The 72,089-nt window shown below is 34.6% G+C and overlaps 3 protein-coding genes and 2 pseudogenes across 5 annotated transcripts; 3 read left to right on the top strand and 2 right to left on the bottom strand.

The window, feature by feature from the left end:
• Positions 1–968: 968 nt before the first annotated feature.
• LOC132642712 (WRKY transcription factor 72A-like) lies at positions 969–6,142 on the top strand. Of its 2 annotated transcripts, XM_060359773.1 has the most exons (6): positions 969–1,097; positions 2,044–2,112; positions 2,593–2,866; positions 2,975–3,126; positions 3,546–3,659; positions 4,258–6,142. In XM_060359773.1, the coding sequence occupies exons 2-6, from the start codon at positions 2,065–2,067 to the stop codon at positions 4,591–4,593; spliced, it is 924 nt and encodes a 307-aa protein (XP_060215756.1). In that variant the 5' UTR covers positions 969–1,097; positions 2,044–2,064; the 3' UTR covers positions 4,594–6,142. The 2 variants fall into 2 exon arrangements, with proteins under 2 accessions (XP_060215756.1, XP_060215755.1); XM_060359772.1 differs by having other exon boundaries at positions 2,593–3,126.
• Positions 6,143–7,318: 1,176 nt separating this feature from the next.
• Positions 7,319–11,477, top strand: LOC132642713 (SNF1-related protein kinase regulatory subunit gamma-1-like; annotated as a pseudogene).
• A 680-nt stretch (positions 11,478–12,157) lies between these two features.
• On the bottom strand, positions 12,158–16,780 carry LOC132641524 (probable LRR receptor-like serine/threonine-protein kinase At1g14390). Its single transcript, XM_060358555.1, has 7 exons — positions 15,277–16,780; positions 15,013–15,146; positions 14,121–14,364; positions 13,633–13,817; positions 13,512–13,555; positions 13,315–13,426; positions 12,158–12,557 (listed from the first exon to the last, which is right to left on the bottom strand). Exons 1-7 carry the CDS (start codon positions 16,499–16,501, stop codon positions 12,273–12,275), a joined length of 2,229 nt encoding a protein of 742 aa, XP_060214538.1. The 5' UTR covers positions 16,502–16,780; the 3' UTR covers positions 12,158–12,272.
• A 10,111-nt stretch (positions 16,781–26,891) lies between these two features.
• LOC132641525 (protein IQ-DOMAIN 29-like) lies at positions 26,892–35,123 on the top strand. Of its 2 annotated transcripts, none has more exons than XM_060358556.1 (8): positions 26,892–27,004; positions 27,494–27,537; positions 30,056–30,177; positions 30,791–31,072; positions 32,321–32,521; positions 33,172–33,228; positions 33,557–34,580; positions 34,750–35,123. In XM_060358556.1, exons 3-8 carry the CDS (start codon positions 30,103–30,105, stop codon positions 34,779–34,781), a joined length of 1,671 nt encoding a protein of 556 aa, XP_060214539.1. In that variant the 5' UTR covers positions 26,892–27,004; positions 27,494–27,537; positions 30,056–30,102; the 3' UTR covers positions 34,782–35,123. The 2 variants fall into 2 exon arrangements, with proteins under 2 accessions (XP_060214539.1, XP_060214540.1); XM_060358557.1 differs by lacking the exon at positions 26,892–27,004 and adding an exon at positions 27,281–27,370.
• Positions 35,124–43,660: 8,537 nt separating this feature from the next.
• LOC132639784 (mitochondrial import inner membrane translocase subunit TIM44-2-like) lies at positions 43,661–49,502 on the bottom strand (annotated as a pseudogene).
• Between the last annotated feature and the right edge of the window lie 22,587 nt (positions 49,503–72,089).

Genomic DNA, 72,089 nt, shown 5'->3' on the forward strand with positions numbered 1-72,089 from the left:
TTTTGGGAGTTGGCTTCTCCTTACCTGTGGGTGGAGGAATGATATGATGAATGAACTTGTGAGAACGAGCATGAATCTTGAAAAGCTCGGCCCATGTTCCGTATTGTGAGTTCTCCATCTTAAGAGTAACAGAGATGTGATTTTTGATATTGGAGACCGCTAGGGCCGGGTGGAACGAGGGCTTAGCCGGAGGGGCAGTAGCGTCGGCCATGGCGGAAAAGAAGAAAGAAAAAAAAAGTGACGGAAAGAGGAAGAAGAATGAGGGACTAGGGCGTAGCGGAAGGAGGAAGAAGAAAGAAACCCTAATCTGATACCATGTAGGAAATATTTTCCGTATCCTCTTTCATTCCTTAACTTGGTTAATATACAAACTATACATACGTAATGTTAGCCTAGAATTAAGGGCTAACCTAAAATAGGAGATTACAAAATATTCTAACCTAAAATAGGAGATTATAAAATATTCTAACTAATATTTACATAATCTATCAATTTCAATTATGAATGCTTGTTCAAAAGCAATCCAGGGCGCCGATAAAGGCGGAACCAAAATTTAAATTTTATGAATTTTAAATTCTAGAATAGTGATATGAGATGTTAATTAATAACAGAGTTTTGAATTTAATTTTTATACCTATGTAGTGAATTTCTTATACAAATACAACATCTAGGACTAAAACTACTGAGTTCAGCCGAAATGAAGTAACCTTCTAGCTCAACCTTGGATGGCGGCAAATAAAATTTCTCTAGTCTCTTTCCAAAGCGTTGAAATTAGAATTAGAAAATCGATCTGCCATATGAATTAGTTTGCATCGATGATAAAGAACTCAGTTGAAAAACTTGATTAGTTGACTAGTTGACATATTATTTAGGGGGTATGTAACATGCCAATGTAATAACTCTACTCCTATATTAATTAATTAATATTACAATATCTGGTGGCTGCCCTATAAGAAGACTTCTCCAAAGAGAAACACCTGCAAATGCTAAGAATAGCTTAAAGAGAAAAAAGAATAGACATGCTAAGAAAAGATATGGCAGTGGACTCTACTACCATTTGTGGTAAAGAAGAACTGTAACTAGCCTCTATCAAGAAGGTAATTAAAAATTGAAATTCATACAAATATAATTAAGAGTTTTTTCCCCCATAAATTTCATCATCTTGTGATTCTTGCTGTATTTTTAATAGTACTTTATTTTAACCATCTGTCCATCTTTTGTTGATATGCATGACCAGAACAGTTGCAGCCTTTCATCACAAATTTTCTTTGAAGATACTAAATCATTTTATCAAAATATGGCTTGTTATAGGGTGTGTTTTGTATGAAGGAAAATATTTTTTTACGGAGGGTATTCTCTTTCCTTACTTATTTTTTGGCATTTGGTAAGTAAGAAAAAAATATTATCTCACGAGCATATATATAATCAGAAGTTTTCAATTGCAAGTATAAAGGGAGTTGTGTAAATAAACAATGATTTTTTCATGTTAGATTTCATGCTTGAAGATCTTTGATCAATTCATCTTAATTTCATGTTCAATAAGGAAGAAGATCAGCAATAATTGGAATTAATTTTCTTTTAAGATCCTTGTTGAATATATTACTATACATTATATAGGCATGCTAATTAGGATTTGAAAGGACAAAAGGGACGAGAAAGAGACGATCTTAGCTTAAGGAGTGTTCCTTTTCGTTATTTATTTATTTATTTTTGCAATTAAATATCTGCAATTTGTGTGGAACTATGGCAACTAGTGAATTGTTTAATAGTCATCAGTCAGAGTTCATTTTGTATTTATTATTGAGATTGCAATTAAATAATAGTCTGAAATCTCAACGTTGTATTATTTTAGAGAGAATAATAGTTTAATTAGTCAACTTGGACTGGTCACCTGTTCCAGAAGAGAAAACAACTAGATATAACTTAGTCCGATATATAACTTCTTTCCTATTATTATTCCAAATATTATCTGTATTAAATTGCTCGATCAAGTTCTTTTTTTTTTTTTGTCCAAATGAATATAATTATGCCATATTCATGCAGGCAACTCGAACAACAACGTCCATGAATACCAATTTCAGAGACTCTTTCTTGACCTCTGAGAAGAATCAGGTATAGCCAATTGTTATAGAATATTTGCCATTAACATACATATATTTGTACCACTTTTGAAAATAGTAACCCTTACAATTACGTACGTCACTACAAGAGGTTTTTTTAATTGTGGCGATGAATTAAAGCCTTCTAGAAAGTAGAAATGTCATCACAAAAGACTTTTCGTAATGACTAGAGGATCCCTGAGAATAGTCTCGTCGCTGAAACTTATTTCTGGTGATTCCTAAATGCCACACATGCATTGCCTATATAAAAAGGGCAGCCCGGTGACACACAAAGCATCCCACATTAACAAGATCCGAGGAAGGGACGCACCGTAAGGGGTGTGATGTAGATAGTCTACCCTAATGCATTGCCCATATATAACCAAATAAAAATCAAATTTGTTGAATAGGTCATAAAAAATTGCTCTAGTAATGTACTAGTTTGAATCCATTATAACTAATTTGGTGCTAACTTGTGTACATGTTTTATCAGGAGGATCAGCTAAATTCAACAAAATCTCAGATTGTTGAAGCAAAAGAAGAAAACGAAAGACTAAAGTCCACGCTATCCAAAATCATGAGGGATTACAAATCCTTGCAAATGCATTTTCAAGGCGTAGCTCAACCTTATCATAAACCTCAATATTCAAAGGATATTGCAACAAGTACTATTGTTGAAGTGGAAGAAGAAGAAGAAGTGGAACTTGTTTCACTGAGCCTAGGGAGAACTTCAAGAGAGATCAAGAAGGAATATGATCAAAATGAGGGTAAAAATAAAAAGCATAGTAAATTATTATTTGATGGTCTTGATCTGGGATTAGACAGTAGATTTAGTTCAGATTTAACTAAAGTCACGAAAAATTATGATACCTCAGAAAATAGCTTTGAGGAATCAAAGAAGGAGAATATAAATGAACCATGCCCAAAAATGGCACGAATTAGTGGGGATGATGATGAAGATTTTTTGCAGCAGAATTCTCAAAAGAAGGCTAGGGTATCTATAAGAGCTGTGTGTGACACTACTACGGTAAGTTTAATTCATACTTCATTGAATTTTCATAGGATTTAATTTATAGACACTTAAGTTATTACACTATCAATATTGTAATTTAGCCGATTATAGTTAGTATTTACCACATTTTTATGTTATCAAATAAAGATTACTATAGATAGTTAGGTCATCTCTATTTAATTTGATGATGTAAAAGTTGTACATTATATTAAACTCATTTGTGTATCTAGAAAATCTTAATGTCCTGATCAAAGTATAGCTTAAAAGAATTGATGATTTTATTTGCTAAAATGTTTGTTCTCTTTCGCTGTTCGTATTATTCTTTTTAAAAAATTTAACAATTTAATTCACTTAACAATCAAATTTTCGATTTCATATGATATTATCTTTATCACTAATTAATTTAAAGGCCTAAATTTAATTTGCAAATGTAGATGAATGATGGATGTCAATGGAGAAAATATGGACAAAAGATAGCTAAAGGGAACCCATGTCCTAGGGCATACTACCGTTGCACTGACTCCCCATCATGCCCAGTCAGAAAACAGGTATCTTATTTTAGTATTTTACTTATGTACACAGATCATTGGCTTGTAAATTTTCAGTATTCATATTTGATTCATACTTAAAGGGAGAATCAGTTTTTTAATTATTTATAATGAATAAATTACTAATTAACTGAATATAATACATTATCATTATATATTAGTTATAAAATTAATTAAATATTTGTTTGTTTAGTAAGTTTTTAGTATTAATAATTTCCAAATAATGCAAATTGTTTATTTTTATACACTATTAATTCATCTAAAAATAACTATAGGTAAGAGTAATAAGTGAGATCGCTAATCTGAAAAATAAAACAACTTAAACAAGTTAGGGTACATACACTTGTAATTAAATTTTTATATGGTTAGCATGTACAATTTCTTTTAGTTAGGGTACACCAAAAAATTTGTCCATACAATGTTTTTCTTAAAAATTGAGTGTTTGGTTATAAAAAAAAAAAAAAAAAATCATTTTTTTAGTTTCAAACTCACAATACTTCAACTGTTTTTCAAGTAAAATTCATGTTCAAACAAACTCAGACGTCGAAACACCTACGTCTTACCCTTAATTTCTTTTCATGTTTGTGATCCACCACAGGTTCAAAGGTGCTTTGAAGACATGTCCATTTTGGTCACCACTTATGAAGGAACACACAATCACCCCCTTCCAATTTCAGCAACTGCCATGGCTTCCACCACCTCTGCAGCTGCCTCTATGCTAAGATGCACTTCCTCCTCATCAACTTCACAACAATGTTTCTCAAATGTTGATCAAAATCTTCATGGATTCAACTTCACTAATAATACTTCAAACAATAACTTATTAGCCACACATGCACCAACTTTCTACTTACCACCAAAAACTTCAATCTCCACTTCCCAATCACACCCCACAATTACTCTTGATTTCACTACAAACTCATCATCATCATAGTCACACATTGTCTTCTCAAAGATATTCTTCCACTTCTCTCAAATTTTTCACACCACCATCAAGTACTTCTTCTTCCTCTTTCAATTCATATTGTGTAATAATTTCAAAAGTCGAATTGGAGCTGCTTCATATCTTGGGACGCCATGCTTTTCTCAGCCCTTCACTTCCAACAACACTCGGAATATGACCATTGATGAGTATAGCAGTGGAGCTAGAAATTCTGACAAATGGATTCAAGAAAATGCAAAAGTGTCACGCCTAGGATTTGACCATGTGACCGTAAATAAATTTTAAACCACTTTTGTCACTAAAGTAGAATCTTCTTTTTTGTTAAGAGAAATCAACATTTTATACATATACATATACAAGGCTTTGTTTTTATCTTGTTTGTGCAGTATAATTTTCTAACGAAAGATATTTTTGCATCAACTATGGTCATTTCTAAGGACCCGAGTCTTGGATCGATTTTTGTTGCTGCAATTTCTTCAAAAGTTTGCAATGATTTGTGTTCCAGAAAGTGATATTCATGGAGAGAACTCTAGCAACAACTTAGAATGGGGAGAGAATTTTTTATCAAACATATCTCGTCCATCCATTAGCTAGACATGGAATTTTAAGGTACTTGAACATATTTTGTCCATTACGATCATGCAATTCTGAGAAAAGAAACTTGGAATTGTTTCCTCCCACAGATAATCTATCTATATAAATATATAGAGCAGGGAGATAGGCCCGTGACGTGGCACTCTCTTAGGCTAGGATTTGTATTTATCTATTTTCTCAATTTTTTAGCCTATTAAATCAATTCTTCCATATATTTGCTAATTAATAAAAGGAAAAAACACTGAAACCTCACTCTTATTTCTATGCTTTGTGACCTTTCAGCCAACCTGTAGGGGTTACAGAGAGTTCGTTTAAAACCTTCGTCCTGAAACGACACCCACAGTTAAAGGCCTTGACTTGTGTATGTCTACATGCCTCTTCGTGTATGCATCTTTCAATTTCACTTATTCCTTTTTATCTTCTAGGAGATCAAAGTAGCCTTTTGCAAGTATCTATTTCTGTCTAAATTAAAATGTTTTTACTTCCGAGAAGTTTTCATCTATATTCTCCAACCACTTTAACGTAATTTATCACCTTTACTATTCCACCATTATATTCGTTGGCACAGTAATCTCCCCGTCATCCGCGGCCGCTTGCTATCATTTTTAACAGTACATTCTCCTCCTATATCTCAACATAGGTGTGCATCAGTTTGTACGAGTCTGAATAACATTGATATTAACGTTGATTTAAGCTGTGTGCAACTGACGATCGTCTAAATTGCAAAAAGTATTTCACAATCCCATAAACAATTTTTCCATTGTCCCTCAGTTTAATTCTCAAATGTTCGTCGCTTTGTGATATTTATTTTTATATATAAGAATGATTTCGCGCTTGAAGAAAAATGAAATTTCACATCAAAATAGTTTGTAGGAACAATAACAATAGGAAAGTCAACGATTTGTATGTGATTACTGGTGTATTTGTAATGTGTAGCTCCTTAACATGTGTGTATGCGTCGTCTTCAACCCCCCCCCCCCCCCCCCCCCCTCCTTAAATTATGTCTTTTGGAACAAGTTTTGCTGACACATGTATGTTTTCATTTTGATTTTCGAAATTAATGCACTTCTGATTGTTGGGAGCAAGGCTGGGTTGATTGATAGAATGTGTTTCTGGTCAATGGTGCGGAAGTGGAAAATTTTCGACGCAGTATTAACGACCCAACAAAAATGTTAATTGGTGTCTTTGTATGAGAGAGGAATCTGAAAACTCTTTGCTGATGCCTGATGTATTGCTTCAACTTTTAAAGATGAACCCCATTGTGTAATCTTAGAATATTTTTGTTGATAATAAAAAAGTTAAATCCATTTATATGAAATTATATCTTCTCAATATACAACTAATATTAATTTTAATTTGTACGATACTAATTATATTTTAAATAAAATTATGCACTTTTAATTAATTATTATTTTTCATTTCTAATACTCATTTTAAATAAGCTTTATTGGTAATATGTAATTAACTTTACATTAGATATAAACTACTTGTGCTTTAAATAAACCCAAGGGTATGAATTATTAATCCCAAAATGTATGATGTTTCTTAAAGTTCTTTCCTGACAGAAAAGATAAATAGTATCTAAATGAATTATTATCTTGATCATTTTATAAATTCATTAAGTTTTATATTCGCGCGAAGCGCGAGCAAATTTACTAGTTCATTATATATCCTTTTCCGTGGCTAGTTCTTCTTTTGCGGCTTGCCTATATATGTAACCCATCCAATGCAATCGGAATGGTAAGGTTTTTTTCAGTTTGTACCAACAAAGAGGCCATTATAGTACTAAGAAATGATATTGCATCACTCTACCAACATATGAAGGCTACTTAGAAAAGAAAAAATACTCTAATTAATTTGTGAATTGGCTGGTACGTAATAGATAAATCCAATTTGATAAGAATTAGCCTAAATAGTTGTTTATCCAGCCGTTAAACTACAGACATCCGGCGGATGTAAAATATATATATATCTATGTATAATATGTGTATAAATATGTATAATCAATGTATAGTTTCATCTATATATATCAGTTAGAAAAAATAAACATTAAATCTCGTCGGTTATTTAGGTAAAAATCCTGATATTATATACCACTCTTATAAACAATTGGAACCTGGTTAGCCAACAACTCAAATTGATAGTCAAGAAATAATTTTGTCAATCATTGTGACCGCAAACACAACATTTTTTCACTCTCTTTTTTTTTTTTTTTTTTGTCAAAACAGAACGAAAGTTATCGTAGCATTTGCTTTACTAAATGTCAAATTCCGCAATTTTAAAACATGAATTTGTTATTGGAGCCAATAAGCTCTAGTTGCAAGCTCAGTGGCACGTAGAATGAAACTTGACACATGGCAGAGCTGCAGAAACCAGCTAATTAACAGCCAATCTTTCTTGAAACATGGAAGTAACAAGAAGTATCAGTACCACACAACACATAACCTTGTCACTTCTCCCACACATCTTTCAGACAAGAAGGTCTTGCAGAGACACAGAGGTAAAATTTCTAAAGACCCCATGTTTTGTTTTTCTCCAGCTTTGTCCACATGACTCGTAAAGTATAATTACTCTCACATTGAAAATTAATTTATGGCTAAATACATAGACGGACCTTGAACTTGTCACAAAATTTCATTTAGACAATTCAATTGAGGATACGACCTATTGAACACCTAATGTTAGTTAAAAGTGTACCTATTGGATACGTAAGTGACAAGTTCAAGGGGCTGTCGCTAGTGTAAAAATAGCTTTCTTATGATAATTTTTAGAATATAGCTAAATTATAGATATTCTAAGGATATTTATTGATGATTTTTTAGTGTCATATAAATCCGGTAGTACATGCTGAGGGCTATCTAGGAGTATAAATTTTGTCACTGTGATATAATAAGTTCACTTCTTTGAGTACAGTGCTGTAAATGAAACAAACACAAATTACAGAGAAGTGTTGCTATGATGCTTACTTTGAGATGATCCAGAGGAAAAAGAAATTGCCACATAAATTGCAGGAATCTTTAACAGCTGCATTGGCAAAAATTACAGTTTCATCCTTCCTTCAAGTTCCTGAAAGCAAAGGTATTCCAAAATATATCATCTTTAAATTAGTTACTTTTCTGTTATTTTACTTTTTGTGTTCCATTTTATGTCACACTTTATCATTTTTAGTCTGTTCTAAAACGAAGGACACATATATATACTTGGAAAAAATTGAACTGTAAAACTTCCCAATTTATGTTTAACGTATAATGATAAGATTTTATAGCCACCCAAATGTCATAGCATGTTTAAGACTGCAAATCTGCTAGTTTCAAAAGTAAATCTTTATTAGCTCCATGTCTAGTCAAACAGGTTCAGTGGCGGAGTCAAAATTTTCACTAAGAATATTCAAAATATAAAAACACGAAGAAGTTAAGGGAATTTAACGTCTATTATATATGCAGGGGGCTTGGATGAGCTCCTGGCTCCGCCACGGACAAGTTCACATAAAATGGAAGGGATGAAGTACTAATTAGTAGTAAAGGTTTGTTTTTCTGCACCCTGAAAATTTTCTTCATTACAGTGATCGAAATAGATGCGGACACTTTGATCGGCGATGCTGTAAAAATTCTTTCAGAATCCAATATCCTGTCAGCTCCTGTGAGGGATCCAGCTGTTGAGGATAGTAATGAGTGGAGAGAAAGATACTTGGGAATACTTGACTACTCTGCTATTGTTGTTTGGGTGCTGGAGAGTGCAGAGATAGAAGCAAAAGCCTCATCAGCCAACTCAGCAGCAGTGGCTGGAACTGGTGTATGTGTTGCTGGTGCTCTTGGAGCACTGGCGATGAGTGCAACATCAATGGCAGGTCCTGCTGTTTCTGCTGGCCTAACTGTTGCTGCAGTTGGTGCAGCCGTGGCAGGTGGTGTGGCTGCTGAGACAGGTATAGGAAACGATGCTCCAATTGCAGCGGATAAGTTGGGCATGGATTTCTACAAAGTTATACTTGAAGAAGAACCCTTTAAGTCAACAACGGTAAGATGCTCTTACAGAAAGACTACCCTTAAGGTTCTAGTGTTCTGTTAGATAGTATTGAATTTGTGATCATTTCATCTAGAAGCTTATAACTGTTGGAGAGAACTTTTATTTACTTAATTATATCCTCACACGACCCCTCACATGTGGTTATGGGCCAAACATGCGGAAATTCTTTTTGATAACGGATGGAATTGAGACATGAATGGAAGACTTTTGCCTGCTCTGATACTATATACATATAGAATTGTCACCATCTCATCTAGAAACTTAAAACTTAAGTTGATTGATAGACCAAACAATCATGAAGTATGTAAACCTCTGGAAAATATAACCAAGTCTGAGGACAAGAAAATAGTACCATTGGAATGAACTATAGTTATTATTTTTGAAATAACGACCTATGTATCTGTATTTGCAGGTGAGGTCTATTGTAGAATCCTACTGTTGGGCACCTTTTGTGCCAGTAGCTACGGATAGTTCTATGTTAACTGTCTTGCTACTGCTGTCAAAATATAGGCTGCAGAGTGTACCCGTGATTGAAACAGGGAAGCCATTCCTTAAGTACTTGATATTCAATCGGCTGTGATAAAGCGTCTTGAAGAATGCAAAGGGAGAGATTGGTTCGACAGTATTTGTTCTCATCCTATATCAGATCTTGGTCTTCCTTACATGTCCTCTAATGAGGTCAGTTATTTGTAGCATCCGATAGTATATTATTATCTCATAAAAAAATCGATGATGTAAAGTTCGTGATTTCTGAATGGGCACCAGGTTATTAGCATACAAAGTGATGAACTGATTTTGGAAGCATTTGAGAAAATGCGAGATAACGACATTGGAGGTCTTCCAGTTGTTCATGGACCAACAAAGAAGATTGTTGGCGATGTAAGCATAGGACATATCAGATGCTTGTTACTCAGCCCTGAACTCTTCTCCAATTTCAGGTATATTTTAAAGTCAACTTGTTTGTTCCTCTTATTTATATCTGATAATTTTCAAAATATTAGACTCTCAATATTAGAGATACTCGAACTACAGTAGAATACTTGAGCCGAGGGCCTATTGGAAACAGCCTCTCTACCTGCCAAGGAAGGGGTAAGGTCTGAGTACACTCTACCCTCCGCGGACCCCACTTATGGGATTACACTGGGTATGTTGTTGTTGTTGTTGTTGTTGTAGTACCTGAACTACTTTCCGTCCATGAAACTCACACTTTCAGGTCAATTTTCAATTTCACTACTCCCTTCGTTTCATTTTATATGGCATTTAACTAGGCATGACGTTTAGGAAATAAAGTACTCCCTCCATTCCATTTTAAGTGTCTTAGTTTGATTAGGCACTGAGTTTAAGAAATAAGAGAGACTTTTGAATCTTGTGGCTCTAAATTAAAAATGTGTCTAATGTACTAAAATGTCCTTTAAATCTTGTGGTTATAAACTTGTCATGTAGAATGTTTGAATTGTCAACTTACCAAATATAGGAAGAGACACTCTTGTTGTGACAGACCAAAAAGGAAAGTAAGATACTTAAATTGGGACGGAGGGAGTAAGACTTTTGACACGTAACAAAAGCATCTTTAGAACTTGTGATCTTAAATATGTCATGACATTTCTATAGCTATGAGAGCATCTCATTAAGTGTAAAGTGGGAAGTTTAAAGCTACCATGTTTCCAAAATGTAAAATAGAATATCGGGAGTATGATTTATCGTAGTAGCTCATGCATTTGGAATTTGACGGTCTGATTGCAGGAAGTTAACTGTAAAGGACTTCATAATCACGGTTGGGTCGAAAACGCATGAACCTAGTAAGGTTGCTACAGCAATAACATGCAAACTTGATTCAACTCTTGGTAATGTGATAGAGATTCTTGCTTCCAAGTCGGTTCACAGGATATACGTGACAACTGATGAAGATAATGAAGTTGTTGGCGTGATTACGCTTAGAGATGTCATCTCTTGCTTCATCTTTGAACCACCACACTTTTTTGACAACTATTTTGGATGTTCTGCACAAGAACTGTTTGGTGGATGATTCTGCTTTTGCTGGTGAATAAGTATTAGGTGTGTGAGTAGATGCAAATTTTACCAGTTTAACATGCACAAGATTTTCCTTTATGAGACTACACTGGTTTGGTTTTTCTTATTGTTTACCTTAAATGTGTCAAACAAACAATTCTGAAAATACCTTTAACTTTTTTAGAACAGGTCTAGAGTCAAATAGCAAATATTGAAAAAAATTCACTCTGCTCATTGAGCATCATTCCTACAACCAATGAATTCATGTTATGAAATTCCTCTGGCTGACCATTTCTTTGCATAAATCAAACACTCTTACCCAATAACCGCACTTTGAATACATATCTACTAGACTACTAGTGATATTCTGAGCACATTGTGACACACCAGTATTTACAACAAACTATTTAATTTACCATGGTTAAGTGATGAATGGAGGAGAGAATGTTTTACCATTTCATGAACTAAAAAAATTATCAATTCAAAGGAATTGTAGTTACAATTGAAACGACCGAAAAGAAAATGTGAGTTTATATGCTCTCTAAGGTTGAAAATATCATAAAAAAATCTTAAGAAGAACAGTCCCTTAATTACGTGTTTCTAAAATGAAAATTGGGAACTGAATTAATTATAAAATCTATTTATCATTTTAGAAGGCAGTATGCCTCCACCTGGACTCGAACTGAGATGCATTACCTTGCTTTATAAGAGCAGCATGTCTACTAATTTCACCATAGCAACCTATGTTAGAACTTATAATAGCCTATGTATAGGCAATCGCCGAGACTGAGGAAACTTTTTTAGGTTAGTAATAAATCGACGTGAACATATAGTTTATATATTCATCGGGTTGGCGTAAACATCGAGATCCACCGGATTTCAACTTCCATGAAAATTTGCTTTGTGTTGTATTGTGAACTTGGGCACATTTGTGATGCAGAAAGCAAAACATTTATTCAGTAAGCTACTGAACTGTGCTATACAGGATGCATACAAATAACTAAACAACAAGATTAAACAAAATCATTGACAGATCTCTTTGATCAGTAAAACTTATTATTAAGATTTCCACTTATTTTCCCACTGAGTTTCCCACTTAGGTTCCCACTGAGGTTTCCACTGTTAGTTGCTCCTTCTTGAACCTGAATTGAGTATTGCATATGCCATAGAACATCTTCTACTGATGGCCGCCTGCTTGGTTCTTTTTCAAGGCAGTTTATTGCTATCTGGACCGTTGTTTTTAACGAGTCATATGCAAATGTACCCCGAATACAAGGATCTGTTAAATCTCGTAGCTTTGATGGTGATTCCGCTAAGGCAGTCTCCACCTATATGTCATAGAATAGGCAATTTGATTTGAGGGTGTTAGAGAGATTGTGTAAATAGACTAGGTTAACATGTAATATATGAAAAAGGCACTACAAGAAAGTATAGAAATGACAACAAAAATTTTAATATTTGGCAACAACTTAGTTTTCTTGTTGGCAAATGAACTTTTTTGTTACCAAAGAATTTAATTTTGTTGCCACAGTATTGATTTTTGTTGCAAAAAGTACTTTTGGCAACAACAAAATATGTTGTTGCGCGTTGTTGCAATAATAGCCGTCGGGAAAAGTCTATGCAACAAAAAAAAAAATTGTTGCCGAAAGTACTTTTTGCAACAATAATCAATCTATGGCAACAAAAAAAAAAAAATTGTTGCCAAATATATTTTTTCTTGTAGTGAGGGATAATTAAATGTATAGGCTTTGTATATTAAGGATAAATATACATATTGTATACATAGGTATACGTATAATATACATTAATATACATAATCATTGTATATGTTTTGTATATTTTGGCTGGAAACTGTAATAAATTGCGGCCGATGGGCCAAAAATGAAATACCCCTATAAAAAATGTCCTATATGTAAGTGTTTTATATCGAGTCATGTCACAATATATCGTTTGAATATAGAAGAATTCAAGCGTAAGATATTTGTATTCATGTATTCGTCTAATTCTTTCTCGCATATCTCTTATTTCTCAAAGATAACCTATACTTCTATGATTTGAGAGTGATTAGTATTTTGTAATTGATACCTGAAGCTTAAGGTCTTCGGTTTCGCTTTGAGAGTTGACTGGTCTACCAATAATAACCTCTAGTAGAATAATTCCCAACTGATAAATGTCTTCCTTTTCTGCTTCTTTCGCGCTGCATATGAAGTTTATATTAGTAGGTAATTTGGAAATGATAGCAGCAAACAGAGAAAGTATATAAGTAGCTGCGGAATTTATACCTGGTAAAATGATCTGGTCCAGCAAGAGGACTTTCAGAACCAACCTGCAAAAAGTTTGGATGGTCAAAATCGCGTTTTTTGCATGATTTTGGTGTTGTTGTTTGTGTTTTACTAGCATTACCTTAGGTGGCAAAGATATATTATAGCTGCCTATTCTAGCAGTAAGAGTCTCATCCAACAAAACATTCTCAAGCTTTATATCATTTCCAGTGACTCCTCCAGTGTGCAAATACTGAATTCCTTTTGCAATGCCCATTGTTATTCCCATTCTTTGTGGCCACTTCAATACATCCCTTTTTCTCCAATCTGTCAAAGAACGAATTCGGAAAAATATAAATGCGATAATTACATGTTTGGACAGCTCAAAAGAATAATAGCTAGCAAATGTATAGGTTTTGTATATTAAGTATAAATATACATATAATATACATATTGTATACACAAAATATACATAAGCATTGTATAGGTTTTGTATATTTTGGCTAGCGCCCGTAATTAATTTCGGTCGACAAGTCAAGAATAAAAAAAATCCTAAAATAGATTCAGCCCATTATCGTTCAGATCGCAGTTTCAGGGATATGATTAAACTAATAATACGGGATAGCTTACCGCTAAGATGATCTTTTAGCGATCCATTGACAACATTTTCGAGCACAATAAATACAGTGCTAGCTGTATTTGGGTGATCTTGGTAAGTAACAACACAGTGTCCAAGTACACTGACCAAATGCCTATGCCTCAACTTTGATATCATCTCCATGTGCTGTTGTAGAATTTGAGGTGAATGCTTCTGCTTCAGTTTCAGACATTTCACTAGGACCACTGATCCATCTCTAAGCCAGCCTCTATATAGCTGTCATTAAAAATCACCAATTCCCATATCTCAAAAAGCATGTTGACAAAAAAAAAAATTATAGTAGTATTCATCAAGATTTGTGAAAAACATATCCATATTACTACTTCCGGTTATATCCAATATTATTTGTGCCTTGAGGTTTTTGTGCACCCCTAGACATTTAATACTCTATACATGACATTTAATACTCTAAACATTTCATTTTACTTGATCGTTATACTAAAAATAGATTTTTTTCTTACTTGTCCATTTTAGCGGATCAAGAGAGATTAGTCAAACATTGATTTTCGAAGGATAATTTAGTAAAACAAATCCCTAAGAAATAGTTTGAAAAAGGGATTGTCAAGTCAACAAGGGCCAAGTAAAATGAAACGGAGGAAGTAGCCTCATATATTAAATTATTTGTCTAAACTACCATGTGTCTCTCTCTTAAACGTCTCTGTTATTTAACACTACTCCATTAATTGGAGCATTACGGGTAAATTTGGAAAAACACTTATAACAGCTTCTTGTTTTTCTAAAATGTCAAATATTTTGAAATAAATCAATTTGCCAAAACGACGATAATATGGACCGAAAATAGTAATACCTGTCCTCTGTTTTTTTTTTTTTTTTTTGCTTTAATTAATGAATCGACAGTTTTACCTGACCCTGGGAACCTTCTCCAACCAGATTAGTTGGATCAAAATTATTTGTTGCCTCTTCCATTTCCTCTAGAGTGAAAACATGATATGGTGGCAGTCCTAATGATACCATCCTCATTGTCCTCCTTGCATTTCCTAAAAAAATCAAGTTGATGACAAGTTGACAACATTGATTAATTATGCAGAAGATCCAAAATTCAAATGAAATTATTATGATGATGCATTATCATTATTTTGAAATTCAAGATTCATTAAAGAAATTTACCTCCATCAGCAGCTTTGGAAAGTGTTGAATTCTTCTCAAAAGCAAAGCTGTCATTTTTATATCCTTGAACTCTATTTCTTGTAACTTTCTTGACAACGAAAAATATCAACAAACCAATTGCACCTATAACAATCACAATTCCAGCAATAAGTCCAAGGACAACACCAAGTTTAACTGTGGATTGTTTCTTCTCATCATCATGAGTTCTTGAAGGTGGCTTAACAGCAATTGCTTGTTTTTCACAAAACGTATGTGGATGTTGATACTTTGTACTTGTACTTGACAAACAATTCCAAATATTAATCACTGTCCTGTTTCTTGAACTTGATCCAAGACAAGCTGGCAATTTTCCTACCAAAAAATTACTCGAAACATCGACAAATTTGAGCTTGTTACTGCATGATACACTTGATGGAAGGGCTCCACTTAGCTGATTCTTGGCAGTACTAATAGACTGAATTGCTGGTAGAGAAAACAGAAAAGAAGGCATTGGACCAACAAGTTTGTTTGAAGAGAAATCAAGAATTTGCAAATGAGTATACTTTTTGAGTCCATCAGGAATTTCTGATCTAAGTAAATTGTTGCTCAAATTGAGGATAACAAGGTTGTTGTTGTTTCCTATAGATGGAAACTTAGGTCCTAAATGATTGTCACTCAAATCTAACTCTTCAAGTGTTTTTAACACTTTAAGATCTGGCACACTTCCATTAAACAAATTTCTAGCCAAAACAAGAGATTTCAGATTCTTGAAATTGACTATTGATGATGGAATTTCACCAACAATGAAATTTGAACTAATGTTTAGTACCTCAAGTGAGTGAAGTCTACTAATCTTGGCAGGTAATGGACCCCATAATCCAAGAGAAACCAATGACAATTTTTTCAAGCTTGAAAGTTTAGTAAGAACAGTGAAAAATGAATCAATGGAAAATTTCCCAGATAGAGCTTGTGGAGTAGAGGATTTTAAAGACTCTGAAGCTGATTTTTTGTTGCCAACAATTGCTAATTCTGTTATGTGATTACCAGAACAAGTTATAACAAGAGATGAGGTTTGTGGAAGGTAACAAAAATTTGTCCAATTATTCCAACCTTGAAGAACTGGTGGATATTCAAGAAACTGTTGGATTTGGAAAAGGATTCTATTTTCTACAGGAACTAACTGAGCTGATGAAAATGGAACTAAAATAAACAAAAGCAAACCATGAAACAAGAAACTCCTCATCATAAAATCAAAGCTAAAAACTCAAAATGCCAACAATCTTTGCAGCTCACAAAAGAGTGAGCACTTTTTTTAAACTGCCTAGAGAGAGTTGTGGAATGAAATAATTCAAGAATCCACAATTGAGTAATGAATAATGATACACAGAGAAAAGGGTTTAAATGATTACATTAAATTAATGGAGTACAGATGTGTTTGTCTGTAGCTAGTCTAGTTGTACAACTTTTGTGATAAGGATTCCATACCATTTCACATTATGTACATATATTGGTAGATTAATGTGCAGAGAGTTAGATAGAGCTAGAGAAGTGAAAAGAGCATAATTCCTGTACAAATAGCTTAAATCTTTTATTCTCTTACAAATAACGACAAATAACTGCTTATGACAAGATGAGACTAATAACTTGAAAATTAAGGTATATTATATTTTTCTAATTTTCTACCTGATGTCCATCTATGTTGGGTTCGACTAATTTGAATTTATATTAGGAAAGTTTCCGAGAGTAAAGTGTTCTCTAGGAAAGGCAAGGCAAATCTACTTCTAGAACTCGAGCTCGAAATTTTTGTTTAATGATTAAAAAATATCATATCACCATACCTTTGATGGTAAGTATGTTACGTGCTACAATAAATTTAAATACATTGATAATATAAAGATTGTTTATACATTAGTTTATACAAGTTAGGGTTCAAAAATAAAATGGTAAGATCTACCACTAAAAATACTTATTTTTACGACGGACATTTCTATCGAAATACTGTCAGAAATCTAGAAATTTGACGGGAATTCTATCAGAAATTTAGGATTTCTGACGGAAAATTGTCAAAAATCGCTTTCGACGAATACATTTTCATTATAGCTTTTGATTCTTGCATTTCTTTCAAACTAGTTCTGAAAGATGTTTTCTTGAGCCTGAGGGTCTAAAAGGAACCATCTCTCTACCCCCACAAAGATAGGATAAGGTCCACGTATGACTCACCCTCTTCAGACCCCACTTATAAAAACTATACTGGTGTGTTATTGTTGTTGTTATTGTCGTGGACAAGTACATTTCTGACTAATTTTGTCAAAATTACGCGTGTTTCTAGTAAAAAAAAAAAGAGCAAAAAGGGCCTTAAAAGAATAGAGAACTGAATGATAGGAGGGGTCAGAGATGTGAGAGGAAAGAAAGTGAAGTGTCAATATGAAATTAAGGTAACATGGTCTGGTTGGATCTGTCTGTCGGTGCTTATGTACAAAACAATAAAACCAAAGCACATTCCTGGTCCTGCGGTTAAGTAATAGAAAAGGCTCTATCTTGTTAAATTGCAACTTGTTTTGTATATAATATAACATAGATCTAATATATGGTTGGATTTTATACATTTTGCATGGATGTTAGTAAGGGATGCTAAAGTCAAAAGTGGCTCTGAAATCAAAACACTTCATATATTAATGTACTACCACTAGAATTCTACTTTGTTTGACTGTTGATACTTAGCACTAAATTTCTGATTGACTAATGACTTGGTGTATCTTTATTGTCACTGTCCCAAGGGTCCTGTAGTACAAGCAATAATTCTATGATAAAGAGTTATAGAATGGTAGCTGGCAATAATTGAAACCAATTGACCAAACACCTCCTTTGCCTAATCACATCATTATGATATGATCATTCCTTTTTGGAAGATATGGACTTTATTGTAGCTTGAATAAATGCTCTTCTTATATGAGTTCTGCAAAATATTCTTAGTTTCAAAGTCGTACGAAAGGAAGATTATTATTACGGTAGGTTAACAGTCGCCATAAAATCAAACCACGATAAATTTTGCAGTCATCGTGAACAGTTTATAATAGAAAGAAGATTCATATACTCTAACTAACTAGTTTGAGATTGACATGTAGTAGTTTGTTGTTGAAACAAAGATTAAAATTTAAGAATTCGATACAATAAGAAGCATGTTTATGCATAATTACGGCTAGAATGCATATAAAATAAAATAAGAATTGATGAAAATGCCAGTAATGATGGCATATAGTAAGTGTAATTCTTCGATTACTAAGGAATGTGACATATACCATAGTTTTGGCTATGTGTCATATATTTGCAATTTTTTCTTCAAAAAATTGTAATTCACCGACATTATAACCTCAGGCCTCAGCCTAGCAAACTATTAGACTCCCAACTTAAAAATAGCTTCAATTTTGTTATTGACAAAAATAATTTCAACTATTGACAAACTTGAAAAGATGTCGTAAAAATTATAAATTTTATGAACTTTACAAGTTATATAAAATAATCAAAAGTTTTGGGTTCGAATTCTCGTATGAATTCTTTGTTTGAAAACGCTTTTACCTTTTAATATAAAATTTTCCGAACACTAAATGAAAAAAAAAAAAAAAAAAAATCTCGACACCGAACGATTTCCTGGGATAGGGTCGGGCCATGACCATATATAAGAGTTTTTATGACACCACAAAGATAATTACTTTTTAATCATTAAATTTCTGACAATACGATAAAAGTTTTTATGACACCACAAAGATATTACTTTTTAATCATTAAATTTCTGACAATACGATAAAGGACAAAACTAAATAATCATTTTTTGATATACACTTCCATTCTAAAATTCATATTTTCTACGAAGATATTTATTACAGGAAGCGAGTGGCTAGTCTAAAGGCTTTTGTATCACCTCGTCAATAATAATTCGACATTGGAAAAGAATTAAATGTTCATTGACTCCATAGCAGGGGCGGATGTACATAGTGAACTAGGGGCAGACCCAACTTGAAGAGTGGGGGATACGTGCTTCCGTAATTTCGGAAAAAATTCTATATACATATATTTATATATATGTCTTGAAAAACTATCATATATTTTAAAGGGATTCCTCAAACATAATTGTTAAAGTAGTTCAATTGGTAGAAGTGCCCTTGCGTTGATGCTCACTGGTCGCGACCCGAGTTCAAATCTCGGCTCCTACAATTTTTTTTTTTTAAATTTGTGAAGTAAATTGCTATACAAACCTGCGTTTAATGCAGATATTTAATTCTTTTTTTATCTTTTTATTATTTAGTTCCCCTCCCATTTTACTTTTTCATTAAAACCCTCCCCCCAAAAGCCTCAAATTCCAAAAGATTTTTCCCACTTCTCACTCATCTTTTCCTAACATAATAAGCAAAAAGAAAGTCCTTTTACACTCTCCATTCTCAAACCCTTCTTTCATTATCAAGTTTTCTCACCAATCACTAAGTTAGGAATGTCATCCATAGTCTAATCTATTATCGATATTCATTAATATCTCCGGCAATCGAATTCGAGCCAACGATCGGACTTCTCTTACGGTAAAGCTTTCCCTTCTTTTTTAGTGATTAATATAGATTACTTATTATATAAGTATATAATAGTATTTAATTACTAGGGATTAAGGAATACATAAATTTATAGATTTAATTTAATTAAAAATTGTATTATCTTATACTAAGCCCTAAAATCTTATCATATTCTTAAATTTGGGATTTTGTACAATCAACTTAAGGTCTTGAAATGTCAAGTTTGTTTTTATTTTTCAAATGAAAACGCGTCAAGTTCAAGTATGAGTTAATGATGTACTTTTTTTTAATATTAATACCAAATTAATTATATTTGATAATACTGAAGTTTGTACTTTGCTATTGTAATCGATAAGTTTTTTAAGAGTCGCACGCCTAACTTTGTAGCTGGTAATTGGTGTACTAAAGATAATGGTGTCTCGTTGCGCTCAAATCCTAGGTCCGCCTCTGATGGTGGTGAGGGTGTTCACCCGAACATCCTTGGCAAAAAATTACAGTGTATATATAGGGTAAACTTTTCGTGTTTATGTACATATATTAACTTTTGAACACCTTGAACAAATGCAAAAGGTTAGCTCAAGCGGTTCAGGGTGTTCAAAATTGTCTTTAGCATCTTAGGTTCGATCCAAGGACAACATAGTTTTTTATAATTAGCTTTTGTTTTTTTGAACTCCCTAAATGAAAATCCTGAATCCGCTATTGTTTCATAGTATGATAAAAATAGATTTATCTTGTTTCATTTCATTCATTTTGTCCAGAATTGATCTATCTCATCACATCACATATCCTTAGTGGCTCCTATATAACGCAAATTCATATTGGAAGATTTGAGTTTTGTAGTTCAGTATAAATACTTTTTAGTTGTATATTTTTTTTATAGGGGATCAATAAAAAATATATAATAATTTAACCTTTCGTTTTTAATATTTGTGTTCTAAATTGAGCTTTGAGCATACGTATAATTAGTTTGTATAAGCATTTTGGACTTGTTAGGATGATTTGAGTTAAGATTCGAAGGGTTGGGTTGAGTTTCTAGCATCATTTGAAACACCTCAAAAATTTCTGGAAAATTGTTGGTCGCACTTTGGTGTGTGTGTTGCACGCCCACCGCGCATGCCAAGGCTCTCGTGATGGTTTGCACGATGCGCCCATCGACAGGGCTCACATGATGATTTGCGCGATGTTCACCCATCGCGCTAGGTCTTGGCGCACAGTGGACGCGCAACACGTGGCCCCTAGCGCTAGGACAATTTTTGAAGGAAATAAATAGACCATTAACGGAAATTGCTGACCTAATCATTGTTGTTTTAGAAAAGGATCGGAGGAGCTTGCTGGTGGTTTTTCAATTGCGAGAACTCAACCTAAATCGTTGAGATAATGATTCCACAATATCGTATGATTAGTATATATACTTGATTTTGGTGAAATAATAGAATCATGAAATTGAAGAATTTTGACGACATAACTTCCTAATTGATTAATTTGGGGGATTTGACTAAGTAACATTAGACTACAAATGAGAGTTTAAGCATAAATTTGGACTCGCAAGCTAGTGGAAAATTGAATCCCTTGTTTTGGGTGTTTGACTGGTTTGATTAGAAGGCTGACTTTGAGTTAGATTTGACCAAAAAAACATGTGAAGGATCTCGATTAGTATGATTGACATTGTTAATCAATTTTTTGCATTGGTTGAGGCCGTAGGCGGTAAATTAGAAATTTATGATTTAGTAAGCTTGCCGCTTTCAATGTAAGTGAGACTTTGACCTTCGAATTATTTGCATTTTTAAAAGCATGATTTGTAACTTGCATATTTTCTTTGTAACCAGTGGCTGGCGGAGCTAGCTCATCGGGTGCGGGTTCGGAAGAACCCCGTAACTTTGACCAAATCTTATAGTTATATTAAAAAATTCATTGAACCTATCTCCGCCTCTGTTAGTAACTACCTCGTATATGTTGTGGGGCAAGCACATACTAGCTAGGATATTTATGCTATTTTAAGATATTACTCTATGTTATACTCTAACACGACTATACCATGATATTGTTGAATTTTAAAAACATGATCTAAAATTACTTTACAATAATTTGAGCATGACATCCTAGTAACTATTGACATGAAGCATGCTACGTGTATGACGTACTATACGTGTTTATGACTTGTATCGTGAGTGTTCATCAATAAATGTTGATTTGCCTCTACTGTGTTGTACTTAGTTTGTTTTGATTGAGTTAATTAATACTCTTATTGTGGTTTTGAGTCATCTTATCAGCGAGGGCCTATGATTTTGGTCTACATTACGAGGGTCTATGATAGCGGTCTAGCAGTTCTATGATCTGTAAATGACCTATGACCTTGTCCTAACTGCTGTCTGTTCTATCTATGTTGGCCTGTGAGTTGATCTAGTGAGCACACACACGTCGGCGTAACACGCTTGTGTGGTTATAATTATGATTTAATTTATGCATGCTCACTGTAATATAATTACCTACTGTTATTATTTACGATTCTTGTTGTATACCTTGTTTTACTTGCATGCATTATTTTTCATTCATGTTTGTGGCTACGTCCCTAGGTCTTGTATTCAAAGTTCATAGTAGCTCCTTTTTAAAAAAAAATTAATATAGTAGCTCCTTGACAACTTTCGTGGAACAATGTTTTTTCTTCTTTTTTTGATAACGTTCAAACTTGAATTGTCTCTCTTTAGCTTCTACTGCTTATCAGTATTTGAGTCTTTATTTACGTTCCCAGTGCTTTGCTTTAATTACTTTCGTATTGACTAAAGAATGAAAATTGTTCGCATGAGGGAGTGTAGTAGCTCATTAGGTGCAAGTTGCAATCAGCAGAAATAGGTTGTGATAAAATAATAAATAAAATCTATAAATAAATCATAAGAGATTTTACAGAATAATTTGCTTCTATTCAAATTGTAAGTGAGCATAGAAATTTTTTTGTTTCAAATAAATCAGGCTAGTAATTACCAAATACATGATGATTACAAATAAGAAAAAAAGTATGGTAGCAATTTTCGGATTATGGATAAATCATCTGAATAATCAAACGTTTGCCTTATGCAAAGTATTCATATACCTATGCCACAAAATTGATCAATTAATTAGCGAATACGACCGGAAGAAGCTAATTATAGTTAAGTGAGTAGCAATATTTTTATCTCTAACACTGTTTACTAAATAATCATCATATATTTAAAAATGATCTGTTGCTGAATAAATTCAGACGCAAGAATATATATGAGTTATATCCCAAAGTCAGACTCTAATTTTGGTGAAAAAAAAGAAAAAGGAAAAAATATTTTCCAATGTGACTTTAGAAACAAACAATTTTGTAAAAAAATGAGATAAGTCGCATTAAATATTACGTTTTGGTGTTTGTGTCGGTGTGCCTGTGTCTCAAAGCCAAAAATGAGGTGCAAAAAATCCCACTTGACGTTTTTTTCTTTATCCAAGTGACGTTTTTGTCTTACCTAATCTTCTCATCTTGTTTATGGCATTTAGCAAAATAACAAAATTTTGTTGAGTAGGAGGGCATATTATCTCCGAGAAATAAAAACAAACAAGTACAGCCTCACTGTAGTATTGCCCTTCTTTCAATGCATCTACTATATATTTTTTGTTTTTCACCGGTTTGTATTTTAATAAGATTAGAGCTTTTCATATGTTTCTGTAGTCATACTGTATTTTTATCCACTTGGAGAACTTTTCACACCTTAGAAAAGTTGGATTTAAGAACAATTTGTTGTTGGATTTTTAGAGCAATCTCTGTCACTCTCACCTTTTTCACTGAGTTGATTGAGATGTGTGATTGGTGCACTGTGTTCATTGATTCAGTAGAATTTTTATAAAGAAATAGCGTCTATCGGTCATTTTTCGATCCTATCTTTAAAAAGTAACAATAACTATTTTTAGTTACAAGATTTAAAAGATGGCTATTTATATATTTTACCGTAGTATTGAAAACCAAATAATTAAAGGAAGTTTAAATTAGGAAGTATTACTTTGGGACTTTCTTTAGCATCTTGTTTGTTGAGTTAATTCCTTGGATGATCGTTTAGGAAATTTCCTATAAAAATTACTTTTGTTTTATTTGGGACAACAAAGTTACTCAGTATTACTATTTTCCTCAAAAAGTATCTAAACACCTCAAAAGCCTTTTTCTTTCATAGTTGACATGTTATGTCACTAAAGACTCTTTTTTTTTTTTAATTTTATAATAGATATATTTAACTCATCAAACTTATTTAACTAAATTCATATTTTATAACCAATTAAATATGACATGGTTAAAGGCAAAGAATCAAACCATAGTTTCTATTAAGCCACTCTTTTTAAATCTATTTTTTTTAATCTCAAGTCAAATATATTATCTTTTAATTTAAATTAAAATTCAAGTGATTTAATCTTTCTATTCAAATTCAAGTTTTTTCAAATATCATATTTTTTCCACATTAAACAACATATTCTTTCCACATTAAAATAAAACTACACATATAATATAAAGATTACATTCGTATCGGGTTAAATTTTTAAAAATCTAATTAAATTGTATATTTAAAAAGTAAAGTTAGTGTAAATTTTTCCTCTTTATTTTTAGTTATTTGTTCTTATATACGTAGTTCTTAATTTTTGGCATACCATTAAGGTCTTTTTATTTCTCATGCAAAAGGTAAAGAATTTTCACTACAATAATACTTTATTTTATGAAATTATATTATTACTCTTATTTTTTATTTGAAAAATTATACTATTAGTCTTATATGAAATAATTTTTTTTCATGTTATGATATAGATATTCCAACTTGTCATGTTAATAGTTAACGATATTATTAAAATAAAGATGTAAAGTAACTCAAATTCAAAATTGATTAAATGAGTTAAATCTGTCTAGTAGTAAATTAAAAAAATTGAGCTTTAGTGACATGACATGCCAACTAGGAGAGAAGGAGACCATTGAGGTGTTTATGTACTTTTTAAGGAAAATAATGATACTTGAATGACTTATTGTCCTAAATGAAACGAAAGTGACTTTTGTAGAAAATACCCTAAACTTGAGTGATCATACAAGGAATTAACTCCTTGTTTTTTTGGGACTAATGTGAAGTATTTATTTCTAGTCACTCATAGTATGCATAGTATATTATTGTAAATATATCATGAGAATCTTGTGGTTAGTTGAAACTATGGATTGTTTATTTGTTTGCTATATCTTTGTCATTAGTATTAGCTGTTTCTTATAAGTCAAAATGCTAACTTTCAATTGGATAAATACAAAAGCTAAGCTTAATCAATGTTTAAACTAAGAAGTGTCAGACTGCAAAACCATTTTCTTTAGAAAAAAGAAATCATATTGCGGATCAAGGAAGCAAAAGGGAATCATTGAAAATTGAAATTTATTTATAGGGGACTGTCAGCATCAATAATGTTCTAGACTCTTTTAATCTCATATTTAGAGAAAATTTAAATGAAACATCTTAAACATGTTATCTTATATCAAATCCAACTATTGATATCTAAGTACTGATGAAATCCTTCTAAATAAATATTACTAACATCGATCATACAAAACGATACACGTATGATGTATTTTGAATAATTCATGCGAATCGTTTGTTAGCTGTAATTGAAGTATAATTCATTTCTTTCAAGTATCTTACTCAGAATGATCCAAGAAGGAATAAAACAATATTAGCTGTTTTTAGGACATACAAGTCAAAAAAGCCAAATATGAATCGAATAAAGATCCAAAAAGGTGTAAATTCCTTTATTTCTTTTCTTATCAGAATACAACATCGTTTTCCATATTCCATTTTCTTAAAGTTATCCAAGCTGTACCCAGAAACTATGAAGATTGACGAGAGTCAACATCTAGTTGAAGTTTATTTGGTCCCTATTGACAATCAAAGAAGATAAAATATAAAATCACTGATTTCATCTACTACTTTTTTTTTCCTTTTTCAAATCTTAATCAGTCCAAAGCCTACTAATGTTTAGTTTTGTATGGTCCCAATAATGAGAATATTTTGTATACCACTTGCTATGATGCATCCATTAGAAGCAAGTATATATTAGTTCACTGTCAAAAAAAATTTGGTGGGATGGCAAGTACTCCTCCATCTTTAAAATAAAGGTTCGAGTTGAGTCTTGAATATCGAGTCATCTTTGGTAGGAAGGACCGGGTCTTATATTAGGGGCTCTAGGGGTGGTATTATTTCCCAATTCAATCTATTCTGCTTGTGTTTTACTCCTATCGTAAATTCATATAATTGCCCCAGCCATACTTCGGATGAAACATAAAATGAGCAAATTACAGCTAATACCATTTAGTCATCTAGTTTTCAAAATGTGTACATAGTGTATAGGTAGTGTATACTTTATAAATAAATATACATATGCTATACATGTAATATACATATTTATACACAACATATACAACCAAAGTGTATAGGTACTATTATAGTGTATACTTCAGCCATATTGATAACTAGTTGGCCGAAGAATACATTTACTTAAGTTTCCCAAAAATAAAAGTGTTACTCATATATAGGAGTTTGATTAAGAACCCGTTTGACTATGAGGATTTTTCACTTTTTTCTGGAAAACTTTTTCACTTTATTTGAAAATCAACATTTGACCATGAAAATTTCAATTACAACTTTAAAGTTGTATTTTAAATTTGAAAAACACCTAAAAACTTGTTTTCACTTTTTTCACTTTCAGTACATTCAAACAACAACATATTCTTTACAAAAATTAAAACCAAACACAAATCATCTTCAACTCCAACTTCAAAATTCCATATAAAGTGAAAAATATATGGTTTTCACGTCCAAACGCCAACTTCCAAATATTTTGGTTTTCATGTCCAACTTCAAAATTCCAAAGTAGCTTGAATAAGTTTGAATATTGGGCCAAAATGGGAGACCTCAATCCCATAGTTGAGCCCAATGTAATCTCTATAAGCCCACGTCACTGTTTATTTGGTTTTTGGCATTTTGGAGTAGCTCCAATTTCTTGAAAACACTGAAACAGACAAAAAAAAAACAAATACAGTCACTACACAGAGAGCAGTACTAACAATTTTCCAGGTGTTTTAAAAAAAAAAAAAAAAAAACTAAACCCTGCTTCTTGTTAAGTGCCGTTTGGCTCTCCCTACTCTTCTCTGAATATGAAAAATGGTGAAACCTCTCTCTCTTCATAATAATAACTTCATACTTATCTATAACTCTTGTTTAGATCTTTCACTAAATAAAGTTGGATTCTTTAGCTGCTTCTTTCCTTTTTTTAAATGCACTTTTTTTTTTTTTTGCATTTTTTCTGTTGAACCTTTTCATATTTTGAGTTCTTTTTGTTAAATTCATTTTCATTTCTTGCAGTTAAACAAGGGTTGTTGTTAAAGTTGGATTCTTTAGCTGTTTTTTTTTTTTTTTTCATTTTTTCTCTTAGACCTTTTCATTTTTTGAGTTGTTTTTGTTAAATTCATTTTCATTTCTTTTTGAGTTAAAGAAAGGTTGTTGTTAAAGTTACAATCTTGCTTTGTTGTGGTTAGTTACAATTTTTCTGTTTAGCTGCTTCTTTCTTTCTCTTTTTTTAATGCACATTTTCTTTTTTTGCACTCTTTTCATTTTTTGAGTTCTAATTGTTACATTTATTTTCATTTCTTGCAGTTAAAGAAGGGTTGTTGTTAAAGTTACAATCTTGCCCTATTGAGGTAAGTTATAGATCCAATGTACTTAAGTAGTTCATTTAAAATGTTGGCTTCTCAAGCTCACATTTTTTTGCCCCTGATATAGTCATTGTTAGATATTTACTATATTACTAATAATATGTGTAAGGGTTAATATGTGTAGACTTAACTGTTTCCACATTGTTGCATTTGGGGCTCTGATTTAATTGGAACCTGGATTTCCTGAAAGATATCACTGGAGTGCTTTGGTGATAGGGTTTTATGCTGAAGGGCTTTTCGTATCTTCATATATGGTTAGACTTGCTAAAGTTAGGAATATAATTCAATGGAATAAAAGAATCCCATGTTGGCTTCTTGTTTATTCATTTCTATTGAAGAGATATATTAATGAAGTAATAAACGGGTTTGTGGCAGTACATGTTTTGAACATGCTGGAAATAGCTTCTGTATAATGATAAATTTTCAACTAGAAGGATCTTGATTATAACGAGAAGACAAAGCGTAGATATTGTGTGTGTCTTAATATAATCTGATTGGAGCGAGACGTGGAAGCCCTCCGGAAATTGAGAGATGTTTCTTGCGAATCATCTCTTATTTGATTGGCAGTGCAAAATAAAAATCTGACAGTGTTTTAAATCTTAATTTTTTTTTTTTTTGCTACGTAACATATCCCAGGCTTTGGCATGGGTTGATAGGGTAGGAGAATGGTGCTTCAAATTTGGTAAAAAGCACTAGGTTTATTTTTGATGAGTCGTCTTCCATATCCTAGTATTCCAGCATATGAACGAACTATGAGCCTATCTACAATCCAATATTGAGAGAAATGAAGCTTTTTAACTGTTGCAATGGGAATCTGTATCTGCCTCTCATCAGTAAATTGGATATTTGAAATCCTGCCTGATCAAACTATGGTTAAGAAATTCAGAGTGTACGATATATAGTTCCCTGGATAATTATTACTCCGTCCGGTCCATTTTAGTTGTCGTGTTTCTCTTTACACGTCCCTTGGGAAATTATTAATAAGAAGGGCTTTTTGACTATTACACCCTTATTTATATCTTTAAACATTCAGCATATTAATCTGACCTCCCTTCAATAAATGTTTCTTCTATTTATGTGCCTTAGTAAATGCAATCATAGCACTAGCAATGGACTTGAGTAAATATTTAAAAGAACAAGGTTGAAGTAACCTAAACAATCATAACATTAATGTGTTTGTACTCTTCACATTTAGGTTTTCTATGCTATATAATCAATATTTATCACATTTTAGAACAATTAATACTCAGGATAAAATGGGAAAAAATAATTAATTATATCTTGGTTTTTTAAAATGACAACTATTTTGGACCAATTATTTATGGTAAGCATGACGACTAAAATGGACCGGAGAGAGTACATAAGGTATCTACATTCCAAAAAGAAAAAAAGATTATTACATAAAGTGCTATCTTTGTTTGAACACAAAATCTGATACCCTGATCCCACTTTCCGTATGGAAGTTTGAGCTGCTCTAATTAAACATGATCCAAGCAAGTCAAAAAATACTCACCAAACTGATCTGCGGATGTAGTTTCGATCTGGCGGGGCAAGTAGGGAAGAAAATGTCAAAGAACTTATTGTTCAATGTGTTATAGTTGATACCAGGCTTAGAGTATGTGAAGCTTTCCCTTCTCCGCTCCCAAACCATAAAAGAGGAAAGGAACACAACGTTAGAGGAATTAAGTTTATCTATTACACACATCGAGTCTGCGAAGCATATAGTTCTCTTCTCTTCTGGAAGAGATTGTGTTCAGAGTCTTCCATTGGATAGGTGTTTAATTCATGAATCTAACATAAGAGAAGATGGCTTGAGATGGTTTGGTCATGTCCTCATTGATCTCTAGATGCACCGGTTTGTACGTGTGATCATAGTTGGTGAAGGTATTAAAAGGGGACAAGGTAGATCCAAATCGCATGAAAGGAAGTTGTCTACAAAACCTATTAGCTCTTGGAATCCATGCAAACTTAGCGAAAGATAGGGCATATTGGAAGAAAAAGATATATATGTAGACAATACCAATTAGTTGGGTATATGTTTTAGTCATGTTTCTATGTTTACTTTAGGTCCTGTGCTTTCTAAGAGGCTTTTGGATTAAAAAATAAAAAAAAAGTAGAACTGCTACTTCTTTTTATATCTTTATTTATTTATTTTATTTTGTATATTTTTGGCTTGGGATGAATTTAAATGGAGAAACATGCTCAGTGAGAATTCATATAATCGACCCAACTTGTTGGGGACTGAGGCATAGTTGTTGCTTTTCTTCTTTTATTGTAGGCATGTTGATAAACCAGTTAGTTTCTAGTTCCTTAAAAAAAGGATATATTGACAATAAATTCTATTTTAGTTCACTAAATTCATTTTGACCATAAATCCTCTTTTAATTCACTAAATTGATCACTGATGGTAGGCTTTGTGTTGAAAATATAAACTTTTATTATGCTACTTCACTTTTATATATGCATGTGCTTGCCTGATATAGAGCTCTTTTGAACCTTCCAGGCTTTCTATAACTAGGTTCTTACATTGTGGGTGTCAAACTTATTATAATGGGAAAATCTCCTGGAAAGTGGTTGAGGTCATTGCTACCAGGGAAAAAGTCTTCCAAATCTGGCACATCAAAGGTAGGAGATACGATTCAATTTTGTTTCCAGTTGAAGCTCCCTTTGGTCCTGCATTTTGTTTATATCTGCATGCTTTACAGTAAAGTGGATATATCCATATATCTCTTTGACTTGTCAAGAGTTCAAAGCTAGTTTTGTAGTGTGAAATTGTTACTACTTTTATATTTAGTGTATTCACAAGTTGCTAGCTAACTTTTTGCTCCTTCTGGAATAGAATTGGATAAGGTTTATACTGCGAAGTAAAGTGTTGCCATTACAATTTACCTCATCTTATCCAAAAAAAAAAAAAAAGAGAGAGAGGTTTTTTTCGTTGCCCCTAGAACCTTCGCATAGCGTAAGTATAACCCATGGTAGTACTTCGTTTTGGGAAGTGGGCATTCTTTTGATGCAAGCCATAACACGAGCTGTCTAACTACTTTGGTGAATAACAACGATATTATCATCACAATGGAATAAACTCGAATCGGGCAACTTGTAAATTATATGTTTTCTTGAGAAGGATTTTCCACAAGCATTACTTGTTCATGCAGCTTATCCCTCTTTCCCGTTTGGGGTTTATTTTATTCATACTATTTCCGATAACTTATTGCACTCTCTGTTTCTTTCTTTAAAGAAATCTTCAAATGAGAAAGCATCTGTAATTTCCACCAACGCAGCGTTATCCGGTTCATCTGTCCATCTGCCATTGATATCTGAACCAGTTGCTGGTAGTGCTGGTGGAATAAAAGAAGACCCAAGCTTTGAAAAAGGAGGGGTCACGAATGAGGTGATTCTCCCTTCTATGAAGCGAGATGAAGGCGAACCAAATACATGTCTTGCCTTACCCGAGGATACTGAGAAAATGAGGCTTGAGCAAGCTGCTACAAAGACACAAGCTATTTTTAGGGGTTATCTGGTAATTACTCTACCCATACAAATTTACTGGTGTCTTAAAATATTTTTGGTTTTCTTCCGTGTTCTTTATTACAATTACGTTACTGAATTTGTTTGTTTTTTTGGGGGCAAGCTTTGTCTTCTACCTTTTGATGCATTTCCCATTCCACTTCAATGTTGTGGCAGCGAGTTACTTTCCAGCTTTTAACTCTACTATGCTCGTTTCTTGTGGTTAATGAATGTGTGAGCTGATTTTATTTGTATTGTTCTTTCAGCAACATGTATGAATAGGTCTTGATTTTCTGTTAAAATGGTTAGAGACAAGTGTTTGATGTTAAGAGACTGGAAGTTGTAGTGTGTGCTAGTTTTTCTCATAGTTTAACCGAAACAAGACATGCAATTATCCATGTTTGTCTAGTAGGGTTTATATATATAAACCGTATAAACTATTCTTTTGCGCAAGTGTGCGGTAGGCGAGAGGAATTCTGAAAATTTTATGCTAGATCCTGCTTGGCACACATTTATTATGCTTAGATCCTTTCTCCTTTCTTTCCTATCAAAAATTCTGGAAATTTTCTTCTCTCATACTTATTTTCTAATGCATCTTGCCATCCATAATTGTTTCCATGGATATCATATAATAATATAAGGAGACTATATGTTTAAGTTTTGTGTGCTATTCACGAAGGTACATTTGATCTAGTCCCTGATCCTTGTCTTCTGGTTTTTTGTGTGTGTGTGTGTGGGGGGGGGGGGGGGGGGGGTTGTGCTACATTAGATTACTAGAAAATGATCTCTTTTGAGTCATAAATCTTGGAAAATGACCATGTTACATTTTCAAAAAAAAATCTTGGAAAATGACCATCATCAGCAAGCTCTTATACTATCAACAAAATGGGCTCACCAGTGGCTCCAAAGTCCAACATCCAAAAGTGACCAACTTTGAATCTACGTGCTGGTAACATTTGGATTTCTTGCAACCCCTTGAAGGTCTTAGTGGTTATCTTCATTATGTTCAATGAATTGGCTTTGCATAGTGCTTTTTGTATGAGATGCATCTAGACTTTATGTGACTGATAGTTTAACCTTTTCTCTGTGCATGTGTTTCCTTAGTTTGCAAATGTTTGACTGTTACAAAGGACTTGATTACTTAACTCTGACATTATCTTGCTACCTTTGATGTTTAAGAACATATTTTATGACAATTGGCTCAATTCTAATTTAGCTTGAACGTTTAACCCGTACTAATGGTGATATGGTCTCTCTGAAGGCTCGCCGAGCATTTCTTAGGCTCAAGGCCGTCATAAGGCTACAAGCTGCAGTACGTGGCCATTTGGTCAGAAGGCAAGCTGTTGCTACATTATACTGTATACATGGGATTGTCAAGCTTCAAGCACATGTCCGTGGCCAGATTGTTAGACGTTCCAGTATTGGCTGTGAAATGATAACGAAACAAGAACTTGGACAACAGGTAAACTGCCAAATTGACTTTTTTATTTTTGAAAATTTATTACTCCCTCTATTCACTTTTACTTGTCCAGTATTCTAAAAATAGATTTTCACTTTTACTTGTCACTTTTAGCATATCAAGAAACGACAATTTATTTTTTTCCTGTTTTACCCATAGTATTAAATACTCACTTCAAATCATTTTTCAAATCCAATAAAAATATGCACCAATTAATATGGGTACATTGGTAAATTATGCACTTCATTTATTATTTCTTAAACAGCGTGAAAAGTCCAAAGTGGATAAGTAAAAGTGAACGGAGGGAGTACTATTTAGGGGGAGGGGTAGGGGGAAAGGTGAGAGGATATTACATATGTGGGATTTGACCCCTTACCACATGGTCAAGAATGAGGGCCTCACACCATGTGAAGTACCCTCAACCAAGCTGAATTGACTTAATGTCATTAAGATCCATAATTTTTGACATCTTTATATTATCAAGGCTTTTTGTGGTTTGAAATTACAGCATCTACGAGTCCGAGTTTCTTTCACTATATGCTGCCAAGGGTGTTCAACATACCATTTTTAACTATTCTGCTATGACTTGCTTAACGGTTTATGATTTTAATGGTACCTTTCTTCATTGGGATGCTAAACAATTGGATTATCAGGGAACTAACGCATCCAAACTAGCAAGGGAGCTATCCAAGAATGAATTCACTGCAAAGGTACACATCTTACTTCAAGCCATTTTTTCTTACTGAGGGTTTTTTCATACTGTTCCTGCATTGTTTGGACCTACGGGGAAGAATATGCCCATAGGACAAGTGGTTACCCCTAAATAACCAAAAGCAGTTACCCATGTTTTCCATACATGAACCAGACATGAAAATTCCCGTTACTTCTAATTTTATTTTATAGGTTTTGAAGCATTAAGTATAAAAGAATGTCTTATTCAAATTTGAAAGAACCAACTTTTCTCGTTTTTACTCGGTTGTTATTACTATAGTTGATTGATCCACTGATTGAACAATCTTTTCATATGGTATATTTCAGCTACTTGCTTCATCACCGACTGTAATGCCTCTACGCCTCCATTATGTTCCCGAGGAACCAAATTCTTGTCAGAAGTGGCTAGTCCGTTGGACTGTATCACAGATTTGGCAATCACGCTCTAAACCGAAAACACTTTCGAGAAAAAAGCATCAAAACACTGAAGCAGACATTGCTTTGTCAAAGCACAACGGAAGAAAAGTGCATTCTAGAAAAATGCAGAACGGTTCAAATCATTCCACGTCGGGGTCAGAAAAGAAGAAATCAAGTCATTCGGTAAACTCCGTTATTCCGAATCCAGGAAGTGAGATTAAGAAGGTAAAACATAACTTAAAGAAAATTTCCAGCCCTCTATTGGAAAAACCTGTTCAGTCTGTGGTTGATACTGAGAGAAAAAAGCAAAGTCATGAGAAATCTTCAAATATTCTGGTTCCTCAGAAGAGCATATCTGATGAACCATTGAAAAGTTTAGAAGGGACAGTTGAAAATTCTACTAATGTGGAGACACCTCAAGATACCCAAGTGGTGGATGATGCTATCACTCATTTCGATATCCTTTCTGTATCTGTTACTCATCACAATTCAAGTACTGATGCCACAAATAACTTTTCTCAGTCTGATGTACATCAGAAATCGATCACTGATAACAGAGAGGATACTCCTGTTGGAAATGAGGATTCTTGTACTAACCATGATAATGAAGGAAATGAGAGCAACAAGGTTAACAGAAGAGTTTCTTTACCGGCAAAGCATGATGTTGATGCAAGCACGCCAACAACAAGAAAGGTGCCTAGCTACATGGCTCCAACCAAGTCTGCTAAGGCTAAGCTGAAAGAGCAAGCCTCACCTAGGTTTGGCCAAGATGTGGCTGAGAAGAATGCCCAAACCAGACGTCATTCTTTGCCGTCCCCTATGAATGGCAAGCTGAGTTCATCACCATCACCACGGGTGCAGAGGCTGGTCCAAGCTAGTGCAAAAGAAGGAATCAAGATTGATAGATCTTTATCATCTTCAAGGGATGGTACTGGTGAGTATATTTAAGTGCCAACTTTTTCTCTTTGATAAATGCTGAATTCTCTATTGATTAGCTCAGTCTATGGGGTATTCCTATTAAAAGTTAAAACAAGCAAATGAGATCCATCATTAAGATGACTTGGTTGATGTTATGCCAGTAACTTTTGCCTTTACCATTTCAGATAAGATGACTCGAGCAGAATGGAAGCGGTAACTCTGCAAGATCAGATGTAGCAGGAAAGTAGTACCCGGAGAATTAAAAAAGGGGATCGATCACTGACAGAACAAAACTTCATTTTGTCCATATTCGTACTTTTAATGTTAGAAGAGGAATCAAGTTATAAGATATAGGTGGTGTGCCTTTTGTTGTCCTTTCAGTTTTGCTTGGGAAATATTGCAGAGTTTGTACTCGCTAACTTTACATAGGTTTGACTTGTTAAGGCTTTAGGCAGGTTGGCTTTGATATAGAATGTGTGTTTTGAGGCAAAATCTATCTGTATGTTCAGTTAATGTTTGCTTTGAAATGTTTGAGTATGCAAAACACTAATATAGAGAAGTTATAGCATCATAGTTTGAGCATTAAAACACCCAAATTGAAAAGAAAAAAAGATTTTGTAATGAATTATTTCCAAGTTCTGAAGACTCGTTACTAATGATTTGCTCTAGTCAGAAAATATGTCACTAGCCTTGCAATAGTAGTTCCCTCTAAATGTTGTAAAATCAAGCACAATTTGTGTAGTTTTTCTGTTTGATTTGAAAGATACTTCTAAAAATGCTGGAGTGCTAAGTATTTTCTGGCATCTTAGGGTGCCGCCTAGCATTCTAGCATAGTCAATGAAGTGGATGAAAATCATGGGAGAATCAGGTTCAAATTCTACTAGAGACAAAAAATGATTTCATTTGCTAATGTTTTGATGGACAAAATTATCCGATAATTTTACTTGTGGGAGATAGCAAGTTACTGGTTAAAATAGTCGAATTGAACATAAAGTGAACAGTCCATTGTAGAATAGCACCAAATAACCACTGGAGTTCCCCCAAACACTTCAGTGTGTACATTTCTTATAAAAGGGAATGAATAATAACTCAGTGGAGTGATTTGAGAGAACTCTTGCTACTACTTCACTGCCTTCTTTTATTACAAGAATAAGGTCAGCTGGTGCTACTATTTATAGTGGCCTTTCTGATTGGACATGATTGTAATTTTTTTTGTTTCAAATATGTCATACAATTATTTGCTTGAAACTGAAATATATTTAGAGGAAGAGTCAGGATTTGAAGCTTATGTGTTCGGGATTTAGACCATTTAAGTTAATGAGTTCTAAATCAATAATTAGTGTATATTCAATGAATATTTTAAGATAATTATAGAGTTTGGATCAAAGCTACTAGCTAGGTTAAGTAAAATCAGTAACCCGTATTCTAGTTCCGCCCTTGAATTTATTGCCCCTCGAGCCTTGGTACGTCAAAATGTTAATCACAAAGTCCAATCACAGGACATGCAAGGTGGATTTAGAATTTTAAATTTGATGGTTATCAATCTTTAGGTTTTGATGGCTGAATCTATATATTCACTTGAAATTACAGGTTCATAATTTAATATTTGTTGAAATTCTAATGATATTTACATATGTATCTATACCTCGAGTCGAAAATACTGGATTCAGATGAATACGATAATGATACTCTTGCATCCGCCACGGAGTTGAAAGTAAATAAGCACCGTTTTATTCAAGAGAAATAAACCAGTTGGATTATCTCGCCTTTACTACCATAAAACCAAAACGTAGTCGCAAAACTAAGGTACAATCAGAAGAAAAATCAAGACGTAAAAGAAAACTTTTTTTTTGCGCGGATTGCCCTTCATTTGGGGTGGTTTTTAATTTTTATCCTTCAAATTGGTGGTCTTTAAGTTTTGCCCTTCGCCTAATACCCCGAAATTATGGGTTCGAATCCCAGCTTAATAAAAAAAATAAAATTTGTAAGGTAAAATTTTGCAAATCTGCCATGCAAATTCTGCCTTAAGGCAGAAATGGAAAAAGTTAAAAGATCACCAATTTGAGGAGCAAAAATTAAAGACCACTCCCAGCGAAGGGCAATTTTGTCCTAAAAGAAATAGATGGAAAAGATCGTGGTTTTTGAATTCAGGCCAATTTACTGGCTAGATGAAGGATGCGAATCAAAAGAGACAAAAGTTATCATTTGTTATAAATATCCCAAGTAGTGGATATCCATTAAGTTATAAATATCCCAAAATATCCCAAAATATCTCAAAATATCCCATGTCCTGTTGCTCCTATAAATAGGATGCACAGATGCAATGTTGAAAGAGCAGAAGTAATATAATCTGATATCTCTCTACATATTCTCTCTACATATTTCTCCTGTGTATTTACTTCATAGTTTTATTTTATAATACGTTATCAGCACGAGCCTCAGCCATCTTGAGCAAATACTTTGAAAGCCTCGAAGGTGCAATTCTTGGAATTACACTGAGTACAAGTCGTTGCCTCCTGGAGATAAAGTAAAGGACTTGCAGTACTTATTTAGTCTAAACAGTTCAGGTAACATGTTCCAAGTATTTTTCTATCTTTGTTTTGATGGTTGATTGTTATTAACTTTAACAACTATGAAAATTTTAAACTGATTTTTGGGAGAAGCTCACCATCAACGTAGTAAAAAAACATGGCCTTTCTTTTTTTTTAAATATTACTATGGAATATAGCACTTCGGCCTCTTTTTGCCAAAATATCTTGAAACCAAAGTTGCTGAAGGCCTTATGCCAATATTCTACTGGAAGGTTAGTTCGCAAATATGAATTGATTAAATGAGTTTATATCCGTGAACACCAGAAGTGGTAATAGTTTTACAGGCTTATTGTGTTTATGATTGAAGATGTGTTAGAGAAAAATTCTCCACATTATATGTATGCCTCGATTTGCTCCTGAAGTAGCAATATCTTAAAAGAGGCTATAAGCTATCACGATTTGATATGCTTAAGGCGCGTTCAGATAATTATGTTTTATTCCTGAAGAATTAAAACTTTTGATAAATGTTATAAATATAGATTCATTCCCTGAAGTGAATGTGATAATATGTAGTAAAGCCTATAAATATAAACATGCATTTGATTGTGAAAATATCATGATCCATCTCCAGAAGAGGTAGAATAATTGAAAAGAAATATTCTGAATATTATATGCTTTTCTCCCGAAGTACTAAACTCATAATTTTGCTCCACGAGTAGCAAACTTTCAATTCTACTCTAGAAGTAGTAAGCCTATGTATTTTACTCCTGAAGTAGTAAGGTTTTTAATTCTACTCCTGAAACAACTCTGAAATCTACTCCCGAAGTAGTAGAATTCAGAAATTTACTCCTGAATTAGTCAACCTTTAAACTTTACTCCCGAAGTGGTAAAACTTGAAACTTTACTCCCGAAGCAGTAAAACTCTGAAACTTTACTCCTGAAGCAGAAAGAATTACCAAAATATCTGAGAAATACTTTGAAGCAATATTTTCTTGTGTTTGAGCAAAATAACGAGCTATTGATGAGCGTCGTATTTCAAGCACATTTAAATAATCAGGTTTCATTCCCCGAAGTGAATGAACAAATACCACAACTTATCTCCTGGAGGGATAAAATACAAGGAATGTAGATGTTATATTCTGGTGGTATGAAAGTCAGACATTGCTATATGTACCTGTCGTACGTCGAAACATATTTCTAAGGCAAAAGGAAGAAGAGTAGAATGCTTTCTCCTATAACCACATTAATACATTATGGTTAGTTGTTATTGATTTCCTTGAAGGAAATAACAATTAATGTATTTCTTTATGAAGGATTTGATTATTATGTGTTTGAGCTTAGATACAAAATTCTCAGTTAATGATGAATCTCCCTGAAGGAGATGTTTGAAATATTGAAGTTTAGAATTCAATGTTTATTTCGTGACACCAGTAGTGTCGAAATTTGCTTTAATGGTACCAGAAGTATTTAAGAAATATTTGGTAATAGAAATTAATGATCAAAGGCTCCAGAAGAGCTAATTATTTATTTACAAGTATCATGACACTAGCAGTGTCCAAATAATATATGATTATGGTGAACAAATTGATGTCTCTCGAAGAGCTTATATATGATAGTGCCATTCATCTGAGATCATAATTATTTCGATCGGAAAATAAATTATAGTAAACCTGAAGTTTACTAGCGAGAAAAATGGTCATCATATTGAGACTACAGATGATTGGAAGATTGAATATCTCCAACTTATTACGGGTAGGGTCACGTGTGTAAAGAGTTACCCGAGCATGATGAGATCGCATGTCACAATAAACCAGAAGTTTTGACATAAATTTTTATGCAATAGTAAACCAGAAGTTTATTAAAAGAAATAGCACTCGTCATAGTAAACTTGAAGTTTATGGGTACAGATAATTTTATCAGTTGACAAGACCATTTTGATCGTCCTGATTTAAATCTGATGTGCTAATTGAGTATTAAAAAACATATTGAAGAACTAGAAGATTCTTCAAGAATTTGTTTGTGTTGCTTGTTCTCATAATAAGTTGATTACACCAGCTAATGTTGGGACTGAATCCCCAAAATTCTGAAAAATATAAAAGGTGAATATGGGCCCCTTCACCTGCAATGTGATGTCTTAAATAGATGCATCTATTTAAGACAGTCACATGTATGTTTATTGTCAACTGGCAGTTTGACATTTACAAAGTTGCTTTCTCAAAATAATTGAGTTGGAAGCACAATTTTCAGAATATGTAATCAAGACAATCATCTTGATAATGCTGATTTATATCTAAGTTGGTTTGGCATTGGATGCCTCCATAATACAGCTAAACCATTGCTTATGAGAACAGAGTTTCAGATGTTGGTCTGAGATATGATATATTGCATACAACAACACTTGTATGCTTCAGATCAATAAATTTTGATAAATTCTCCCCTCATATTTGGTTCAGGGTCAGGAACTAGATATTTTCATCTTTTAGCATTTGATGTGCGGTACATGATTAATGGATATACCATGATGCACACAGATGGATTTTCCCAAAGAAAATGGGGACATATGTCACTAAAATAAGGGGGAGAGAATAAGCAGCTAAGAAATATGTTGTGAATTATCATCAGTATGATCCTCAGATAATTCAAGTCATATGCTGGAAGCATTTGCTGACCCAACTATTTCATATTTCATCTGCAAAATGCTCTTAATGTCCCTGAAGGACAAAGTCTACAACGTGCATGGAGCATGGTAGACCAATCGGTTCCAAATATAATAATCCTTGAAAAGGGGAGGAGCAAATGATCATAATAAGGAGGCAATGTGCTCTTGAAGAGCTACGACATAACACTTCATAAACCTTATAGGAGGTTCAGGTACCTGAAAATAATGAAGTGATGAGATCTCAGTAAGTTATGTCGAATTGCGAACCGATACAACATGATATCTTGTGGACAATATACAATATAGCGCGCAATATTGTATAAGGTTGTGAGGATTTGATTTCTACGTCTCTTAAAGCATGTTGACGTAGAATAATTACCAAGTAAAATGATCCATCTTGGTAAACGTAATGTTTATTGGGCCAGCAGTCCAAACAACAGCAGATGTCACATTAATTATACTGATGGATGTTGTCACGGCCTATGTGGCTTACTTGATGAAATTTATATGAAAATTCTTGAAGGATATAAAATGCCTGAAGCATTTGGTTTAAAGTCTCGGGAAATGTATTCAATCAGATTACAAAGATCATTATATGGTTTAAAACAATCAGGGCGTATGTGGTATAATCGCCTAAGTGAGTACTTGATAAATGAAGGATATATAAATGATGTCATTTGTCCATGTGTTTTTATTAAGAAAACAAAATCAGGGTTCATTATACTTGTTGTTTATGTTGATGACATAAACCTCATTGGAACTCCAGAAGAGCTCCAAAAGGCGATTGAATATTTGAAGAAAGAATTTGAGATGAAAGATCTCGGAAAGACAAAACTCTGTCTTGGTCTGCAAATTGAACATTTCGCAAAAGGGATCTTTATACATCAATCTGCCTATACTGAGAAAGTTTTAAATCGGTTTTACATGGACATTGCGCATCCTTTAAGTACTCGTATGGTTGTTCGCTCACTTGAAGTGAGCAAAGATCCGTTCCGACCTCAGGAAGAAAACGAAGAGCTACTTGGTCCTGAAGTACCATATCTTAGTGCAATAGGTGCACTTATGTATCTTGCTAATGTTACAAGACCTGACATAGCATTTTCTGTTAATTTGCTAGCAAGATATAGCTTTTCTCCTACACGGAGGCATTGGAACGGGATTAAGCATATATTGCGATATCTGAAGGGAACTAGCGATATGGGTCTGTTTTATACTAACAAAGGTAGTACAGATCTTGTTGGTTATGCAGATGTAGGTTATTTATCTGATCCACATAAAGTTCGATCTCAAACGGGCTATCTGTTTACATGCGGAGGTACTGCTATATCATGGCGATCGACCAAGCAGTCCATTGTTGCTACTTCTTCAAATCATGCTGAGATAATCGCTATTCATGAAGCAAGTAGAGAATGTATGTGGTTGAGATCAGTGATACATTCCATCAGAGAAAGATGTGGCTTGAAGTGTGATACAAAAATACCCACAGTATTATATGAAGATAATGTTGCATGCATAGCTCAATTAAAAGGAGGTTTCACAAAAGGAGATAGAACAAAGCACATTTCACCAAAGTTATTTTTCACACATGATCTCTAGAAGAATGGTGATATTGATGTGCAACAAATCCGTTCAAGTGACAATCCTGCAGATTTGTTCACTAAATCTTTGCCAACTTCAACTCTTGAGAAGATGATATTCAAGATTGGAATGCGAAGACTCCGACATCTGAATCTTGGTCTTCGTCAGGGGGAGTGAAATACGCGTTGTACTCTTTTTTCCTTAACCAAGTTTTGTCCCATTGGGTTTTCTTGGTAAGGTTTTTAATGAGGCAACTCTCAAAGCGTATTTCTAGATATGTGCACTCTTTTTCCTTCATTAGGACTTTTTCCCACAGGGTTCTTTTTTAATAAGGTTTTAACGAGGTACATCATCTATTAATGGACATCCAAGGGGGAGTGTTATAAATATCCCAAGTAGTGGATATCCATTAAGTTATAAATATCCCAAAATATCCCAAAATATCTCAAAATATCCCATGTCCTGTTGCTCCTATAAATAGGATGCACAGATGCAATGTTGAAAGAGCAGAAGTAATATAATCTGATATCTCTCTACATATTCTCTCTACATATTTCTCCTGTGTATTTACTTCATAGTTTTATTTTATAATATCATTTTACTTCTTTATAATTTATCTACACTTGCACTTTTTTCAGCAGCAAAAGGTACGTATTAGATTTTTTTTTTTTTCGTTATGCTTGGAATCAATTCAAAATTTGTACTCCCTCCGTTCTAAAAAGATTATCCTTTCTTGACTTAACACAAAATTTAAGAAATAAAGGAAGGCTTTTGAAATGTATGGTCCAAAACAAACCTTTGATATTTGTGTGCCTGTAAATCATCTCATAAAGTTAAATTGTTTCTAAATATAGAAAGATAACAATCTTTTTGGGACAGACTAAAAAAAAAGGAGGACAATCTTTTTGGGACAGAGGAGTAACTTACACTAATTCATTGAAACCCCCAATTGGAAGATTTGTAAGCTAGGATATAGTTTGCCAGAATATTCCTGTATATACAGTCAAACCTCTCTATAACAGCATTATTGGGTCCGAAATTTTTCAGCTATTATACACCTATAACAGCATTGAATTTTAAATAATATTTCGCTATTATAGGTAAAAAAAATGCATAAAATCTAATTTTTATTTTTAATTGCCAAATTCTAAGCTTAATCACACTTTGTATAATGAAGGAAAATCATTTAATGATGAATATATGATATTTTTTTGTTATAAATAGTGTATTAAATGATCAAATATTTGGTCAAAATCTCTACACTTATTATTGTTAATCATAGATATTCTATTTTTATAAAGATGGTTAATTATTATATTACCAAAAAAAGAAGATAGCTGTTATATGGGAGGTAAATTTACAAAGAACGTACTGGTATAAAGTTGGCTGTTACTGTTATAGAGAAGTAAAATATAACATAAAAATCGGTTCCAAAAAAACTTGGCTGTTATAGAGAGGTGTTGTTATATGCAGATGCCGTTATAAAGTGGTAGTAAATAAATGTAACAAAAGGTAGATAGATTTGTGGTCACTTGTTACAAAAATAATGATTCCATTTCTTGAATTCAACACACAATTGTGACCAGGTTCAATCTGACCCAAATGCATTTACCTCGTAAATTCTTGGTGTCAGAAAGGATATTAATTACTATCTTAAAATTACCCCATGTTAGCCACATTAATTATATTCTTTGGCTTCTCTATAAATAGGTAAATCGTCAATCCATATATAGAGCCTCATTTCCTATCAACTAGCTAGGAATGGAAGATTAATAGAAAAAAAAAAGTCAGGTTTCCCCTAGAGTTCTTCTGAGCACTTCATTGGGTATATATTAATAAAATGTGCCTACTGAAGTGTTTGGGGGAACTCTGGGAGCCACTTGACATCATATTGGGAAGCTAAGAACTTCAAAGTGTGTTTGAAGAGAGCTTAGTAGATGCTTATTTTTTGTCCCTGTGTTTCTCAAGATGAATGCTTATCGTTTGTCCCTCTAATGGTTCTATATATAAGGTGAGTTTAAAACTAAAACCTAACATTACTTTCAAGGTATTCTTCTACTCTATAGTACATATAAATTAATATTCCCCCACTTTGTTTGCACCAATATTTCTTTATTGTATGTTAAAAGAAGAGTCGCACGTTCATATAATTCCTTAATTAATGAGAGTTTTATAGCCATACAATTGTTATGACTTGTATAACACTATAACTTTAAAATTTTATATAACCATACAAATATTATAATATATTTAAGATCACAAATTTCAAAAATCTTCCGTTCTCGATTAAACTTTGTGCTGAGTTATACTATGATAAATAAAGCAAACCGGAGGGAGTATTATATATGCACCTCTGTTAGTTCTTTCATTGAATACGTTGGTAATTCTTTCTAAGTCGCCATATTAGAATGAAATTTTTTTAATAAGAAAATACGGCAAGCAGGTTCGGTTCACTAAAATCTGCTTCCAAGCTAATTAGGCCTTGGTGGGAAATCTGCGTTGTTATTAGATTTTTTTGTGTTTATATTGCCTATAACCAGCATTTCACGTTTTTCGTGTTCCAATTTTTTCTTTTCTTTTTAAATGTTCGAGATGTATATTAATATATACGACTTATAATTAACGTTTTGTTTTTTTGGAAAGCTGCGAGCGTAGGCTAGTGTATTTTGATTAGAGGAACAGGGAATATTTAGCCGTAGGTTAGTGTATTTTGGTTAGAGGAACGGGAATACTATTTTCTAAAACTGATCTAATATTAGTTGTTGGCACTCATGCTCCAAAAATATTGAATGGCGCACTTGATGGAAAACATAGTTTATTTACATGGAGGAACAAAACGCTTTCTTTCTTTCCTTTTTCAGTGGTGTGTCCATGTTCAAGAAATCCTAGATCCGCCCCTAGTAGCAAAAATATCCACTCCTTTGATGAAGCAAGTCTTGATTAGATAAGGGCTGCAACACCATGTTGCTGCATCTCTATAAGCTTCCATACAGGGTCTTCTCCTAGTTGCATAGCCCAAGCATAGTGTACAGTGTGTATTGTATCCTAATACAGCAAATATTTAGCCATACCAGGGTTAAAAATTCAAATCTGGATGGAAGTGTTAGGTTCAATGATGAGTTTGGGATCATTCTACAGCATATCCAAGGGTATTAGAATATAAAATGCTTAAGAATAATTGCTACTTGTTACCCTTCGTTTTTGCTGCATTCTTAAGACTTCCAAGCTAGATGAGTTGACGTCAAGGATATTTTACTCAATTCCCTTCCGACTATTTAAAAAAGCGGAGTAAAATGAAATTCCACTAGTGTGTATGTAAGACAACCTTAATTTGTCTGAAGGGATGAAGTTCAGCCTCTCTTACTGGTCTTGGTATTACACTATCAGGGAGGGAAAAAAGACTGCGTCTCTTTTGCCCTTTTAATTAGTCTTTTTCATGTTTAGTAGAGGCACTTTTTTTTTAACCTACTAGCAGATGAAACTAGCAACATCACATCATGTAGAATACCGATTGACAGCCATTCAAGTCTATCTTATATATATATATATATATATATATTTTTTTTTTTTTATACCCCGCTGATGCTATTTCCTACGATTGAAGAAAATAGAGAAAACTACTAATCCCACCCACATCGTACATCTTTAGTTGACTCACTTCTGCGTATGAAAACCACACCAGTAACATAGAAAAATGACAATTTGACCACAGCGATGCAACAAGGCAATTTGTTTGGATATTTTACAAAATACCATATTGAGCAGCAGGATCAATAGAATTGAATAGCCAATGCAGGACCAAGAGAATAACAGCAACCAACAAAAGAGATATAATACATACATACCTTTCCCCCTTCTTTAATTGAACCAAGTTTATCGCGTATGCAGTAGACCTGCTGCGTGTGGAACTGATTACCCAAGAAAGATTACTATCAGGGGCTAAATTTTTGTTCTCTCAAGAGGTGCACTGCATTGGTTTAGACATACAAAGAAAATGAATGAGGAAAGACTCTTACCCCCAAAATTATTAAGGGACTGTCTCCCATCATTTTTGTCTCCCGCACTTCAATATCCGAAATATGTAAAATCTGTCTCATTTTCAGTAGGGTTATCAGATTTTCTAGCAGCGTTAAAGAAAAGTTTGATGCGCTATTCAACCCCCTTAATGTAAGTAGTATACCAAATGAGAGGTGGTCACAATTCATGCAGAATTTTAGTTTGAGCTTTGGTGGAAAATCAGGGTGGACTTCAAATCAAGCCCACTGGACTGTTATAGGCAGTGTCCAGTGCTTAACATATCAAGGCCACTGGCGAAGCGCAGTAGTATATTTAAAAGCGAAAGAAAAAATTACCCTACAAGGTTTAGACCAGGCTACATGACAGAAGTCAGACAATTTCAAAATCCACGGCCGCAAAAAAAAAAAGGGAAACAGCTCAACTGTTACTAAACCCCAAAACAATTTTAGTTATATTCAACTGTTACAAGCTTTTGTCCTTGTCTGGCATGCTAATAGAAATCACTGAAAATAGATTTGTAACACAAAAAGTTTGTACACTTCATTATTGCTAACACTGGGAATAGATTTGTAACACAAAAAGTATGGACACATCATATATTGTTAACCCCCTTCCCTTCACTGCACTTATATACAATATCCAAAATGCAAGCTAATTTAACAACTTGTAATTTTTCTTACCTTGTTGTCGAAAATGATGCCCTGGCTATCAAAAGCTTGATGTTCTGCTTTACACCGCTCAATTATCTCTTTGCTGCAATGTTTCTTTAACACCTCTGTATCTCCCTATTGACCCAAGAAGCAAGATATCACTTTAATATTGAACCAAGCAAATTTTATACCATACCCTTCCTAGTCAGAAGCAGAGCCAATATTTGAAGTTTATGTGTTCGAAATTTTAATTATTCCAAGTCAATAGGTTCTAAATTAACAATTATGCATATCAGATAAATTTCCTAAGACAAATATAGGGTTTGAGCCAAAGCTACTGGGTTCGGCCGAACCCGGACTTGTGCTTGTAGCCCCGCCCCAACCTTCCTTCTACCTCTCCCATTTTCTACCCATACTAAGAATAGTGTAAATCTGTCCATGAGCTTTAGTGGACTTGTGCATACTTACTTTGAAGAAAGCATCAAGAACTGGTCGAATCACTTCTTGAACCTCATCAACAAATTCAGGCAAAGAGAATGACCTTCACAAAACATATTTCAAATTTATAGAAAAACAAGACAAAAGAAAATGGAAAGTCTAGCAAAAGAAGCTAGTAATCATACGGATTTCTGCTGTAAATCTCTTTATATGACATTGCAGTTGAAGATTCTCCTTCAATCTTACTGTAACATTAAGATGGAAATTATATGTTGATCTTAAATTGAACTCTAAGCATAATACTACTTTTAAAATGGTAACATGTAGCCATACTCTTGGATTTTGTGAACAAGGGGATTATTACTTGTTTCCAATCTCTCACGAATATCTTCTGCAAACTGTCATCCAGAACATAAAGTACTTTAAAATAACTTCACATTAAACGCATTCCAGATCAAGCCATGTATATCCTCATTGGATTAAACATAACAGAGGGAAAAAGTTAAAAATGAAAAATCTATTACTAGCACAAAAGATAAAATTACGTTGAGAATCTGAAAGTACCTCCTGGAACGTTGTGACGTACAAAAGGTTTATACGTTGCAGTGAAGCGATTAGAAAGAGGATGACCCTGCATCTGAGAATAATAAAAATTCAATGCAAATTAGTAATATGCGAGAAAATACTTCACTGGCATCTCAGCAGAGTCTAATAAGCAAGAAATTACTTTTTCCTTGAATGTTTCCCATTTCTTATTCCATTTCGATTGCTTTGATGGTAAGATAACAACATCAGTTCTTGTGCTCCTCTCAAAGTTCGATGAAGTTTCTTGTGCGGAGGCAGAATACTCGATATGCTTTCTCTGAACAGGACCTTTCAACTCGTCCAATATAACATAGTAGCCCTTCTTTGCAAAGTCAACAGGCTTTGCTTCTTTTATTCTCTGAAAGAGCGGTGAGGCTTTCGTTGAAGCAGCAGATTTAACCTTGCTATAAACGGTTTCCGCACTATCACTGGAACCAGACTCACTACTCTCATTGGTATTTGGACTAGAAGTGTCAGAGTGACCGCGTGATCCTGGAGCTTCTTGCTTCCCTACTCCAAAGCTTTCTTTGACCTAAATAGGAATGAGACTAACCGTCACCTCCTTAAAGAGTTAACCATAATTGGGCACAATGCTAAGCTGAGTTAGGCACAAGATTACCAACCTCCTCTTTCGTAACAGATATTTTTTCCTCCACATTTGCATAAACCTACAAGACAAATTACACTAACTCAAAAGGCAGGGACTAGAACTTTACAATTTTGAAGGAACTTTCAGGATTTGAAGATTGAAAGATAAATATCTTTATTAGAATTCTATGAAAAGAACTCAGAACCCACACAAAACGAAGATACAATTAAATGGAATACTAACAGGATAAAGCTCTACTGCAAAACAATGTAATATGAAGTTTTGAAAGTGTTTACACTCCATAAAGCTGAATGTCTACTAATCTAACTTGTTGCTGCAATTTAAAGTCTGTAAATATGTCATGCCTGGACTTCCCTAGCTCCCTTCATTTTTGTACTAATTGCATCCTCTGGACCCCCCTTATTATTTTATCAACAAAAGAAGGGCAAAGACTAGAAAAACAATTAACAAAGTTAGCTCAGCATACCATCTTGATACCTAGAAGAAAAATTGCACAGCATGATAATCTCATTCAGCAATCAAATATTTAGACCAGCACCAGAGGAACTGACGAAGGTTGCACCAATACTCCATCCGTCCCAAAATAAGTGTCGCTTTAGCAAAAAAAAAAATGTCCCAAATAATTGTCGTTTTAGAAATTCAAGACAAAAAATAGTACTAATTGTTTCCAATTATACCCTTATATTAAAGAACTACTTCTTCTTAATAGTGCTCAATTTTCAAAAAACATTTAATATAGGGGTAACTTAGTAAAATATACCTTGTATTTATTGTTTTTCTTAATGAGGATTAAATGAGCTAGAGCACACTCATTTTGGGACGGAGGGAATACCTTTTTTGCCGTAACTTCAGCCTCCATCCAAACACCATCTACATGTTTGTAAAGCGTCCCAGTTGTCTGCTTGATTCTGCATTAGGCAGTTCATCATTTCATTGGAAGTTCTGCAGCCTTGACATACAGCAGTATGTCTCGCCCCTTAAGGAAAAGGCTAAAAACACCTTAAAATTATGAGTTAATGATCAAAAACACACCTGAACTATCGTTTTTGAACACATAGATGGTGATAATTTAGGTAGGAAAATAGAACAACTGATAGTTGGAGTGTGAAACTCTTGAAAAACGATAGTTCAGGTGTGTTTTTGACTATTATCTCTAACATTATATTAACAGGATATTTATAAGGCACCTTGTTTTAAAATCTTCTTTCAACTCCTCAGCTTTCTCCTTCAGTTGCTTGACAGACTTTTGGAATTCTTGATTTCTGCAGCCATAAGCATTGATGAATAAACCCAATCGCACTAACGAAGCGTATAGATGGAGAGGGAGACACAAACAGCTTAATATTTACTAGTAACATTGAGAAGTAGTTGAATTCTCTCCTTTCTCACTTCAAAAGATACCAACATGTCCCCGTACCACCCACCACCGAAGGAAAAAAATGAAATGTTAAGAATCAAGTATGCTAATATATACCAGTGTTATCAAATGTGGAAAGCGCAAGAAAGCTCTAAGGTCCAAAAGCTTTAAGCGCAAAGCGCAAATAAAGTGTGGACTTTAATAAAAAAAAGGCGCAAATGGACAAAAAATACAAATATGTTTGTGTAGCCCAAGATTAATAATCATAAGCATGAATAACAAATATATGGACAAAGAATTTGACCAAAAATTATGATAAAGTGAAATATCAATTGTTTATTGCCGCATCTTCAGGATTGCATTCATTGGCAAGGAAAGTATGCCTTGGAGCCTTGATGACGACACCGAAGCGCCCCATAAAGCGAGGCGAAGTGCTCATCATGTTTTGCGCCTCGCTTCAGGGCTTAGGTGTGCTTTAAGCGCACCTTTGACAACATTTGGCTGATACTGCATTTCCAAAGATCTTATCACACTATCCCTTTAATCCTTTCAAAGATATTTTCATCTCCAAAGACATTCTTGAGTGGGAACTAATAATCAATGCCATTTCTTTGCTTACTGCTACATACTATTTGAAAGGTTTATAAATCCATTTTTTATGTGGATAAAGTGTTAACGACTCGTTATTATTGAGGATTTTTAATTAAAAAAAAAATAATTAAAAAAGGTTCTTTCTAAACAGTATTACTAATTCTAAAGTGACATGTACATACCTTTTTCCATAATTTGACGCTTAAAAACACTTTTTTATGGAAAGGTAGACCAAACACCAACTGTTTTTATTAATACCAACAAAAACACTTCTCAATTCGGCCGAACGCTAACTGTTGCATTTCCAACATATTATTACTTTTATAGTTTCTTGTCCTTTAATTCCTGTTACTATTTGTTGTTTCTTGTACTTTAATATTCGTATTATTTTGTTGTATACAATGTTTCTTTTTCAGAATGCTTTGTTGTGGTTTCTATAGTATTTTGTCATGGCTTTTTCACTTCCATTATTTCTTTTCTTGAACTGATTTCATTTGCCTTCTCTTAGCTGAGGGTCTATCAGAAACAATCTCTCTACCTCCCAAGATCGGGGTAAGGTCTGCGTACACTCTATCCTTCCAAAAAAAAAAAAGTGGTAAAGCTAGAGGCTTTCAAGTAAAAACAGATATAAGAAAAGCAACCACCAGATAGCAATATACCTGTGGGTTTGGTCTCTAACCTGGTTGGAGAACTTATTGAATACACTATAAGGACGAATACCCACATACCACACCACCTATGCATAGAGGTGTCAACCGGTTCCAACCGGAACCGGACCGGGAACCGGTTAGGAAACCGGCCGGTTCCGGTTCCAAAACCGGAACCGCCTAACCGGTTCCGGTTAACCGGTTTTAAAGTCCAAATCGGAACCGGTCCGGTTTGGACTTGTTTAAATATTTTTTTTGTTTTTTGTATTATATATATATATATATATTATAGTATTTATTTGTATATTGTAGGTATATTTACATATGTTATACAACTTTATAATTAAAGTTTAAATATTTACTGACTAACAGCCTAACAGCAAGTCAGCAATACAGAATATATATACTATATATACAATATATACTCAATATATATACTATATATACAATATATACTTAATATATATACAATATATACTTAATATATATACTATATATATGTATAACTTAATATATATACCATATATATGTATAACTCAATATATATACTAAATATATGCATAACTTAATATATATACTATATATATGTATATATATGTACTATATACTATATATAGGTATAGCTTAATATATATATATATATATATAGGTATAACTTAATATATATACTATATATACATATCTACTATATATACAATATATACTTAATATATATACTATATATACAATATATACTTAATATATATACTATATATATGTATAACTTAATATATATACCATATATATGCATAACTTAATATATATACTATATATATGTACTATATACTATATATAGGTATAGCTTAATATATATATATATATATATATATATATATATATATATATATATATATATATATAGGTATAACTTAATATATATACAATATATACTTAATATATATACTATATATATAGTATGTATGTACTATATACTATATACACTTACTTATATACTATATATACTTGTATACTATATATACTTACTTATATACTTACTTATATACTATATATAATATATATACTATGTATGTACTATATACTATATACACTTACTTATATACTATATATACTTGTATACTATATATACTTACTTATATACTATATATAATATATATACTATGTATGTACTATATACTATATACACTTACTTATATACTATATATAATATATATACTATGTATGTACTATATACTATATACACTTACTTATATACTATATATACTTGTATACTATATATACTTACTATATATACTTATATTCCTAACTTAATAAAAGTAAAAATATGAACACAAGTAAATAGAAGAAAGCTCAATGAGCCATATATTTTATTCATTCTTGGATAACATTTATTTGCAAGTTGTATTTTTTTTAACTTGCAAATAATACATGAGTTATACAAAAATAGTAGAATAATAAAATCACCAATTTTGAACCATTTCGTTAATTCCCCCCACATCATATTCGGTCATGGAAATATCTTCAAAGTCTTCCATTTGGTCCGGTCCACTAGCTATCAAATCTTCAATTTCTTCCTCTTCGCCTTGCTCCGCTTCTGAGTTTTGGTTGCGTCGCTCCGATCTAATCCAATCTCGAATGCACACTAGTACTTGCAAGCTAAAGCCGGATAATGAATGTCTATGGTCTCCAATTTGTTGTCTTCCTTGGCTAAATGCGCTCTCCGAAGCCACGGTTGATACTTGAACCGTAAGGATATCTCGAGCCATTCTTGAAAGTACCAGATAGCTTGCCTTGTACTTCTTCCACCATGCTAAGACGTCCAAGTCATCCTTGATATCCACATTTGGCTGCATCAAATAAAAGTTAAATTCATCAAAGTTTGCAGTAGAAGAAGAAGTTGGATGTGAATGTAAAACTTTTAAACCCGACAAGCCCTTTTTGCTACTCTGAGAAGTAGTAGGGCGTGGAGCAACGGGTGTAGCACGTTCTTCCAAACTAGAATAATGAGTAAAAATTTTTCTAAACTCATAATCAATAGCGAGATCGGCTTCAGCTAAAGATGGTTGAACTCCCTCTTCAATTTCTAAAAATGTATAAATTTGACTAACCAAATTTTTAGTATAAGACACTTTTAAACAAGGATTTAAAAGGGAACCCAATATAAACAAAGTTGGGATGGGAAAAAAATACTTCTTAAAGTTGATTATCATTTCAAAAATAGCCACTTGATAATCGGGTTTATATTTATACTCTTGTAAAACTCTAGCTATTTCCGCTAAGTAGGCTAAAATTCCAATTACCGTGGGATAGAATTGTCTAGAAAAAGCAAGAGTTGCATTATAAAAATTTTCTAAGAGTTCAATACATTCTTTAACATCTTCCCAATGCCTAAAAGTTAACTAATCCTCACTATCAATATTATATTTGTTGTGAACTTGTTGTATGAGAATCCTATACTCATATGCTTGTTGTAGCATAATGTAAGTGTAGTTCCACCTAGTCTCAATTTCTACTTAAATTTTCCCAGGTCTAAGGTTATTTTCCACACAAGCATTCTTAAAATCTCTAATTCTTCCCCTATTAGCATTACAAAAAAGAAACGCAACAACATTTCTAACTTTTTGAACAGAATCATCAAAATGCATAAGACCATCTTTAACAATTAAATTTAAAATGTGACAACTACATCTTACATGAAAAATATTTCTTAGAGGAGGGTTTATTTCTCTTTTTAAAAGACCAATTGCCTTTGTATTATTAGAAGCATTATCTAAAGCAATACAAAGTGTTTTTCTATAAATGTTAAAAAATCTCATTATAGTAGACATTGAATCGGCCAAATTTTTTCCATCGTGACGACCTTTTCCTTCGTCGTATAAGAAAGCTATAATTCTTTTTTGCATAACTCAGTTGTCATCAACCCAATGACATGTAATAGCAAAAAAATCTAAATGGTTAATACTAAGACCCAAATCAGCGGTAAGACAAACATTACAATTTAAAGAATTAAATACATGGCGCAAATAAAATCTATATTTTTTAAACAAATCTATAACATCGGCTCTACAAGTACTTCTAGGAATACCCTCAAATAACGGGTTATAACAACGTTGAATGTAAGTAACAAACCCCAAACCCGAGGGAAAGGAAAATGGTAAACAATCATAAGCTACCATTTTAGCTATTTCTACGCGTTCTTTTTTCTTGTCATACTTAAAATTTCTACCGGTTCGTGGGTCTATCGTCATTTGATTCCCCCCCACATTTGAACCCGTATGCTCTCCCCAAACATCCATATGTTTGGTTCTCATATGAGCATTTAGTGTACCCGTTCCACCATCCTTACCAGTTCCTTACTTAAAACTAAATACTTGTCCACATAGGGTACATGTAACTGATTGGTTTTCCCTATCCTTAGTCATAAATTTCCAAACTTTAGCTGTTGGCTTACGAGTTCTAGGCGGTTTGTCTTGTGTATGTGATTGTGCAGGACCTGTATCTCCTATGGGATTTTCGGGGGGTTGTGTTTCATCATCACCATCATCATCTAAGTCTTCATTAAAAGTGTCGGTAAAATGTTGTTGCATTGCCTCATGACCTAAAAGTGGATTATTTCCACCAACATCAATACCTAAATTAGGCGTTTCTTCCACAAATGTTTCCTCATTAAGCGCACCCCTAACAGTACGACTACTACTACCGGCACCACGTCTTAATCTCTTTGACATTATTAAATAGAAATAATTTAAATCACAATCAAATAAATCACAAGAAAATAAATTACAACAAATTAAATTGCTAGAATTAAATTGCGTAAATTAAATTGCTAGAATTAAATTGCGTAAATTAAATTTCGAAAAATAAATTGCTAGAATTAAATTGCGAAAATTAAAGATAGAGTTGGAACGAAGGTACCAAATTGCCGGATTAATTTCCAACAAAGCGAAGACGGCTAGAATTGCAAATCCACCAAAGCTACTTCGGATTGTTGCAAAATCTCCAACTCCACCAACAATATTATAATTGCAAAATTAATAATTGAAAGTTGAAACTATAATAAGACTTTGTGGCTAATTATTGCAAAGTAACTATAATTGAGAGATTGAGATTTGAGAGAAAGATGAAGAAGAGTGAATTGAAATGAAAATGAAGAAGGGTTTATATAGGGGTGGGGGAGGGGTTAAAGTGTTAAAAAAAAAATTTGGGGGCCAAAAAATAAGAAAATGACCGTTTGGCAACGGCCATTTTTGCAAATGGACCGTTGCCAACGGTCCATTACCGAGGCCCAACGGCTATTTCGTTTTTTTTTTTTTTTTTTAATTTTAACTGGTTTAACCGGTCCGGTTCCGGTTAAAAAAAAATTGGAACCGGACCGGTAAATTAATATCCGGTTAACCGGAACCGGTAAATTAATATCCGGTTAACCGGAACCGGTTAACCGGTTACCGGTTAAAACCGGTTAAGGCAAACCGGTTGACACCTTTACCTATGCATGCAAACACAAAAAAAATGTTACAGTACAAAGAATAAGCAAAAGCCATAATATTCCCCGGAAAGTAGGATTTTTACACATTAACCAATCCCGTACCAGCTTTCTGCTAGTCATTCCAACCTTTTGTTTCTTCCAAAAATTTCTTTTTTTAAAATATAGAAACTTTCTGACAAAGAGGAGGAAGAAAATGTCAAAGATCTGGTTTTTAGAGTTAACTAGTCTCTAACTCGCGTTGCAAGTTACTCCCTCTGTTCATTTTTTTTTTTCTTTTTTTTTTCTTTTTAGCAAATCCTCTATGTAACACCCCGCATCTTGGAACTGAATTTAAGCTCATATCATTAGAGTTCTAGTGGAAACACTGAAGGTTTGAACGTTTTGCGAAAATGGTTGATAGGCCTATTTCGGGCAGCGATAACTCCTTGATCGGTTTGGAATTTGGGAAAGTAACCTCAATGAGGTTGTAGTATGTAGAAATACCTTTCTAACGATATAACGACCAAGCCAATCAGAGATCGGAGCAAGGAGATATGATCGTCTCAATATGGCTAATAGTAAGGCACTTGAAATCCTATAGGATCGGCTAAGTTTTTGATACGTCTTCCTTCCAGTCAATTTTCGTGAACATACGTTGGTAATTTGGGAAAACTTACTTGATGAAAGTTGTAGCCCTTTGAAATAGATTTCCAACGGTATATTATGGGGGTCAAACGAACATCTGTGCAAAAAGTTATGCCCATTTTACTGAAGCCTGTTCGCTGGAAATAGTGGCTGCGTTACGGTGACGTTACGGGCCGTAACACACCAAAAATTTCCAGAACCTCACTGGAAATTTTCACCAAGGTACGGTCCCAAGTTACGGTCCGTACTTCGTGTTACGGGACCGTAACATGGGGCGTATTTTGGTCCGTAAGTACGTTTCGGGTCACCTGACTTCGAGAGGCCATAACCCTATCATAAATTGGGAATTTGGGAAAACTCAAAGAACGAAAGTTGTAGATAATTGAAATACCTTTCCAACCATAGGTCGTGGGCCCACAGGTGACATCGGGACAGGGAGATATGGACGTTTTAAGACAGAAAGGTCCCAACCCGATTTCAAGTTGGGTCAAACCCATTTCCCCTTGGTATTTAAGGGAAATGTTAACCCTAGCAGCCACATTTCATCACATTTTCAGATTTTAGAGAGAGAGAGAGAGAGAGAGAGGGGAGAGTTAGAGAGAGAAAGTAGAGAATCAACCAAGTTGAAGACCCCGAATCCCGAGGCTCGTGAAGGATAAAGTGTAGTACAAGTTGTTGTCGTCATTCTAAGCTAAATATCGAACTTGGGGATGTTGATTTCGTGGTGACTACTCATAAAAGGTAATGTTTCTACTCCCTAATCATTTATAGTTGTGAATTGATGAATTCTTGGGAGAAAAAAATAAATGGGTTTGATAGAGAGAATTATATGAACTATGCTAGAGTTGTTGGATTGTTGACTTGGGATTGTTGTATTCATATGGGTGATGAAAAATGATGTTAATTACATCTAATTGAGATTGTAGAATTAGCTAGAAGTAATAGAATGGGGATTGGGTGAAGAAAACACCATTAATGAGGGTTATAGAGCTTTATGCCCACCAAGTGTTTGATAAAATGCTTAGATGAACAAAGCATGGATATTGTTGCTAATATAGAATCCCTATGACCTGTATTGCTATAGATTGAAGTTGAAGGGATTGAAGGACATTGTGATACGCTCAAAAGCGGGAAGTTAAGGTATGTAGAACTTCCATCCACATGTGGGAATCTCTACGTTCTTCCCCATGATCCGTTTCGTAAAATCTATGAAGTTCAAATCCTAGAACATATTGGTAGCCCATAATTATGTATGTATGTACATGAATTTTGTATCTATGTTCGTTATTGTATTCCTAATCTTCCATTACGGATATTAGGAATCCTAGCTAAATCCATGAATCATGAATTCTTCCTCATGTGTTCTCATTATGTTTATATGAAACTTTATGATTTCATCCAGCAAGTTACAAGTATGTTTTCAAGACAAGTATATATTTATGATTTCGAATTATTGTTATTACTCATGAACCAAAAACATGTTTTGTAAGACTATGACAAGTTATCTTATGAAACTATACAAGCAAGTTATGATTCATGAAAACCATGTACAAGCAAGTTATGATTCATGAAAACCATGTACAAGCAAGCTATGATTCATGATATACCATGGGCAGCAAGTGCCACTATTTTTCATGTTCATGTTTTGGGAGTTGCATTAATTACCGAGGAGGGCTTCAGATAGCCTGAAACTACGTAGCCACCGTAGGATGAGGATCGCTCCACCCATGTCCTGGACGATCTCTCATAATGACTGGATCCTTTCATATTTTATCAAATCTCATGTTCCCTGGCAAGGACTGAGTGTTCTGCTGGCGGGACGCAAGCACCAGACCATGGATCGGTTATAAGTTATTGCTCTCCCTACTTATCATGTTTTACTTATGTTATATATATATATATGTACTCATGCTCATGCTCATGTTCATGTCCAGGTTTTCAGTTTCAGTTCTTATCATGTTATTCCACGTCCCATGTTGATTCTTTCAGTTGTTTTACATACCAGTACATTCAATGTGCTGACGTCCCCTTTATTGCCCGGGGGCCTGCATTTCACGATGCAGGTACGAATTTACAGGACGACGCCTCTGCTCGTTAGGATCTGCACGTACCAGCTTATTGGTGAGCCCCATCTCATTCGGGGTTTAGTTAACTTTTGTTTATGATTAGTTATGCATCTAAGGTATGCTGGGGGCCTTGTCCCAGTAAGTAAGTTTTCCAGTCAGACTCATGATAGAGGTTTTATAGACTAGACAAGTCAGTTATGTCATGTCAGACATTTGGAGTCGTATAGCCATTTTGGCTCACTCATGTTTAAACAAGTATTTTATTAAGTATTATGACTTACCATGTTTTATAAAGGCTCATCATGCATTCACGTTATATTCCGCTTATGTTATGTATCATGATGATTCAGCAAGCCATGTGGTTCGCTCGGTCACATGCAGTCAGGCACCGAGTGCCGTGTTACGTCCAGGCCATGGTTCGGGGCGTGACAAAGCTTGGTATCAGAGCCTAGGTTCAAGTGTATTTAGGGAGTCTATGAAACCGTGTCCAGTGGGGTCACTTTTATATGTGTGAGGGCCTCATACATATAAACAGTTGACCACCAAGACATTCAGGATTGTCTCACTTCTTTCACATTTTAGATCGTGCAGTTAGAGTTGTATTTCTAGGATGGCTTCCTAATTCGTGCGTGTACATGTTTTCAGAAAATGCCCTACAAAAGAAATTACAAGAAGAGAAACACAGCTACCAGCCAAAGGGCTGCCGCGGAAGTAGCTCACGAAGAGACTGTTCCGACTCAAACAACAGTCCCCACTGCTCCTACAGTTACACCTCCTAACACTTCGGACATGGATATGAGAGGAGCCATCCAGCTGCTTACTCAGATTGTTTCCAACCAGGCGCAGCGACAAGAATCAACCCCTAGCTTAAGTGCTAGTGGTGGGTCAAATAGTTCAAGAACTCAGGAATTCTTGCGAATGAAACCTCAAACTTTCACAGGGACTAAGGCTGAGGAGGATCCGCAGAACTATATTGATGGCCTACAGAAAGTGTTTCGTATTATGCATGTCACTGAGACTGAGGCAGCAGAGTTTGGTGCTTTTCAATTGCAGGATGTTGCTCTAATTTGGTATGAGACATGGGAACAATCTCGAGGGGAAGAAGCATCTTCTGCTACTTGGGATGAGTTCGTTGACGCTTTCCTTGGTCATTTCATGCCTATCGAGGTCCGGGAAGCAAAGGCTATGGAATTTGAGAGGTTGAGGTAGGGTAGCTTGACCGTTCAAGAGTACTATCTCAAATTTATTTCGTTGTCCAGATATACTCCTCACATGGTTCCCGACATGAGGGCAACGGTTAGGAGATTTGTACTGGGGTTGAAACCCGAATTGTATAGAGATGCCAAGACTGCCGCTCAGAATGATAAGATGACTATCTCTAAGATCTTGGCATTTGTGCAAGGTAATGAAGCTGAACTGAAGGAAGAGGAAGCTCTGCAGAAACAAAAGGATAGAGAATTCAACAAGAGGGATAAATCTTCAAGTAACTTTAGTCAGGGAGGAGGTAGGCGGTTCTTTAAGAACAGGTCAACAGGACCAGCTCCATCTGCAGCTAGTGCCCCAGTCCCTAATTTCAGAAATGACAAGAAGCAGAACTTTAGACCATCGAGTTCTCATTCTCAGGCCAGTGTGTGACAGTCAGTCTATACTATTCCATCTTGTAGCAAGTGTACCAAGAGACACTTAGGTGAGTGTCGTATGGGTACAAATGTGTGCTATGGTTGCGGCCAGAAGGGCCACATTCAGAGGGACTGTCCATCCGCCAGACAGGGTACTGGAGGTAATGTGACGCAGTCCATAAATTCAGCAGCTCCTCGTCACAATCAGGCCCAGCAGGGGCGTGGAACGGCAAGGTCCGGCAATACAGGTGGTGGTCAGAACCGTTTGTATGCATTGACAGGTCGTCAGGATACAGAGGCTAGAGTAGATGTTGTCATAGGTACCCTCACAGTTTTCACCTTTGAAGTATATGCCCTTATTGACCCAGGATCCACTCTATCTTATGTAACCCCTTTTGTTGCTAAGAAATTTGGTATTGAACCTGAAAAATTGTATGAACCCTTTGAGGTGTCCACCCCAGTTGGGGAATCAGTCATAGCTAGACGTATTTATAGGGGTTGCCCAGTTTTAGTCTATCACCGTAGAACCATAGCTGGTTTAGCGGAATTAGAAATGGTAGACTTTGATGTGATCATGGGTATGGATTGGTTAGCTTCATGTTATGCCACAGTATGTTGTAGAACTAAAGTTGTAAGATTCGAGTTTCCTAATGAGCCAGTCATAGAATGGGAGGGTAATTCAGTAGTACCCAGGGGTAGATTTATTTCTTACCTAAAGGCAGAAAAATGATTTCTAAAGGCTATATCTACCACCTAGTTCGAGTCAAGGATTCAGATGCCCAGACTCCAACTCTTCAATCTGTCCTAGTTGTAAATGAGTTCCCAGAAGTCTTCCCAGAAGATCTTCCAGGAGTCCCTCCTGACAGGGAGATTGAATTTGGAATTGATCTATTTCCCGATACTCAACCGATATCTATTCCGCCATACAGAATGGCCCCAACAGAGTTAAAAGAGTTAAAAGCCCAGTTGAAATATCTTCTTGATAAGGGGTTTATTAGGCCCAGTGTTTCACCTTGGGGTGCGCCATTCTTATTTGTCCGAAAGAAGGATGGTTCCTTACGCATGTGTATAGACTACCGTCAGCTGAACAAGGTCACCATTAAGAACAGGTACCCTCTTCCTAGAATAGATGACTTATTTGACCAGCTGCAGGGCGCCCAATGTTATTCCAAGATTGACTTCAGAACAGACTATCATCAGTTGAAGGTTAAGGAAGTTGATATTCCGAAGACAGCTTTCAGGACCCGTTATGGCCATTTTGAATTTCTTGTTATGTCATTTGGGTTGACAAATGCGCCAGCTGCTTTCATGGATCTTATGAACAGGGTCTTCAAACCTTATCTCGATTTATTCGTCATTGTCTTCATTGATGATATTTTGGTGTATTCCCGTAATGAGGCTGATCATGCAGAACATCTCAGAATAGTGTTGTAGACTCTTAAAGATCGCAAACTTTTTGCAAAATTCTCAAAGTGTGAGTTTTGGCTTAAATCAGTGGCATTCCTCGGGTGAAGGTGTTAAAGTTGATTCTCAGAAGATTGACGCCGTAAAGAGTTGGCCCAGACCCACCTCAGTTTCTGATATAAGAAGTTTCTTGGGTCTGGCAGGCTATTATCGACGCTTCGTAGAAGGATTTTCTTCTATCTCTGCTCCGTTGACAAAGTTGACTCAGAAGAAAGTTAAGTTTCAATGGTCAGATGCTTGTGAGCGAAGCTTTGAGGAGTTGAAGAAGAGATTGACTTCTGCTCCAGTTTTGACTTTGCCAGAGGGAACTGAAGGATTCGTGGTTTATTGTGATGCTTCGGGAGTTGGTCTCGGATGTGTCTTAATGCAGCATGGTAAGGTTGTAGCTTATGCATCTCGTCAGCTCAAGGTTTACGAAAAGAATTATCCGACTCATGACTTAGAGTTGGCAACCGTAGTTTTTGCATTTAAGATATGGCGTCATTATTTGTATGGAGTGCACGTTGATATTTTCACAGATCATAAAAGCCTGCAGTATATCTTCAAGCAAAGGGAGCTAAATCTTAGACAGAGGAGATGACTCAAATTGCTTAAGGATTATGATGTGGATATTCTCTATCATCCGGGGAAAGCGAATGTTGTAGCTGATTCTCTTAGTCGGCATTCCATGGGAAGTTTAGCCCACGTGGACGTGGATAAGAGAGTCATGACAAAGGAAGTTCACCGTTTGGCCAATCTTGGAGTTTGACTTTTGGACTCCGAGGATGGTGGTGTGATTGTTCAGAATAGTGCTCTTTCCTCTTTAGTCGTTGAAGTCAAGGAGAAACAATTTAGTGATCCCTATTTATTGCAGCTGAAGGAGGGGATTCACAAGCATAAGACAACGACTTTTGAACAAGGGGGAGATGATGGTACCTTGAGGTACCAAGGCAGATTATGTGTCCCAGATGTAGATGGGCTCAGAGAGCGAATCATGTCAGAAGCTCACAATTACAGGTATTCCATTCACCTAGGTTCCACTAAGATGTATCATGATCTCAAGGAGATTTACTGGTGGAATGATATGAAGAAGAATGTGGCAGATTTTGTAGCTAAGTGCCCGAACTGTCAGCAGGTGAAAGCCGAACACCAGAGGCCTGGTGGCTTGGCTCAGAATATTGATATTCCTGTTTGGAAATGGGAAATGATCAATATGGATTTTGTATCAGGTTTACTCGTTCATCTAGGAGACATGACTCCATTTGGGTGATCGTTGACCGGCTTACTAAGTCAGCACACCTTTTGCCCATCAAGACCACAGATTCAGCAGAAGATCATGCCAAGCTGTATGTTAATGAGATTGTCAGATTGCATGGGACACCAATGTCCATTATTTCAGATCGTGGTGCTCAGTTTACAGCGAACTTCTGGAAATCCTTTCAGAAAGGATTGGGTACCAAGGTGAACCTCAGCACAGCTTTTCATCCACAAACAGATGGCCAGGCAGAGCGTACTATTCAGACTCTGGAGGATATGTTGAGAGCATGCGTCTTGGATTTCAAAGGTAATTGGGATGATCACTTACCACTCATTGAGTTTTTTTATAATAACAGTTATCATGCTAGTATTGGGATGGCACCATTTGAAGCTCTGTATGGGCGAAGGTGCAGATCACCAATTGGTTGGTTCGAAGTAGGTGAAGCAGAGTTGTTAGGACCAGATTTGGTTTATCAGGATATGTAGAAAGTCAAGTTAATACAGGAGCGTTTGAAAACAACTCAGAGTCGCCAGAAGTCTTATACAGATGTGAGACGAAGGGATTTAGAATTTTCAGTTGATGATTGGGTATTCCTTAAAGTCTCACCCATGAAAGCTGTTATGAGATTTGGCAAGAAAGGGAAGCTAAGTCCCAGATGTATTGGACCTTACAGAATTCTACGAAAGGTCGGTCTAGTGGCTTATGAACTTGAGATGCCACAAGACTTGGTTGCTGTACATCCCGTATTTTATGTGTCCATGTTGAGGAAGTGTGTAGGAGACCCATCATTGGTTGTTTCTACTGATACTATAACAGTTAAGGATGGGTTCACCTATGAGGAAATCCCCGTAGCCATTCTTGATCGTCAAGTTCGCAAGTTGAGAACTAAGGAAGTAGCCTCAGTAAAGGTCTTATGGAAGAGCCAGAAGGTTGAAGAGGCTACATGGGAAGCCGAAGAAGACATGAAATCCAGATATCCTCACTTGTTTGAAGAGCAAGCAGATAGACTTCAAGGTAAATACCTTTAGTATTCATGTCATGTCCCTTATGTATTCATGCCTCACGTTTCACGTTCAAGTTCATGTATTCGCTATTCATGTCTCATGTTTGGGCACTGATGTTTTCATGAAACTATGTCATGTCAGTTTCCATGCCCCATGTCATGTTATGTCTCATGTTCCACGCTCATGTCAGCTATCCAGTGCCCATGTTCATGCCTCAGTATTCATGTTTCCATATAACCATGTCATGTTAGTTCAGTCTCCATGTTTCATGTTATGTTTCCTTCACGTTCATGTAGTCAAGCCATGTCCAGCCATATTCTTAACCATGACACATCATTCGAGGACGAATGATACCAAGGGGGAGATATTGTAACACCTCGCATCTTGGAACTGAGTTTAAGCTCATATCATTAGAGTTCTAGTGGAAACACTGAAGGTTTGAACGTTTTGCGAAAATGGTTGATAGGCCTATTTCGGGCAGCGATAACTCCTTGATCGGTTTGGAATTTGGGAAAGTAACCTCAATGAGTTTGTAGTATGTAGAAATACCTTTCTAACGATATAAGGACCAAGCCAATCAGAGATCGGAGCAAGGAGATATGATCGTCTCAATATGGCAAATAGTAAGGCACTTGAAATCCTATAGGATCGGCTAAGTTTTCGATACGTCTGCCTTCCAGTCAATTTTCGTGAACATACGTTGGTAATTTGGGAAAACTTCCTTGATGAAAGTTGTATCCCTTTGAAATAGATTTCCAACGGTATATTATGGGGGTCAAACGGACATCTGTGCAAAGAGTTATGTCCATTTTACTGAAGCCTGTTCGCTGGAAATTCTGGCTGCGTTACGGTGACGTTACGGGCCGTAACACGTGTTACGGGCCGTAACAGTGAGCCGTAACACACCAAAAATTTCCAGAACCTCACTGGAAATTTTCACCAAGGTACGGTCCCAAGTTACGGTCCGTACTTCGTGTTACGGGACCGTAACATGGGGCGTATTTTGGTCCGTAAGTACGTTTCGGGTCACCTGACTTCGAGAGGCCATAACCCTATCATAAATTGGGAATTTGGGAAAACTCAAAGAACGAAAGTTGTATATAATTGAAATACCTTTCCAACCATAGGTCGTGGGCCCACAGGTGACATCGGGACAGGGAGATATGGACGTTTTAAGACAGAAAGGTCCCAACCCGATTTCAAGTTGGGTCAAACCCATTTCCCCTTGGTATTTAAGGGAAATGTTAACCCTAGCAGCCACATTTCATCACATTTTCAGATTTTAGAGAGAGAGAGAGAGAGAGAGAGAGAGAGAGAGAGAGGGGAGAGTTAGAGAGAGAAAGTAGAGAATCAACCAAGTTGAAGACCCCGAATCCCGAGGCTCGTGAAGGATAAAGTGTAGTACAAGTTGTTGTCGTCATTCTAAGCTAAATATCGAACTTGGGGATGTTGATTTCGTGGTGACTACTCATAAAATGTAATGTTTCTACTCCCTAATCATTTATAGTTGTGAATTGATGAATTCTTGGGAGAAAAAAATAAATGGGTTTGATAGAGAGAATTATATGAACTATGCTAGAGTTGTTGGATTGTTGACTTGGGATTGTTGTATTCATATGGGTGATGAAAAATGATGTTAATTACATCTAATTGAGATTGTAGAATTAGCTAGAAGTAATAGAATGGGGATTGGGTGAAGAAAACACCATTAATGAGGGTTATAGAGCTTTATGCCCACCAAGTGTTTGATAAAATGCTTAGATGAACAAAGCATGGATATTGTTGCTAATATAGAATCCCTATGACCTGTATTGCTATAGATTGAAGTTGAAGGGATTGAAGGACATTGTGATACGCTCAAAAGCGGGAAGTTAAGGTATGTAGAACTTCCATCCACATGTGGGAATCTCTATGTTCTTCCCCATGATCCGTATCGTAAAATCTATGAAGTTCAAATCCTAGGGCATTAAACCCAACATATTGGTAGCCCGTAATTATGTATGTATGTACATGAATTTTGTATCTATGTTCGTTATTGTATTCCTAATCTTCCATTACGGATATTAGGAATCCTAGATAAATTCATGAATCATGAATTCTTCCTCATGTGTTCTCATTATGTTTATATGAAACTTTATGATTTCATCCAGCAAGTTACAAGTATGTTTTCAAGACAAGTATATATTTATGATTTCGAATTATTGTTATTACTCATGAACCAAAAACATGTTTTGTAAGACTATGACAAGTTATCTTATGAAACTATACAAGCAAGTTATGATTCATGAAAACCATGTACAAGCAAGTTATGATTCATGAAAACCATGTACAAGCAAGCTATGATTCATGATATACCATGGGCAGCAAGTGCCACTATTTTTCATGTTCATGTTTTGGGAGTTGCATTAATTACCGAGGAGGGCTTCAGATAGCCTGAAACTACGTAGCCACCGTAGGATGAGGATCGCTCCACCCATGTCCTGGACGATCTCTCATAATGACTGGATCCTTTCATATTTTATCAAATCTCATGTTCCCTGGCAAGGACTGAGTGTTCTGCTGGCGGGACGCAAGCACCAGACCATGGATCGGTTATAAGTTATTGCTCTCCCTACTTATCATGTTTTACTTATGTTATATATATATATGTACTCATGCTCATGCTCATGTTCATGTCCAGATTTTCAGTTTCAGTTCTTATCATGTTATTCCACGTCCCATGTTGATTCTTTCAGTTGTTTTACATACCAGTACATTCAATGTGCTGACGTCCCCTTTATTGCCCGGGGACCTGCATTTCACGATGCAGGTACGAATTTACAGGACGACGCCTCTGCTCGTTAGGATCTGCACGTACCAGCTTATTGGTGAGCCCCATCTCATTCGGGGTTTAGTTAACTTTTGTTTATGATTAGTTATGCATCTAAGGTATGCTGGGGGCCTTATCCCAGTAAGTAAGTTTTCCAGTCAGACTCATGATAGAGATTTTATAGACTAGACAAGTAAGTTATGTCATGTCAGACATTTGGAGTCGTATAGCCATTTTGGCTCACTCATGTTTAAACAAGTATTTTATTAAGTATTATGACTTACAATGTTTTATAAAGGCTCATCATGCATTCACGTTATATTCCGCTTATGTTATTTATCATGATGATTCAGCAAGCCATGTGGTTCGCTCGGTCACATGCAGTCAGGCACCGAGTGCCGTGTTACGTCCAGGCCATGGTTCGGGGCGTGACACTCTATGCCGTTAATTTTTTAATTTATATAATAAAAAAATAAAGAAGCAACACTCAAAAAAAGAAGTCAAAGCAATGGGGGCTAGACCCTACCTTAATAATCTATAGAGGCATAAAAAACCTCTACTGTTAACATGGGTGCAAGAATTAAGAAGAATTAAGAAGTAAATGTTTTATACTCATCACAAAGTTTATAGCACACTTTATGATGATATTACTAATGATAATGCTTAAATCAGGGGCGTATGCAGCCTTAAAGGTGAGGGTTCAAATGAACCCTTAACTTTCGACGCGAAACATAAATTTATGTGTGAAAATTTATTAAAATTGCAATAAGTAATAGACATGAACCCATAAGTTTTAAAATGACAATGGTTCAACTAAGAATCTTAAAAGATTAAATCCATAAAATTTAAATCCTAAATCTGCCTCTGGCTTAAATATTGAAAAGTTAAAATAAGTAAGAATGTAAGCCCTACCCGTGTTTCTTTGAAATTGTGAAATCTATTTAAATTGCAACAGGACCATAAAATGATTGAATATTTCTGACTACAGTAATTGACATCAAATACTATTGAGAATCAATAATTTTGGCTAGACAACAAATAGGACACTTGCCAGTTGCCTTGAGTATTTTTTTTTTTTAAATGTAACTATGAGAATTATAGAAATAACAATAAAAAATTTAATATTTGGCAATAAATTAGTTTTATTGTTGGCAAAGAACTTTTTTGTTGCCAAAAAATTTAATTTTATTGCCATAGTATTAATTATTATTGCAAAAAGTATTTTTGACAATAATTTTTTTAGCTAAATAAATACTTACTATGGGACGGAGGGAGTACTTAGTAAAATTTCAAAAAGAGTAGTATTACCTTAAGGCAAGTTATAGTCCTATTATTTGTCTAACCAAAATTAATTCTCAAAAGTAATTATACAGGAGTAGTACACGGTATTTTACACATAACTTGGACTTGGAGATCGAGGGTCTCCTTTTACAAGAAGGTTTTAAGAATAAGCGAGCAGATATAGAAAGGAATTTTCCTCTTCAACTACCTCCTTGTTTCTTCCTTTATTCCTTAATTTTTAAAGGTAATTCTGATTATTCATTTGAAGGTCTTTGTTTCCCGTTACACCCTATTAAAAAAAAAAACTGAAGCTTTTGTTCTTGTGGCTTTCATGAATTTAATGTTAGGTTTAGGTATTCTTAGTTCTTATATGCGGTATTTGGTTCTGATTAATTTGTGTGTTTTCTTGGTAAACTATTTCTTGAATTTCTATTGACATGATGATCATGCCACTACAAGTGATGACTTTTAGTTGCGACATATATAGTTGCCACACAAAAGTAAAGGTTTTGTGGCGACTTGAAAAGGTTGCCACTAAAGGTAATAGTTTTAGGGGCGACCCTTATAATTGCCACTGAAACTATGCTTAGCTCGTCACGAATATGTGTTGACACCCAATTTTGTCCCTCCTTTATTTAATTTACTCGGGTTTCTAAATTTACTGACGAGCTAAATACTTTATTTTTTCACAATATTTTATTGCTACTACTATTAATATCACTACTTTTATTTTCAACATTATGAGCATTACTTTATCACAAATTTTAAACGGTTAGTCATCGTTTCGTTTTCGGGTTTGGAATCGTTAAATTAATTACAAGACAACACTTTACAAAATCTTTATTTTTCTACATATTAATTATTAATTGTCTTTACATAGTATATGTTGTACTAGTTATTAAATTAGAAGCCCAAAATAATTTAAATAAAGGAAGAAGGATCCGTATTTTCGGATCAACATTCGATCTCAAATAACCAGCCCATATATTAAATTTAACAGCCCAATACCCACAACCCATCTGCCAGCCCACTTCCTCTACCCGTCCAGCCCAACTCCCTACCAGCCCATTCCCCTAATACACTTCAGTTGAAACTCAAACAGAACCCTAATCTCTTTTCCTTTTTCCACACTTCCGCCTCCCTCACCCTTTCCTCTCTTCCCTCTCTCCTCGTCTCTCTCTACCCTACCGCTTCTCTGCCATCCTCTCTGTCTCCACCATCCCATGACCCCCATGCGTCTGTCCATCTTGTCCCCCACGCCGCTCCTCACCTCATACGCTCCTCTCTCTCATACGCTCCTTTTCCTCTTTTCTTAAACCCTAATCACAGCCCTATAAAAGGAGGGGAATTCCCCTGAGATCGGGAGGATTTTTTTCAGTTTTTTTTGGGGAAGATACACGAGTATTTTGTTACAAACACCATTGATAGCAGTCGTTACTTTCTACTTCCTAGCATTTTCATTCAATTCGCCAAGAGTGAATACAAAACTTTAGTTCACAAAATCCGTAATACTTTCGTTTGAACTCGTTTGGCTCAAGGTTCGGGTTTATTCATAACGAGAGAGTAGATTCGAGGCCATCGACGCCTCAGTTCATTGCACACACAAAAGGTAAAGCTTTTCCTTGTATTTATTTTAATTTATTTTTAGTGTTCTTAGTATTTTCTGTGTATTTAGTTTAGTTTTTGCTTGTGTGTTATGCGTTCATATTGGTTTTGTTTAGTTTAAGTTTTAATCTTGCTATGTGTTAGTTATTTATTAGCACGTCTATGCTTGATTTAGTAGTTCATATATATATATTCAGTGTTAGTTTTTAGATCAACTTGGGTTTGATTTAATCAATTTTCTTGTGTAAGCATGCCATATATCTTCATTATCAATTAGTAGTATTTTCGCATAATGCCTGTAATTTCGTGTTTTCACGTTCACATGTTTGATATCTGGTGGTAGTCGTCAGATTAGTCTACAATTAGTCTTAATGGGTCTGTTTTAGGTTTAGTTATTGTTGTTAAGTTGTTGGCTGTTGACAATTACATGGATTAAACTGGGTCGATTTGTTCAAAGCATGCTCTGTTTTATGATTTGGTTAGTTTCACATGAATTCAAGTAGTAGAAATGGCTAGGTGCAATACATGGTGGGTTCTGAGTTTCATTTTAAATGCATGATAGTTCAGCTCTTCCTGTTTATGCTTAAATGCTCAGTGACCTTAGGCGCACATTAGTGATGATAGAATTAACTCACCTTGTGACTTGTGTGCCTAAATGACTGATATGGTTTGATCTCTTCAAAATTCTTGCTTGCTACCTGCCTTGTTTCCCACTTACAGTTTGATTCAAGATCTTATTCTCTTTGTTCTGTTGTGAAGTTGATGTGATACAATAGCATGCTTAAGGATTATTTAAGTTAACTTTCATAAGGACCAGTAGGAGCTATCTGTAATTTTGTTGCTTGATTGTTACAGTTTACCTTTAACCTTAAGATCATATTATACTCTCAAATTTCTGCCAATTTACATGTTACAATTGCTACTTGTGCCTTGCCTTGCTAACATCCCAAATTAATCAATCCCCTATACTAATTCTGCCACTACTGTTTGTTGCCTCTTCCTTTGCTTGCCTCATATGAATTCTGCATATTTCCATATACTCTTGTCACTTCATTAATTTTAACTGAAAGGGCCATTTCTCGTGCCATCTTTATGCATCCAAATCTTCTTGCATTGTCATCTCCTCCTGCATCTCTCTTGCATACTTAGGCCTGCTTATGTGCTAGTAAGCTCATTTGCATATGTCACTCTAATTGATCTTTGTGTTTAAATTCGTATGATGAATCAGTCCCCTACGGTTGAAACACATGTCATTTTCCCTTTTGTGTTGTATCCAAGTCGTTTGATAACGTGAAATCTTTTCATTTGGTATTACTTTATATGACATTTGTTTCTGTTGAGTTCGAAAGGGGTAAGCTGGTCATTAATTTGTTTAATTCATGATTATGCCTGTTTGGATTTGTGTGAGCTTATGTAAAGTATAGAAGGGTATGTTATTTACACTCTTGCACTAGCAGGAATCTGTGTACTTGTGTGAGTGATTAGTTTGATTACATTGTGCTGGTTGGATATCTTGTTTAGTCAGAGCTGCTGAGAACACTTAGGCAGCATGCTTGATGTGTTAACTAGTACCTGGAGAGGTTGTTTGGTTGCCTAGATTCTGTACTTAAGACCATTCATTTCTACCTTCTTCAGAGTTCTAAACAAAAGGTTTATCATGAATTAAAATGTCGACCTTGCACTGCTCGTATTACACTGCCCCTTAGCTCTGAAATCTGGAAATCTGATTCGTTTTAAGCTATCTCTGCCTGTGACCAAACTGAAAACTGCTCCATTTATGTTGGGACTGCTTTATTCATTTCTCTGTTACTTGGATATATTATTGGATGCTGCATATTTTTTAGTAAATGTTCACTACCTTTGTTTGGTTTAGTTCTGCTATTTGGGTACCTGTTTCGAAGAGGGATTGCTGTTTATCTGGCTGAATCACTGCCGTATATCACTTTGGCTAAACATTGTTGACTAATGCTATTTGTTACTTACTGTTATGGGTTCCTGCTCAGTCACTCGTATAGCTGTTGAAACATCTTTTGTGGACACCTAATTCGAATATGGACCCATTGCATTTATTTATCTTTTTTTCTTATTACTTATCTGATATATCAATCACAGGCTGTTTAGTTGAAATCTATCGACTTATTTTTAGATTTGCATTACATATATTAAGTTTTACAGATTACATACTAATCATTTTCTTTTATTGTTATGCATGAACATCGCATACGAGTCCAAGTGACTCATCATCTCTTCCCGCACTCGACGTTGGGAGAGAAGGCCCAACATAATCTCTATCGAGTCAGCCCAATAGACAGGATCAAAATTCAGCAGTAACATACATAAATTGTTATTGGGCCGAAGCCCAGTTGCAAACAGATTGCAATAGTTCAAAATGGGCTGAGCCCATTCTCATTATATCTACTCCTCTATTTTTATTTTTTGTGTGCATTTAACATGTATTGTATGACTAACATTTGTTCTTGTTAATTAAGATTAGTAACATTAAGGGTTTTAGTTTAGTAATGGGTAGTTAATTTCACAAATTACATTCATTTCTATTCTTAAACTATTTGTAGTATCTATAACATTTATTTGAGTAATTGATTTTCAGCATAGCATGATTACATCTTTTGGTTTAGGGATTATAATAATCTATGCTTACTATTTTAGAAACTTAAAACATCGCAAATCTTACACTAATGTTAGCTTACTCTAAGGAATAAAAGGCAAATTAATTCAACGAACAACCCTTTCGCTTTATTTTAAACAACGCTATTATTACTTTCGTCTTAAAACCTTAACAACATTTATAAGTCGTATTTCAAAATAGCATTAAAAGTACTCTTTTATACAAATTATTATTTTTCTACAAGTTCTATTTTTAGTAGCATTCTTACATGTTTATCTATAACTTTAGGCATACTTACAAAGCTACTTTCTTTTTTCTATAATACTATATTTACACTTAGCCTAATTAATTATAAGTCCGGTCGGTTAACCATTGTTAATGGGTCTTAAAGGATGCCTAATACCTTCCCTTTAGACTAATTGAACCCTTACCTAGAATCTTAAGTTTCGCAGATCTTAAACAGAGTTAACTTTAAACATAACTTTAAGTAACTTTAGGTGTCCTAATTCACCATAAATAATTAGGTGGTGACTCCTTAAAAACAATAAAAACAGGAATCTCCAATATGTCGTACTTCTACTTTAACCCCGGTTAAAATGGGGTATGACAGCTTGGCGACTCTGCTGGGGACTTTACCTAGGTTCTAATCATAACGGACTTAGATTTAATTAGGATTTGTGTGCTAACTTAGTTACTTTATTTGCTTAAACTATTTTCACATACTATAACTGCTTACCTGCTATTAATTGTTTGTTGATATAAACTATTTAAATGTTACTGCTTTGATAAACTGTCATTCCGTTCATACTTCCTCCACTCCTGGAAAATTCACACAATTCACACACTTAAAAGCGGTTTCGCGGTTCGCGGCCGTGCACTACTAAATCACCCTTTAGTTGGATCGATCTTGTGGATTTAGTCGATCGGCGGTGCAGTCGACGGCCACGGACTTTCCACTCCCAAGTTGTCCGCTTGGGGGAACCTTGTGTCATAGGAAGCCAACTCTTAGTCAGCCTAAGATAGAGCTAAACCAACACCTTTATT

This window comes from Lycium barbarum, chromosome 5, assembly GCF_019175385.1.
Source record: "Lycium barbarum isolate Lr01 chromosome 5, ASM1917538v2, whole genome shotgun sequence".
NCBI lineage: Eukaryota > Viridiplantae > Streptophyta > Magnoliopsida > Solanales > Solanaceae > Lycium > Lycium barbarum.

Bases quoted from the DNA above. Each gene is read 5' to 3' on its own strand.
- LOC132641524 (XM_060358555.1), bottom strand. From the start codon at position 16,501: ATGATGAGGAGTTTCTTGTTTCATGGTTTGCTTTTGTTTATTTTAGTT. The intron at 13,556-13,632 runs GTAATGCTAGTA...AACTTTTTGCAG, and splicing joins ATATATCTTTGCCACCTAAG to GTTGGTTCTGAAAGTCCTCT. The intron at 13,427-13,511 runs GTATAAATTCCG...CTTCATATGCAG, and splicing joins GGACCAGATCATTTTACCAG to CGCGAAAGAAGCAGAAAAGG.
- LOC132641525 (XM_060358556.1), top strand. From the start codon at position 30,103: ATGGGAAAATCTCCTGGAAAGTGGTTGAGGTCATTGCTACCAGGGAAA. The intron at 33,229-33,556 runs GTACACATCTTA...GGTATATTTCAG, and splicing joins AGAATGAATTCACTGCAAAG to CTACTTGCTTCATCACCGAC. The intron at 34,581-34,749 runs GTGAGTATATTT...TTACCATTTCAG, and splicing joins ATCTTCAAGGGATGGTACTG to ATAAGATGACTCGAGCAGAA.
- LOC132642712 (XM_060359772.1), top strand. From the start codon at position 2,065: ATGAATACCAATTTCAGAGACTCTTTCTTGACCTCTGAGAAGAATCAG. The intron at 2,113-2,592 runs GTATAGCCAATT...ATGTTTTATCAG, and splicing joins TGACCTCTGAGAAGAATCAG to GAGGATCAGCTAAATTCAAC. The intron at 3,127-3,545 runs GTAAGTTTAATT...TTGCAAATGTAG, and splicing joins CTGTGTGTGACACTACTACG to ATGAATGATGGATGTCAATG.